The sequence below is a fragment of the Vigna unguiculata genome, chromosome 3 (genome assembly GCF_004118075.2).
Source record: "Vigna unguiculata cultivar IT97K-499-35 chromosome 3, ASM411807v1, whole genome shotgun sequence".
Lineage (NCBI taxonomy): Eukaryota > Viridiplantae > Streptophyta > Magnoliopsida > Fabales > Fabaceae > Vigna > Vigna unguiculata.
This window is the reverse complement of record NC_040281.1, coordinates 28,194,528-28,255,629: the sequence shown is the minus strand read 5'-3', so window position 1 is coordinate 28,255,629 and position 61,102 is coordinate 28,194,528. Positions and strand designations below refer to the sequence as shown.

The 61,102-nt window shown below is 32.6% G+C and overlaps 2 protein-coding genes across 2 annotated transcripts; both read right to left on the bottom strand.

Annotated features, from left to right (window-relative positions):
• Positions 1-12,251: 12,251 nt before the first annotated feature.
• Positions 12,252-16,981, bottom strand: LOC114177861 (vesicle-associated membrane protein 722-like). The gene is made up of 5 exons (XM_028063445.1): positions 16,640-16,981; positions 16,316-16,457; positions 16,090-16,210; positions 12,901-12,963; positions 12,252-12,596 (listed from the first exon to the last, which is right to left on the bottom strand). Exons 1-5 carry the CDS (start codon positions 16,839-16,841, stop codon positions 12,447-12,449), a joined length of 678 nt encoding a protein of 225 aa, XP_027919246.1. The 5' UTR covers positions 16,842-16,981; the 3' UTR covers positions 12,252-12,446.
• A 14,826-nt stretch (positions 16,982-31,807) lies between these two features.
• LOC114176893 (zinc finger protein ZPR1-like) lies at positions 31,808-41,587 on the bottom strand. Its single transcript, XM_028062081.1, is given in 17 exon segments — positions 31,808-32,156; positions 32,654-32,759; positions 33,320-33,411; positions 34,165-34,273; positions 34,927-35,016; positions 35,084-35,154; positions 35,821-35,887; positions 35,979-36,156; positions 36,541-36,668; positions 36,757-36,800; positions 36,803-36,815; positions 37,357-37,413; positions 37,780-37,824; positions 39,673-39,754; positions 39,846-39,886; positions 40,211-40,255; positions 41,364-41,587. Coding segments are annotated over 17 exon segments (1,407 nt in total). The 5' UTR covers positions 41,490-41,587; the 3' UTR covers positions 31,808-32,043.
• Between the last annotated feature and the right edge of the window lie 19,515 nt (positions 41,588-61,102).

Here is a 61,102-nt window from a genome sequence, read left to right as displayed (position 1 = left end):
AGATGAGTACGGCCGAGAAAATCAGCAGGATTCCGGTAGTGGAGGAATATGCAAATGTATTTTCGGATGAGATTCCAGAGTTGCCGCCTAGCAGGGATGTGGATTTCTCTATTGATCTCATCCCTGGCGCTGGGCCAGTTTCTATGGCGTCGTACATGATGGCCCCTCCTGAGTTAGCTGAATTAAAGAAACAGATTGAGGATCTGCTTGAGAAGAAGTTCATCCGCCAGGCGATTTGTACTGCTGCAGCTTGGAATTGTGGTTTTGTACTTGTGATCTACAACGCGACTAGTGGTGCTTTAAAGGTGGGATTGCTGGTATTCCTTGAGTTGTGGCTCAGAACGTATCCCTTGAGTTGTGGCTCGGGATAGGGGTTAAGCACGTGGTATTCCTTGAGTTGTGGCTCGGAATAGCATCTCTTGAGTTGTGGCTCGAGATGGCGGATGAACACGAGGAACCCTTGAGTTGTGGCTCGGGTTGGCGAGTGTTGCCGGTGTGAGTGTGCTGGTTGTGGCCAGTACGGATGGGTCCAGTTAGATTGCCCTCCTCAGTTGTTGGCTGATGAGTTTGGTAGTCTTGGGATGATACGGACTATGTTCGTATATGGGAACTCTACCTGCCGTTACGGTGTAAGATCCGTAGCATGTTTTCCCGCACGTGCTCTATCGGTTGTGGCCGATAAGTATGGCAGTAAGTCACCTTGAAGTAATTCATTAGACGATGTAGAACACGAATAATCTGATTGGGGCTTAGATGGTAGGAATTAAAAAATGGAACAATGTGAGATGTTAAAGTTGTGTATACATGTGGTTATATGCTTATATATCTGTAAGCTTTATGTATATGTTTTATCTGTTAAGTTCACCCTATCTGCGTGTGTTTGGCGATGATCATGTAAAATGTGGTCTTTGATGTGACCTCTACAAATAACATCTCCTACAGACACTATCAGAAAAATGTTAATTACCGACGGTCAGAATCTGTCGGTAATAGCTATAATCTGTCAATAATGATGTTTTATCGACGAACTTTCGACGGCAAAATATTCGTCGGTAAACTACTCATCGGTAATCATTTACCGACGGATTGTTGAAATCCGCCGGTAATTACCAACGGAAATATCCGTCGTCCTTTCCGTCGGTAAATAACCGACGGATATGTGACCTCGGTAATTTCATCGATAAGCTAAAAAATTTGGTCTGGGTTGGTTTGTTTTTTAGAACAAAGTTTTTCTTAAGAAGATGAAAAGCTAATAATCTTCATAATCAGGAGAAGATTCTTCATTTAGGTTATCGTCCTCTTCATTATTTTGTTGTTGAGAATGGGGTGGAGGGATTTCAGAGTTTGGTTGAGTAGGGTTTGGCTGTTGTGGCTGTGGCTATGGCTGTGGCTGCTAAAGACAAGCCTGAGCATCAGGAGGGAGATATTGCAGGACTAGTGACTGAAAGGATCGAAACTCAGACCTCAATTGCTCATTTTCCTCTAGGCTACGTGAAAGTTGCTGCCTAATATTAGTGAGGTCCTTAGTATTAGAAGAGGAAGAAGCTGGTACTTGGTTCAAGTTTTCATTTGGACCTGTATATTTTGAAACAAGTTAACGAGCCCCATAAAGTCTTCCTTTCTTTTTCCCTCCTACTGTCTCAATCCAACACCTAGTCCTGATATTCTCGTCCTATGTAGGATTAATAGAGGACTGCTCTTGTGTTCCATCAGCATATAAGGAAACCTCAGATCTAACTTGAGAAAGCCTAGTCTGAAATTCTTCCTGTAAGTAAAAAATTAACAATTATTATTCTGGGGTGGATACATTTAAGAGTAAATAATATTGAACAGTAAAAGAGACTTACATTTGTCTTCCTAGACCTCTCATCCACATACTCACCAGTACCCTTCTAGATATGTGTCTGCTGAAAGACTTCATCGAGAAACACATGGCGTCCCAACTCACGTGCCTGCAACAAAATGTTATAGAGTTAGATTTGATTTGATTTCAAACTTTAAAAATGTAGTTCAAATGTGACAAATACAAACAGTTAATGTGTTTACCATACGAAGGGCATGCTCGTAAGTGGTAATGGATCCACCTGTGTGTAGGGTCCCACCTGTTTCAGAAGCCCTATTCTTTTTTGCTGCAATACATTTGCTCCAATAACTTGGAGAATTCCAATGTTCTAGCAGCCTTGTCCACACATCATTAGGAATCCATTCTAGCCTTTCTCTAGCCGTTCTAGCATCTCTAAACAGCTCAGATAGACGATGGGAAGCTCTGCTGTTGAAATTTCTCTTAATGGCAATTTCATGCTCTGGTGCCCACTGAACTCTCCTCTATAACACAATTTAAACATATAAAACATTATAAGTATATTAAACATGGAATAGTAGTTAACAACTTAATTTACCTATATAATAAGTTAGAACACGTTACCTTGAAACGTTGGCAGAAAATTTCCTTGTCTTTTTCAGGTATTGATCCCCATGATGGCCAAGGATTAAGAAATTGTTGCTTGATTGTCTTTGTGATAGCCTGTGAAGCAACTATAGATGGAACAAACCTACAATTCATGGAAAATTGTCAAAAAATGAAAGAATTACATAATATAAACAATGAGAATAATTGAATTTAAATATTACCCTCGATCGACAGGTTCAATCATTGGGCGGTCCTGCAGAGGAGGGTCAGGTTCTGCATCTAAATCAGCATCAACCATAGGTTGTGGGGCAACTATATCACCTGCAACTGGGGATGGTGCAAACTGCTGACCAACGGCAGAAGATGGGCCACTAATGGAGGCTGGGGATGGTACAGTATGAGGTGATGGGGATGCTCCAATGTCTGTAGAAGGGGTATGTAACCCAGTGTGTGCAGCTGAGGAAGATGAGGATGATATATGGGAGGGTGGTACAGAAGGGGGCCTGGGAGCAACAACAGGGGTATGCAACCCTGTGGGTGGAGGTTGAGAAGAGGAGGACGACATATGAATCGTCGGGATAGATGTTGGGTTATGTAACCCTGTGGGTGGAGGTGGGGAAGATAAGGATGGCATATGTAAGCCCGGGGTAGGGGTGATGGGTCTGACTGAAATCCAAAGCACATAATTATTACGTCTCTTTCTTGTTTTTGCAATACCTTTCCCCTTGTCAACTGGGGGTGGTTGAGGTGGATCTTCCGATGACATGGTGTATGGAGTATAGGATCTAAGTGTCAAACAAATTAAGATGGTGTATAATAATAAACAAATATACCAATTTAATAACTACTCATTAGACATATTAAACAACTTGAAGTACAACAACAAAAAGTTCTAATGAAATGAAAAAAAAAACATATTAAAAAGTTAAGTACTAAAACAAAAAAGACAAAGTTAGTTATTATCATCACTTTCACCCTCATCGTCGTCCTCCTCTTCCTCCACTTCTTCTTCTTCAGTTTCATCTTCTTCTTCATCTAGATATTCCTCCTCCTCCTCTTCTTCTTCTTCTTCTTTTTCTTCTTCTTCTTCATCTTCTTCTTCTTCTTCCTCCTACTGCTATTCCAACTCTTCATCATGACCTTATATGTGATGAAATCCCGATACATGTTCTACTTCAATTACTTCGTTCACATGGGACATTTCATCAACTTGGTAAGGGACATCATCTTCCACCTCATTTGATTCAATGCGACCTCTCGGCTTTGTTTTAATTGCAACACACCAACCACGGTTGTCTTTTCGATATCGTGGATATTGTACATAATATACTTGTCTAACATTGTATGCTAAAATAAATGGATCAAATGGTTGGTACCTTGAAGTCATGTGAATGTCCACAATGTTATATTTAGGATCTACTCTTGTACCTTTTCTTGAGAGATCAAACCATTCACAAAAAAAGTACAACTTTCTTCGGTTTATTAGAAGTATTGTACTATAGTTCATATATTCTATGAATGATCCCATAAAAATCATCTTCACCTCCTTCGGTAAGGCCCTTCACATGAACACCACTATTTATAGTCTTTTTCCCTTTGCTCCATGCGTTAGTATGGAACTTGTACCCATTCATGAAGTACGTGTGCCATTCTTTGACACATTTCATTGGCCAATTTGACAAATCCCTTAGGTCTTGGTTTCTAACACTTAATGGCTCGTTATAAACCTACAAGTATAGAAAGATAGATGTAAAATTACGATACATTAAAATCCATTTGTTGCATAATTAATGGTACAATACATACTTGATATTGGAACCATTCAGGAAACTCTGAATGAATACGAGCAGAAGCACTGCTCTCAGGTATTTGCAAGCCTGTAAGGAATGAGATGGTGAAAATAGATTGCAATGGTAAATTAATTATAGGCTTACATATAATTGACCACAAATTTGTTAACAAAGGAGGATATAACTTACTCAAGATATGGTTTGACTTCAGTGTAATTGATTAACACATGAACATGAGCATATTTGAACTCGGCATCAGTTAGCCAATGAATCGATTCTCTCCCTGCATGTCGACCTTGTTGCTGAAAAACAGACAACGTTGACACATCTCTTTGACATTCAACTTCATTCCTCCAATTGCGTGGTGACAACATGAAGTTGTTGAAGTAATGAGAACAAAAGTATGTTGTCTCACGGTGTAAATAAGATGCACAAATAGAACCTTCAACTCTTGCTTTATTTTTTATTAATCGTTTTGAATCACCCATGAATCTATACAAATAAAAAAATACATCATGAAGAAAAAAATTGGTGACAAAATTAATTATAAATATGAATAGGGAGGTCCTTTAGTACCTTTCAAAAGGATACATCCATCTGTATTGCACTAGTCCACCCAACAATGCTTCATGGGGGAGATGAATAGGGAGATGTTCCATGGAATCAAATAATCCAGGAGGGAATATTCTCTCTAATTTGCAGAGAATAATTGGAATATTTTCCTTCATTCTTCTTAGGGATTCCTCTTTTAATGTTGCAGAGCACAAATCTTTGAAAAAGTGGCTAATTTCAGTAAGAGGATTTAAAACATGAATGGGCAAAGCACTAAATGCAATAGGAAGTAATGACTCCATGAATACATGGCAATCATGACTTTTCATTCCATGGATTCTTCCCTTTTCAACATCAGCACATCTAGCCAAGTTGGAACTATAACCATCTGGCATCTTAAGTTCCTTTATCCACCGACAAACTGATTTAGCTTCATCTGGAGTTAAAGTGTAATTCGCTTTAGGCTTTAATATTTTCCCATTATCTTGAACCTTCAACTCCAAGTCTTTTCGCTTTCAATACAATCCTAAATCCCTTCTTGCCTTCTCATTGTCTTTTGTCTTTCCCATCACATTCATAACAGTATTGAATATGTTCTCAAAGAATTTTTTTTTCTATGTGCATTACATCAAGATTATGTCTTAACAAATTATCTTTCCAATATGGAAGATCCCAAAACATGCTTCTTTTTGTCCAATTATGCCACTCTCAATATCCATCTATCCGTGTTACACCATTTTCAGTGACTTTTGGAAAATGTTTCACTTTTCTCCAAACTTGTAATGGTGTCAACCTAGGAGGTGGCTCATCTATTTCAACTTGCCCTTTTCGAAAGGCTTTAATATTTCTCCTAAAGGGATGGTCATTAGGTAAGAACCTACGATGTGAGTCAAACCAACAACTTTTGCGACCATAATTTAACGTGAATGACTTATTGTGCTCCATGCAATGCGGACAAGCTAATCTACCATGTGTGCCCCAACCAGATAACATCCCATAAGCAGGGAAGTCATTAATAGTCCACATCAAACATGCCCTCATCATAAAATCTTGTTTCCTTGAAACAGCATAGGTCAAGATACCAACCCACAACTTCTTCAAATCATCAATTAAAGGCTTCAAGTAAACATCAATAGAGGCCTTTGGATTGGATGGCCCTGGTATAAGACAACTCAAAAACATATAAGGCTTTGACATGCACATTTCAGGAGGAAGATTTTATGGAGTAACAATCACGGGCCAACAAGAACATGGTGAAGATGAAGCCTGAATGCAAGGGTTAAATCCATCTGAACATAGACCAAGTCGCACATTGCGTGGATCAGATGCAAAGGTAGGATGTTTACGATCAAAGTGTTTCCAGGCTTCACCATCAGATGGGTGGCGTAACATGCCTTGGCTTTGGTTTCCATGATGCCAAGTCATATGTGGCACGGTTTGCATAGAAGCAAACATTCTTTGTAATCTTGGGATTATAGGCAAATAGAACATTGACTTAACTACGATTGGTTTTTTGCGCCTTGATCCCTGATGAAGTGGATGATATCTTGGTTTGTGACAAAATTTACATTCAAGCAATGCTGCATCTCTTTTTCCACTATCATTGTCATAAAAGAGCATACAACCACTTACACAACAATCAATCTTCTTAGCCTCCAATCCCAACTTTGATACTAACCTCTTAGCGTCATAAAAACTCTTTGGCAAGCTCATATTTGGTGGTGTGAGATCTAACAAAAGTTTGGTGAAAGCCTCTAAGCATTGGTTGGGAATATTCCAATTAGAATTATAAGATAGAAGTCTAACACATATTGACAATTTAGAGTCTCTTGCCCCTTCAAATAAAAGTTGATTTGCCTCCGCCAACAAATTATAAAACCTTTGTGTGGATTCATTAGGACACTCTTCTAAGTTAGTGCCGTTGGGTTGTTGGTTTGATTGAAATTGACATAAAGCGTTATTGACCATCTCTTCCATGTCACGCAATTGCTCCATTTCAGCAGTATGTACACCCTCTCTAGGGAGAAAATTATCACCTTCATTTAAATCAACAATTGGCATATCTTCACCATGTAATGTCCAAATCCAGTAATTTGGTATGAATCCTTTTTTATAAAGGTGAACTTTTACAATCTCATCTGCCAAAATCCTTGTACAGTCACACTTAATGCAAGGGCATTTAATCCCACCTTCAAGTTCAAAATATCTAGACTGTCTTGCTACTCGAACAAACTCTTCAACGCCTAAGACAAAAGACTCCTTCAATCCCTTTCTACCACTATAACAACGATCATACATCCATGCACGATTCAAAGGAGGTTCGCCCATGTTCTATACCATAATAAATGGTTTAAATTAGATTCTAATGGGGAGAATTGAAATAAAGTAGAGACATATATGTCCCCATGTATTTCTTAAGATCATGACATTGTTGGGATATATCTCACTGATTAAGTAAGATTTCCAAATACTAACCACGATACAATGTCCTAATTGGAATGCAAGTCCCATGACTATGCAGACCAATTTAGTTAAAATTCTCTTTGTTCTTGTCTTTAGTAGTCTCTTTTTAAGTATTACAGTCAAATTTTGATTTCCTTTTTTTTTAGTAATTGACTTTATTTTAAGGAACATTTTATCATTTAAAACTTTGTTAGACACTTACTTTACATTTTCATTGACTACATTAATATAGTTCATTAACTACTTAAATCAGCAGCATGATAATACTTGGCAAGAATCACATCAGGTGGAAATAAATTATACTTCACAAAAGGTACTAGGCAACCTTTTAGGGAAATCCTTCCTTGCTACTGTGATTTACCTCCAGATCCACCCTGACCCTTTCCTCCCCTATCATAGTGCATAAATAAATATTAGTCTTCATGCAAATGAATATATCAAAACAAACATAACATCTACCCAAATAAACAAGCATAAGCAATGGTTGGTTGAATCTGTTATACAATTTGCAAATAAACTTCAGTTTATTTCAGTTTACAATCTAAAATGCAAATAAACATCATTGTATTATCAAGGAAAACGAAAATTGAGGTAGAGATAACTTGTATGGCTAGTTTACGAATCTCTACTCTAGTTAAATACCTAACTTCATTATTTTTTTCATTGAATTAGTGTGACTAAATTGTGTGGCCGATTTTTATGCAGAAAAAGTAAACCAAGGACAGAAAAAATAACAAAAACAAAGAAAGAATGTTGTAACTTGGCTGAAAAGCTGAAAAGTTGACCAAAAGTTGACTTTTTGCCTTTTTCCTCTAATCTAAAATCTATGATGCGAAATTGGTATAAACAGGACCAAGCACCTACTCAAAAAAGTTAAAATGACTAAAGGATCCTAAGGAACAACTCAAAACTGAAATACTACCTAAAACTCAAAATTTCACTACCTAAAACCTCTAAAGACACCCTAAAAGTAGGCTAATACTAAGTTTATGCTAAAGCATGTGTAGAACTACCACTAAAGTACCTAGACAAGGTTAAAATGACGTCAGAAAACTTAATCCTAAGTCACAAACTATCTCCTAAATGATTTACCAAAAATCACTACCTAAAACCAAGACTAGTCTACAAAATTGACCCTTTTGTGTATGCATGTACTAAGCTAACCTATGGAAGTCTAATCTAACTATCCTAACATGTTTCTAATGGAAAAATATGAATAGAAAACAGCTCAAACTGCTAAAACCGACTACAACTCAAAATCTAGCTACCTAAGACCTAAAACTACCACTAAACTATGCTAAAACTCCAAAAATTTAGAAATTAAGTAAACTAGTGCACATAACTCTTATAGAACTACTTGGACAACTTCTAATTACCAAAAGAAAGGCTGAGAACAGATGAGAACTCAGAATTAACAAGTTAATTCGAATTTTCCTAGTAAAAACCCAAAAAATGAACTAGAAAAATGGTGAAAATGAGTTAAGACATCCCAAATCAGCAAAGGAAATATGAAGCAATGGAACAAACACCTTCTAATTGGTAAATGAATGATGAAAAGTGATGTAAAAGACTGGAATAACATGCTGCACGAAAATTGATGTGTGGAGACCCAAACTTGTGTGACTTAGTTTATGCATAACTAGTCTACTTAAAAAACTTCGTTTATGTTTTTTTTTTTCATTCAATTAGAGTGATTAACTTGTGTGGCATTTTTTGATGCATAAATAGTGAACGAAGGGCAAAAAAACTTACAAAAAGAATGGCAAAAGATGCACTAAATTGGCTGAAAATTTGGTAAGTTGACCATGAGTTGACTTTTTCATATTCAATTGACCCAAAGAAAAAAGAAGTCTCAAGATCAATATATGGGAAATTTTAAGCAAAATTTTGGGTTACATGACAGTAATGTAAAAAGGATATGGGTTAATGAAACAATGCAAAAGTTTGGGTTATTTATTCATGATATCTATTCCTAACCAAAATTGTGAAAAGTTAATGTGTCTACACCAAAATACCATCATCAGATTCATGATATCTATTCATGGAGGCATCACAATGCAGTATAAGAGTTTAATAGAATTAGCAATCAAATCCCATTACAGGTACAAGCTTTTCATTTAGAATTACACTGTTATTATCAAAATAAATGAGGTGGTATAGATTGTTGAAATGAAACCAATAACAGAACCAATAACAATTCAGACAATTTCAATTTAGACTAAGCATCAATTAGCAATCAAACCAAAAACAGAACCAATCCAAATGCATATAACAATTCAACCAATCTCAATTTGGACTAAGCATCAATCAACAATAATTAAACCAAAAATAGAATTAATCGGCAAACACACCTTATAATGGCTCCTATCTCGCAAACACACCACAAGATCAGTACTCTGGGACCAAAATCAGCGCTCTGTGGACCAACGAACGTGGGAAGACCGAACACAACCCCTTACAAAACAAAAAACCATGTGAGAACAACTACAAGCGATCAACATTCGGTAAACCACAATGAATTAAACTCACCAAAATGAGGGTGAGGGTCGAACAGTGCAGTGGTTGGCCAGCGAGGGTGACGGCACCGGCAATCCATAATACAATTCCTTACAAATAAAAAACCAATGAGAAAACCTAGCAGCGATAACAATGGCAAGAAGAAGAATGAATTAAACTCACCAAAACCAAGGTCAGGGTCGACGAACACGGTGGCCGGTGAGAAGACAGAGCCGCTTCGACGTGGAACCCATACGATCTTCGAACGTGGAACTCAGACCCATGATGGCAGCGGAGAGGCGACAGCAGCGGCGAGGTGACAGCAGCGTAATGGCGACGTCGGTGAGCAGCGGCAGCGCAATTGGCGTGGTGAATTTGGGGGAGAGAGGTGACGGTGGAACTCCGACCCACGGTGGCAGCGGAGAGGCGACGACAGCAGCGAGGCGACAGCACCGGCGAGGTAATGGCAGCGCAATGGCGACGTCAGTGAGCAGCGGCAGCGGCGTGGTGAATTTGGGCTGCCTTAACCTGGTTTCCTTGCTTAAAAGTGGATTACTTGAGAGCTTCTAATGATCACCATTGACCTTCCATTTGGCTTTCTCTCAATTCAGCTCCTATACATCAATCTCCCACACAATTCCACTCTAAATTCACTCTTAAATCGTTGCAGAACAATGGCAGACTCAAGAACACTCTCAAAGTATACAAAAATTATAACAATACCATCAACAACAACAAAACATGTTCAAGATTTTGTTCAAAAATACCTTCTAAAAACAAAAACTTGAACCTTTTCGTCAACACACAGTAATAGGTCTACCAAGTACAAAAATATAAATACAACAACACCATCAACAACACTAAAACATGTCCAGGACGAAAAATATTGCAAAAATTAAACATTTCATGACAAACAATCAACACGAAGTAAAAAAAGTTTAACAGAGTACAAAGAAAAAGAAAGAATAAAGATCTACGAAGAAGAAGAAATAAAATAAAAAATAGAAGAAAAAAGAAAGAACAACGACAAATATAAGAAAAAAGAAACAACAACAAAAAATAACTTTGATCAAGCAAAAATCCAATCAACATTCAACAACAACAAGCCAGAAATTAAAAAAAAAAAAAAAAAAAAAAAAAAAAAAAAAAAACTAACTTGGTATGAAGAAGAAGAAAGAAGAAGGATTGAAGAAGAAGAAGAAGAAAATAAAAACTAATCTCGAGAAAGCTGATTATCTTGGAGAAGAAGGATGTTGCTGTCAGACAACGTCAATCAGTATTTAAAAAAGACTTTCGAACGGTACAAACACAACAACATCAAAAAGACAAAAATACCCTCAATTTTAAACACGTGTCAATAAATTAAAATATCTATTTCAATAATTTACCTATACTAAGATTGTCTTAGATATATAATAGATGCAAATAGACCCTTACTTGGGTGGATCTAGGCCATAAGTCCCAATTCCTATGGCTGATAGTGTATCAATGTGGCCACCATAGTTAATATAGTGTCATTCTAATCAAATGAATAGAGACTAAACACATGTTGACTTAATAAAGTGACACATACTTGATTCATAAGAGTTCATGTTAGTTCCGAGGATAGGTTAGTCATATATAGTACAAAATAAATCTCGCCCACTACAAAAATGCAATTGAAATTTAATCTACCTCCTCATTAAAATTCTCACTCCCATTGGTGATTTTAATTACCTTATTTTATTATCCTTTGTACCTTCACCTATTTTTGAAATGCAGTGTACCTTATCCTATTAATAACTTGCAAGATGAGTATGAGCATTACTTACAATTGGACATCTCAATGAAAGTGGTTTTCAAAAGTTAAAGGGAGGCAAAAGAAATAAAAATAAAAAATTTATATATATATATATATATATATATATATATATATATATATATATATATATATATATATAAAATTAAGTAATCATGTCAACGATACTATTGTGGTGTCTTCACCATACTATTGTCTTAACATTTATGGCTACCATCTCTATGTCAACTAAATTGAAATTCGAACCACTTTCTACTTTCCCAAGTTATAAAGTAATCATGTCACTTGCCAAGTCGTCAGTTTAATAATGTTTAGCTGGATGAAACTTTGAAAAGATTCTAAAAACTAACCGGTTTTGGAAGATTCAAAATTTTGTTTTCAAAACCAACATTTTAAAATATATTTTAAATCATTCCGATAATATTAGCATATCTTAAATTTATTCTGAAAATATTATTCTATGATTAAACATTATAAGATGTTCCATAATAATTAAACTAGCTGAAATATGAAAAATAAATTCCAAATTATGTACTTTAAATGATATTAAAAACTTTCATTCCTATTTTAAATGCTCTAACATATACTAAATTGTATTTTTCCAAAAGCCTAAACATTTGCAGAAAGAAAATATATAGCATTTTATTGAATTCGAAGTGCGATTGGAAAATAGTTGAACTTGCACTGAACTGGTGTGAACTCTAAATAAGTAAAATTACAAGAATGATGATGAGAAGATGGGTGGAGTGAATGAAAATGGAACTACAATTGACAAACAAATTAATATTTCCAAAAGCATTCTTATATGGTACTGTAAAATCCTTAAAATGAAAAATATAAGAGATCCCATATTTTTACTACATACAAAATCATGTCATCCATTCATTCCACATCTTTTCCTCACATATAATCACAACAACGTCAAATGACTCCGTGCTTATTTTCCACAATTGAACCCACGGCAAACAGAGAGCACTATTATGAGGATCAGGGCTATCAAAATTGCCAACACAATCAGCTTTATCTTCATGTTTTGCAGCCACATTTTTCTACGGATTTTGGTCCCAGAATTCCTGAAGTCTTGTGCCTGAACAAAAAATGGCCAAAAGTAAACAGGAAGCAAAAACAGTTCATTTTTAAAATATCAATAATATGTTTCATTCCGTTTCAATCTCCACCCTTTTTCTTTGAGGTGTAGAAGGAGGTAGATCTTACCAGGAGAGATACTACAGGATCAAAGCAAAAGAGTAGTTCACCAAAATACAAATAAGAGCCCATAAGATAAGAAAACATTCATTTATGATCTTGAAGCATGGAAGAAAAGTTCTGAGTTCATGACATTTGAAATACAATACAAATAAAAGGCAGATGCACAGGTATGACATACTAACCTGGTGATGAAGATTTTCAGTCTTGTCTACCAGAAGCTCTATCTTTTCCCCTCTGTCCAGAACCTACATTAAAGTACGAGCATGTCAACATAACCTGAATAGATGTCCTTCTGCATTACATAATCCGATCAAAGGTATTGCATAGCAAAATACTGACTACTTTATGTTTTCCTTTACTTATTTTCTTCTAGTATGTATGGTTTAATCTCTGATTTTCTATTCCATACACATGTTATAACGTATATCATTATGTGGCATAGAAATTAGAAAAAGCACAGAAACACACTCCATTATTGAAATGCACAATTTAAGAATGCAGAGGAATAAGTAATTGGTAGTTGTAGAGGGGATTAACTACTACAAATCCAAAAAAAAATCTTAGCTTGTTTATTTGACATAAAAAAAAGTGTACTACTTAAAGGCACTCGGATCCTTTCTTGTTATTTTGAACATGATATGATTGTGTTGGAAAGGAGACACGTATTACCAAATATAATTTGAGTCCTATAACTAACATGGTAGATTCTTATTGGATAAAAAATGGGTCTTTCCTTTCCAACATGATCACATCCTGTTTCTCTCCAAATTTCAATTTTTGTGCCTTCAAAACTCTCCTAAAGTATAAATTACATATACATTTTCTTCAAGAAGAAATCACACTAGGTGTTTGGAACTGGCGTCATCGTAGGTATTACAAGATCAATGATAGAGCAGTGATCTAATTACAGTGATAAAACAAAGAAAAACTGGAAGAGGCTGATGGAAAAAAAGAGAAACAAGAAAAGGAATGGAATGCCACCCAAGCCCATAGACCGAAGCTTTCCAATAATACCCTTCACAGATTTAACAAACCCACCTCCTCCCGCTCTGCCCTTGATATTCCCCTCTCTTCCTTGCTTCTTACACACTTCTCCAATGTCCAGCTCCCACTTATCCATTCTGTTCAGACCTTCCCTTACCCCAAAATGGATTTCTCAAACATGATTCCCTTCATTTCCTGCCTCCCCTCTGGTACAATGAACTAAAGTTGGAGGCCTATCAAAGAATCTAGCTTTCAGTCAGGACTAATTTTAGCTAGATTCACATTAAGAAAGTAATAGGCTAATAGTCTCCAGGAACTTAGAATAGAAAAATGAATACACAAGTCAAAATCCTGCTTCAGAAAGGATTCTAGAATCATCAGTAAACCAGAGGTAGGAGACCATTACCATCGTCCATACAAATAGAGAACCCCTTTGCCCAACTTCAAGATGTCCACAAAAGAAAGACCACGGCTCACAAGAAAGATCGCTAGAGACATCTACATTTACTTTCTCAATCTAGAATTGGAGTACTTACCATTCACAAAACCTCATGAAAAAAACCAATGTGAGAAATGAGGTTCAATGTGAAAAAGGGATGGTGAACCTACTAAGTTAAAATTTTCTTAGCTCCTCTCTGACTCCAGTTTGGATGAACCTTCCTTTTTCCCTTAGGTAACCAACTTCTTGTATATAAACAAAAACCCCATTTATCTTTCAACTTGTATTCAATAAAATTTCAAGATTACAAATATGAATCCTAGTCCATTTGTTGTATTTTATGGTGAAAAGTTCTCAATGTTAAAATTTTAAACTACAACTTAACAAAGTTCACCTAACCATCTCAACAAAAATCATCAGTCATAATTGAGTCTCACTATGAATCTATAGAGAAGATAATACCTAGAAAAGTTAACATAAAACATAAACAACCACCACAATTCACAAGTCATAACTCCTTGCGTTCCTACTAATTGGTAGTTCATCCTAGCAAACCACCACATTTCAATGTGGAAATTGAACATTAATTACATTTGTTGTGTAATTTTTGCCTATTTAAAGGTATTATTTCGTCAGGTAAGCATACAGAAGGAAGCATTCACTTCATGCATCAAATCATAATTCTTTGAGTGATCCTAATAAATATCCCTTTGTTTCTTCTTTGTCTTTGGAACCACATAATTGGGAATGAATGAAGCCTTGCTTTCAGAAGAATTAGAACAAAGATATACCAAAATAAGACATGCATAAAGTGAGTAAGTGGCTGTGTAACTGTGAATAAGTGGCAGCTGGACGTTGGAGAAGGAATGCTCACAAACTGATCCAATTCAGTGTAAACAGCAACAAAAAACCAAAAATACAAAAGCCAAAATGTAGCAATTTTTTAATGGATTGGATTTTGGCTCCAATTTTAATGACTACTATAATCCAATCCAAACCACATTAATATATAAACACATGATTTTATTTATGAAATTAGTTTATCAACTATATTTATACAATATATGCATTTACGAAATTACTGGTTTGTTTACTCTATGATCGTATCATCTAAATTACATTTTATTATTTTAGGATATATAAATTTATTAGCTTAAAATTGTTTTATGCTTCTTTTCTTTTACCAAATAAATTATGTACTTTATGTAAATGTTATTGTAAAAAAAAAAGAGTAAAACAGATAAAAAATGACTCATTTTGTCCTAACCAACAAAAATATAATTCAAAACATTTTAGATTAGATCCTATCATATTTCAATTTAGAAAAAAATTGATTGGATGGTAAACCAAAAAAAAAAACTTCTGAGATTGCATCCAATAGTTTTTCCCATTAGATCTTATATTATTCCTGGAACAACCCCGTATGTGAAGATCCTACTCTTAAGAAGGAAAACCTAGCAATGGACTCTAATAATTTATGAAGTTGCAGTCAGTAGTATTCATTTAACTTATTTTCATTTAAGATTTTAAGCTTTTATAAATTCGAATTTACTTACTTTTTTTTTACGAAAAATGGCAAGAAATAAATATAACAATGTGCCGATATGAGGGAGTCGCCCTGGTTCATGCACATATCACGGCAGTTAAAAGTAGCGTGTCACTCTAAACACTCCATCTTCAATACAGCACGACCACAATGCCGTATATTCAAGAGAATGCTGGCCAGACTATTTTAACAGTGCCATACATGAGGTTTAAGTAACGTTTAAGTTTTCTCAAAGATCCCATTGTCTTTATTATTAAAAAATCCAAACAAAACCACAATTATTATACTTCCCTCTAACACACAACTCTTGAAATTTCTCAGTACAACTAAACTTGATCTACAAAGATTAATGCTAGATCTATTTAATTTACGCAGTACACTCTTCTGAATAAGCATCTTTACCTTTTCAATGTTCTCCATCATGACACCTTTAACTTCAGAAACCTGAGCTTTCACCTTAGCAAGCTTGCTTATCTCTTCAGGGTGCTCGACACAGTACTGCATATGCTCCTTCAACTTGGACCTGCAGCAAGCACAAATCAGACCACGTACAACCTTCCCCCAAGCAACAGAAATCACAATCACAACAAATCTAGCATCTCAAGCTCACACAGCAGAAACTCAATACCCGAATTCCTTGTTGAGGCTGTTGGCGGCTGCCGTCGCCGCCTTCCCACCGCCGTACTTAGCAATAAAATCATCCTTCACGCGCTCCAGAAAAGCCACAGGCACCTGTCTCCCAATCGACTCATCCGCAACAACACAATACGCTACACAAAGCGAGTGCAAGTGACAGATACTTTGAATTCAGCGCCGAAAACAATTCACAGCAACACGAATTTCATTTCATTTAGTTTCATTTAAATTTTATTTCTATTTTCAATTCATTTGACCAAAGCGCGTTTGCTCGAATTGAATTTGTGCTATATGGATCTGCAGGAGAAGTACTCACTGAATCCGTTGTCGACGAGGTAATTGAAGGTGTGGCCGTCGCAGTTGTAGGTGAATTTATTGTTGGAGGCAGGGAGCTTCTGGAGGCACTGAAAAGCGATGGTGTTGAAGTTGCCGCTGAATTCGGTGTACTCCGCAAGAATCACGGTGCCGCGAGAGACGAACGCGTAGATCAGAGATCTCTGGTTCTGGTTGTGTCCCATCGTCTTCTCCCAGATCTGTCTGCAGTGCGCACTCTCTCCACCTACACTCTCTTCTTTTTCTTTCCCTTTCTTTTCTTTTCTTTTCTTTTCCTTTCTTTTTAGAGAGAGAATGTAGGAAGGAAGAGAAATGATGAGTGAGAACAACGAAAAGGGTTTTACCTTATAAAGCAGGTGTTAACTCCGATGTGGCGTTTAATCCGTGAAGACTAAACATGTTTTTTAATTATAATTATATTTTAATTAATTTAATTAATTATTCCAATTTTCAGTAATCTCGTGGTGGCGTTGGCGTTACGATGACATGGAAGAGTGGTAGAACCGTGGGGGCACAGAAAGAAAAAGTGAAAAATAAAAGAGATAATAATTTATTTTATTTATTTACATTGGTCCTTTCGATTTGAAACATCCAACTCACCCTCCTGACTGCACCAGCTAATCCAACTACAACAATGACATTTCAATTTTCTGACATTCACTAAAATAGTAATCCGATTAATATTGATTAATTTTTAGGTTAAATGTACTTGTAATCTTAATGAACACTTCATTTTCAGTCCCTCAGGTATAATTGTAACTAACTTTTAAAGATTATATAATTTTATTTAAATCTATTTTGATTTTAAATGACGATCTGCTCTGGCATCACGTAATTTATATATATGATTTATTTTATTAAAAATTTAAGTTGCTGTAAAATTTAATATAGAAAGAAAAATAAGAGGGCGCGTTTTGTAAGAAGACGTGAATTGAATTCAAAAAGAGAAAGAAAAACCAACATGTACCACTTTTATTCGAAGGAAATTTGAATGATTGAAATGACTTTTCAAACCACGCATAGCATATGCGAGCAAAGGGTTCATTTGAAAAGAAAAGGAAAAGTAGAAGAAAATATGTCACAAAAGGATGGAAACTTAGTAGGGAAATAAATTTTCACACTCATGGTGAGAAAAAAAGAGTATTCAACAACACTTGTTTAAAAGGAAAGTAAAATATTTTTCTTTTAAAATCTCAACGTTATCATCTCTTGAAGAATGCAATTTCTTAATATTCTAGACAAGAAAATTTTCAGGTTAGAGGTGATTTGTATTGCATTTGAAATTTTATATGATACTCTTTTATATATATATATATATATATATATATATATATATATATATATATATATATATATATATATATATATATATATATATATATATATATATAAAATAGATGATATTACAACTGCAAATTTCTATTACTATTAATGGTTTACTAAATTTTCCAACATAAATATGGTTTTCAATAAAATAAATAAGGGAAAAATATGTTTTTGGTCCCTCAAGTTTGACCCAAATTGGAAAATGGTTCTAAGTCGAAACTTGATCATTGTTTAGTCCCTGTACTTTCAAAATCATTGTTTTTAGTCATTATTTTTGGACGGCCTTAAAAATAATAAACAACGTGCCACGTGTTATTTCATTTTTTATATATAAAATAACTAGTGTCGGCCTAACCGATGCTTTTCACCAAAAATTAAAAAAAAAATGTTTTTGATCCCTGAAGTTTGAACTTAACTTGGAAATTATCCATGATTGAAACTTTGTCACTGTTTGGTCCCTACACATGCAAAATCATTATTAAAATATAATAATATTACTATTAATAATAATAACATTATGTAATAATAATAATATATAATTGTTAATAATAATATTATCATATATTACTAATAATTAATAATATTAATATATCAATAATAATATTAATAATACTATTAATAATTATATATTAGTACTATAATTATATTATTAATAATATTATTAATAATCTTATTAATTACTAATATTACTAATATTAAAAAATTAATAATAAATAATAACAATATTATTATTATTAATAATATATAATAATAATTATTATTATTATATATTATTAAAAACAATATTAATAAATAATAATATTATTAATTATTAATATTATTATTGATATATTAATATTATTAATTATTATTTATATTATTACAGATATATAATTATTATATAATTATTATTATTATTAGTTATAATATTATTATTTATTTTAATATTATTAATAATTATATAATAATTATTATTATTATTATTGTTGTTGTTATTATATAATAATAATAATAATACTATTAAAAGTTATATATTATTATTAGTATAGTATTATTATTATTATATATTATTATTCAATGTGCAGGGACTAAACAATGACCAAATTTCACTCAGGGACCATTTCCAAATTAAGTTCAAACTTCAGTGACCAAAAGCATATTTTTCCAGTTTTTGTGAAAAGTGTCGGCCAGGCCAACGCTAGTTTTTTTTTTATATAAAATTAAATAATACGTGGCACGCCGTTTGTTATTATTAACGTCGTCCTAAAATAGGGACTAAAAACAATAATTTTGAAAGTACAAGGACCAAACAATGATCAAGTTTCGATGAGAGACCATTTCCAAAATTAGGTCAAACTTGAGGGACAAAAAACATATTTTTCCCATAATTAACAACAAGAATTATATTTTTCTATAGAGTAAAATTTGATAGATTTACCTTTTGTGTATATTTTTTTCATAAATAAAGTTTTTATTATACAATTTGTATTACATATATTTTATGTTAGAAAAAATTACTGTAATTGGTTTAAAGTGGTGGTATTACAAAGTTTGAGATAGCGAAATTTAGTAGAAAAAGGTAATTTCAACCTATAAAAGATGAACATATTAGCTTTACTTATATAACAAGAATCTTGACATTGGAAAGAGAAACAAAGTTACCAATGATTTTAAATATCAAGGGTATGACGATGAAGAATGTGTATGGCATACTACTAATATCACTAGGTCATCAAGTTTTAAGAGAAGTCCCTTGAAAAAGACCATCATTAAGTTTAGAAGAAAAAAAAAATGTTGGTACATGATAAAGTAATTTACAATCGTCACTACTTGAAAAACAATTATATATCATGCAAATGCATGAAGGTGACTCTATTCAAAGCCATATTGATCATTTCAACAAAAAGAAAGAAAATAGTTTAAAAAATATTGATGTTGTGGTAGATGATAATAATCAAGGTATTTTCCATTATGTTTCAATGTTTAGTTTTGTAAAAAGTTTCATTATATTAAATTTCATATTTTTCAATACGTAAATTGTACTTAGAAAGCAAATAAAAAAAATCATTTTTATAAATATCATATAAATTGATTTCAGAGTATATATATATATATATATATATATATATATATATATATATATATATATATATATATTGAAAATTAAATTTTATATTTACATTTATATTTAATTATTTATTATTTTAATGATAAAAATAAATTTTTATATTACAAATTCAATTATACAAAAATACAACATTTAACAACAAATTTCAAATTTGTATTTTCAACAAATTTCCTCCGAATTCAATAAGTTACTAAATTAATTATATTTAAAAAAATTATATTGAAAAAGTTAAGGTTAAAAAATAATTCATTTTTAATTATTATTTAAAGATATGTTTAACACTTATTGCAACATTAATTCTAATTTATTTATTTTTCTAAAAGCATTTATTAAGAAAGTTGTATATCTTTAATTAATTGACTATCGAAAAAATATGAAAATTAAAATTTCAATTTCAATATTAAATTGAAATTTCTTTTGCTTTATCACTTTGTTTACTTTTTTAAAACCGAATTTTCCTGACAATAAAAATAAAAAACGTTTGTCAGCTTTCACGTGAATTTTGTAATTATGTGGCGTTATAATGATAATTATGTATTTGAACGAAATAATTTAAGAGAGTAATTCATTATTTTGGAAAATTTAAAATTTTTGGAAGTAAGATTACTTATTTGGAAGGGGAAATTAAAAAGAAAAATTGAAATTGAGAAATTTTAAGAAGGTATTTCGAATAAAAAAATTATAAAATTTGAAATTCACTTAAAAAATAAGAAAATTAAAATTTCACAAGTTGTGAAATTCTTCATTGAAATTCCATAAGTTGTGAAATTTCACAAGAGTCGGCTCAGCTGGCCTGGATCGAAGGTTTACTTGAGTCAACCATGGTTGAAGGTCAAATCGAATCAGTCCGGACTGATGGTAGTAGGGCCAGGACAAAGTTGAGCCAAGTCGTCCTAAGACGAAGGTCAAATCGAGTTGTTACGAACCGAAGTTGTTAAAACCCGAAGGTCAGGCCAAGTTAGCATGGGCCATTGGTACATTGGTCAAGTCGAGTTGGCCTATGCGGTAGTTCAAGTTGAGTCAGTCCAATCGAAGATCGAGTCAAAACGACTCGGGGTGAAGGCCAAACTGAGTCGGCCTAGGATGAAGGTCAAGTTGAGTGGGCCGAACACGAAGGTCGAGCTGACTTAGGTTGGGCCAAAGATTGGGCCAAGTTGGCCCGAGTCGAATGTTTAGTTGAGTCAAGCTACGTCGAAGGTCAAGCCTAGTTGGCCCGAGCCATTGGTCGAACTGAGTCGTCCTGAGCCGAAGACTAAGCCAAGTCAGCGTGGATGAAAGGTCGAGCCGAGTCGACCCAGGCCAAAAGTCGAGTAAAGTCGACCTAGGTTGAAGATCGACTTGAGTTGGTCTAAGCTAATGGACGACGCGAGTCGGTCCAGGGCAAAGGTTGACCCGAATGGGCTTGTGTCAAAGTTTGAGCCGAGTTGGCTTGTGTTGAAGATCAAGCCAAGTCAACCTAGAGTGAAGGTTGAGACAAGTTAACCCATGTTGTATCACCCCTAATTGAGAATAGGCATCTCAGATCGAAGATCAAAATAGCTCAACTTAGACTCAATGATAGAGTTGAGTTTGCGTTAAAATAAAAATTAAATTGCTTTCTCCAAACAAGAAAATTGAAATATAAAATATTTTAATTATTTCATCTAAACAAACTATTTAATAAATGAAGAAAATTCAATTACATGTAATTAAAATTCTATGTTCAATTCCTTAAAACTGTTGAAATTCTTCATCCAAATATAAGGTAAGTGCATTGCATCGGTGTGAAAAGAAGACTTTTGATCATGGAGGAGTTATTGTTTGCTTTAATATTTTCTTTTTGGATAATAAGTAAAATAGGAAGTGAAAAAAAAATAACATAAAAAATATGTTGTTTGAACAAATGAAAATAAGAGAAAAATTAAAGAAAGATGTCTCTACTTTCTTGACAAATAAAAAAAAATATGAAAAATAAATTAAAATCCAAACATAGAACTTTTCTTTGTGAAGTTTTGATTTTTTTTTAAACCACTAACAAAAAAGAAATTTATCCTCACATGCGCAGAGGAATTTTTAACCTTGTGAACAAATAGTAGGATCATGGGTAGAGATGGCAAATAAACCCGTGCCCGTGGGTATCACCCGAACCCGTCCCCGTTTTGACGGGGAATCCCCGCTTTGACTGGGTATGGGTATGGGTATGGGTAATACCCGAAATTTTCAACTGGGGATGGGGATGGGGATGGGGATATATATATACCCGCCCAAATACCCGTCCCCGCTTAAATTACTAAACTATTTATAATTTATTAAATAATCTAAAAAATATATATAAATAAATAATATATTTACACATAAAATATAATATAATATAATATAATATAATATAATATAGTATATATACATATAAATAAAATATACTTTTATATATATATATATATATATATATTTACACATATACATGTAATATAATATAATATAATATAATATAATATACATATACTATATATACATAATAATATAATATAATATATATAATATATACGTATAAAACAAATTAATCATTTAACTAGTGAGATCTTTTATAAACAAATTTATAACATGACAAATTTATAAAAATTTAAAAAAAAAAATATATATATATATATATATATATATATATATATATATATATATAAAAGCATAAAATATCTACGCATATACATATAATATATATACATAATAATATAATATATATTATTATATTTATATTATTATATAATATAATATAATATATACTTAAAATAAATATATATCTATAAATATATATATATATATATATATATATATATATATATATATATAAACATAAGATATCCACACATATAATATATATACATAGTAATAATAATATAATATATAATATAATATAATATATATAAATAATTATATATATATATATATATATATATATATATATATATATAAACATAAGATATCCACACATATAATATATATATACATAGTAATATAATATATAATATAATATATATATATATATATATATATATATATATATATATATATATATAACATATTTCTCATTCTCTTTGTTTTTTGTTATACACTTTGTTTACTCTCTCAATTGTCTGGTTTGTTTTTCAAGATTTAATTTTGAAGGTAATTTTTCTTCTTCTTATTACATAATTTTTACTCTCTGTACATGGTTATGTTCAAATAGGTGTTCCTCAATTTCATTCTATGAAATAATTTTTAGGTTACACATTTGATTATCTTTATTTATTTATTTATTTTCATGAAAATGTTTGACTCTTATTTTGTAGCTCTTCTTTTTGTTACTTTGGTTATACACTTTTTTACTCTCTTTTAATTGTTTGGCTTGTTCTTTAAGGTTTAAGCAGATCTTCAAGGTATTTTTCCTTTTATCATAATCTTAATTATACATTTTTTTTCCGTTATGTTATGTTCAAATGGATATTCTCAAATTTGGGTCACACATTTAATTATCTTTACTCCTTTATGATAATTTTATTTATTATTTATTTTTTGTTTCATGATAATGTTTAATTCTCAATTTTAAGTGTTCAATTGCATAAATCCTTAATTTAATTCAAGATCAAAAGATGAAGAATCTATGTTTAAATTTGAATTATTATTAATTTAATTTTGTTATTTGTGCTATTTCTTTTAAGTGGTATAATATAAATTTTTAATAGTATAAAAAATATTTGAAATATTTTTAAACTTGATTATGGTTTTCCTTTTATATTTTGTTAAAAAAGAAATTAACCTTTTTACTTTGTTTGATTTTTTTTGTTACGTATGTTAGTTTCTAGAGAAAATGAGCACAGGAGATCAAGATTTGCAGGTACCAAGTCCACCATAGTGTTCACAACAACCAACTCCCTTTCAAAGTTCCAATAATGACAGTCAATCTCCATTGAATCCATCTACGCAAACACCTTCAGAAGTTCATGATGAAATACATTCAACAACACAAGTAGAGCCTGAGAAAGGGAAATTGAAAAGTGTTGTGTGGGAACACTTTGAAAAGATAAAAGTTGATGGAAAATACAAAGCTAAATGTAACTATTGCAAGAAACTGCTTGGTGGAGAAACAAAGAATGGAACAAAGCACTTGCACCATCATACAAACATATGTATTCAAAAGAAGACTTTAGCAAAAGGAAAAGGGGGACAAAAAACACTTTTTTCTAAGATTTCAAGTGGCAAAAAGGAATTGGCTTGTGGAGCTTATAATGAAGAAAATGCCAAGAGGGAACTTGCAACAATGATTATATTGCATGAATATCCATTGTCAATAGTGGACCATATTGGTTTTATTAGATTCGTGACAACAATTCAACCATTATTTCAACTTCCTTCACGAAATACGATAAAGAAAGAGATACTCGGCATCTATGAACATGAAAAACAAGTTGTTATGAAGTTGATAGATACAAATAAAGGAAGAATAGCAATTACATCGGATATGTGGACTGCAAGCAATCAAAAGAAAGGGTATATGTCTATCACAGCTCACTATATTGATGACAATTGGACATTGCAAAATATAATTTTGAGGTACACCTTTTTTAATTTATAAATTTTCCAGTAATTTTTTTTATGCACCTCTAGAAAGATTATATGTCTTACAAAATATTGCTTAATTTATAGGTTCATTTATGTTCCAGCACCTCACACAGCTGATCGACTTTGCAATGTATTAGTTGATTGTTTGTTCGATTGGAATATTGATACAAAATTGTCTACTATCACTTTAGACAACTGCAGCACAAATGATAGCATGATTGAAAAAATTAAGGATAAGTTGAAGTTGGACACACTCATTAAGAAAGGGTCTTTGCTTCATATGCGTTGTTCAGCACATATCCTTAATTTGATTGTGAAAGGAAAAGATGTTCTCATGAGTGAAAATGAATCTGATGAAGAAGGTACATTATATTCTAGTAATTAAAATTTTCAATTTCAATTATTATATCATATCTAATTTTTCATTTTTTTTTCTATGTGTAGGTGGATCAAATGCAAATGAAACCACTGATCATTTGTAAAATTAATAAATATTTTGGTTATTATAAAATTTTAGTAATGTGTAATTTTTTAGCTTTTATATAATTATTTGAATTTTATTTAGTTGTTATTTGATACTTTAATTTGAGATTTATACTATTATAATATTTTTCTTAATATTTGACATCATGAAAATCACAAAAGAGTATGTTATTTTAATATTGAATATTTTGATAGTATCATGATTCCGTTGGTGTGATTTTTAATTTTTTTTTATAAAAAATATTTAATTGATATATGGAACAATAAAAAAATGGGTATGGGTATGGGTATAAGAAAATACCCGTTACCCGGTGGGGATGGGGATGGGTCAAAAGTTGTATACCCGTTGGGTTTGGGGATGGGGATGGGGATGAATTTTTATTATGGGGATGGGGATGGGATCATGATACCCGTACCCGCCCCGCCCCGTTGCCATCCCTAATCACGGGAGAAAATAAGTTATCTATTCATAATATAAAATAATTTTATTATTTTAATAATAATAATTATCTTAAAAGTATACAAACTAATATTGAGTGTAAAAATTATTTCCATTTTTAAACAAAAATATTTATTGTACTTTATTCAGAGTAACAAGAAATAAAATATATTATGATGTAACAGTGAAAAAGAGAAATGATAATTGAAGTTATATAATAAATAAAAAAAGGTAAATGGTTTATGGTGTGTTATATTATTGGAAGATTTAGAAATTATAAAATTATAAGAAGTAATCACAAAAGTGTATACACTTATCTTTCCTTATAAATGGACAAATGTTGTTAATATAATTTTAACATTGTCTAAAACTTTGAGACACTCATTACATAAACCATGTTAATGAAAAAAAAATAAAAAATAACTATTTGTATAAAATCCTAACATAATTAACTTGTTATATGAATATGGTTTTTTGCATTTCTTATGAATTTTTAAAAGAAAACTCATCAACAATTGTTTAGTTTATTGGATTCAAAGTAAAATCCACGTATTTCGTTTTGGAAACTTAAAGTATCGAATTAAATTCGGACCTTTTCATAAATTTTTTACTTATTTTTACATGTTTCTGTTGTTGAAGAAGACAATTTATTTGACATTCCATAAGGTACTAAATGTATGAAAAAAACAAAAATAGACATTTCAAATGAGTTGCCTAACTTTTCATTTAAATACCAAGATTTGTAATGAAATCTCGATTAGGAGTAAAATAATCATCATCTATCTCTCTATATATTGTTTTCTAGATAAATAATTAAAATAACAAATAAAATTTAAGTAACTTAATTTTTTATATTTTTGTAAAATAATTTATTTTAATATATTATTTTAAACTGTATTTTTTTTTATTTACTAGAATTTATAATTTTTCTTTAAATTTTAAATTTCTTAACTCTAGATTTATTCATTAAAATTATTTTTTACATCATATTATTTTTATAAATTATTTTCTAAATATATTAATATTTTTTTTATTTGAATCAAATAAAGTACAATATTTTTTTCACTTTCTTCTCTTCGCACTCTCTTTGAATCAAATAAAGTACAATATTTGAATCAGACTTCGCACTCTCTTTTGTTTTTTCTCTTTCTCATTCTTTTTCTTGTGTGGTTTCTTTGAATCCAAATAAACCATTAAATTTATAATGAATTTGATTTCTTATTGCAAAAATCTTTTTGGTTCACAAATTTTAAAAATCATGTTTTGAGTCTCTAAATCTGAGTGATTAAAATCATTTTAAACTTCTGAATAATATCTTTGAAAGATAAATACCGTATTTGTATGGCTAAATATATTTTATTCTTCTTTTATCTTTGGGTGTTTTGTGCGGTGGATTAAATTTTCAAATTTTGAAATTTATCTTTTGCATTTTCAAATAAATTTATTTTGAATATTTAACTAAAATCGTAAATAAATTAATAGAGTTAGTTGAAGTGTCTGTTAACATAATGAATTTTAAAAGCCTTCATTCGGTACTTTTAGCTTTTAAAAAGGTTTATTTTGATACTTTACGATTTTGAACGGTAGATTTAGGTTATTAATTTTAATATATATATAACACATAAAATAATGACTTTAAAAACTTAATGCACCAAAATCCCATAAGCATAAAAGATTAAACAAATGGTATATTTTAATGTGTCAATAATCCAAATAAAACTCGACTAAGATCTTCGTTAACAAAGTTTCGATTTTGAATCTTATGAATGATAATAAATAAAATAAAATAAATAGATATTTTATCCTTATAATATAGACTAAGAACTATTTTATAAAATTAGATGAATAGATCGAGGACATTTTCGAGATTAAAAGGAATAATTCATTAAATTATGAGTGCATATTTGGACTTTTAAACGTGTCTTGGTTAAAGAAAAACATAAGTATATTTACGGTGACATTTTTCAATTTCAATGAAAATTGAAGTATAAAAATTTCTTTACCTATGTTTTAGGCCTAATGTCCCCCAAAATTTTCAAATTTGCATTCTTTTAATTTTTTTTTCTTTGAATTAAGAAGATCGGCCTCGATTCCTTCCAAATTGGGGCATAAAACCTATTTTGCCTCGGTTGGAAAACACTGAGATATAAAACTATCATTTTTAATTATTTTATTTGAGATATATGGCCTCGGGTGGACTGGAAACCAAGGCAAAATGGTCATTTTGGGACTTTATGCCTCGAGTAGATTAAAAATCTTCAAATTGAATCAGATTGCACTATTCCCCTTTCTTCTTCCTTTTGTGAATTCAGCAGTAGCATTCCCTTCTCCGTCACGCTTTGTCGAGCAGCATCATTTGCCATTATTCCGACACGGTTGCGCCACCAACCGACCGCCACTTCGTCGCCCTTGTCGTCCATTGTTTAACCCCACGATTTTGCGGTATTTTCTTGCCTTTTTCTTCATTTTTGGTTGAATATACGTGCACCATCAGTTTTTGCTTTGAACAAATGCAGCGTTGAAGGTTTCGCGTTTAGGCACGGTGATTGTAGGTGTATTGTCGACGTGGTGAGGTAGAGATTGTGGCGACGTAATGGCCGTGAGATTGCAGGTGGTGGAAGCTCTAGGGTTTCTGGTTCTGATTTTCTTTTAATTTTTAATGACTATTATGCCTTAGTTGCCTCTAGAACCAAGGTAATAATAAGGCTCAATTTTATGCCTCGGTTGACAACCGAGGCAGAAAGATCACCCCATTTTACCTCGGCTGGATATGTCTCGGTTCTTAAATAAAAGTGAAATGACCAAAATAACCGTGGTCGAAACCTTTTCCTGCACAGGTGAATGTTGGATTGAATTTTTATTATTACTTCAAAAGTTATCATTAACAATTGTTTCTTGAAAATCACATTGATAAGTTTGACTTTGATAGTAATTATTAGATTGAAAATTTAACACCAAGAAAAGTAAGTATTTCAAACACTAACTTGAGTCATATGATGCACTTATCTATACAATAATGCCCACAAGATCAAATCTTTAACGAGTAATGTGAACTCTTCTTCCCAATGTCTAGTGGTTAATGGTGTTTAAACACTATAAAGATGTTATTTTGGCAAACCATGGTAAAAAAATATCAACATTTGGGCAAGGCTCTTAGGAGTGGTTGGGGAAGGCAATAATGTTTTCACAGTTAAATATCAACATATAACTTATTGCATAACAATAGTGAGAAAAATAGGGACTTTTGGAGACTAATATGAAAATTAAAAACAATTTCCAGTGCACTACATTTTGTATGAAAAGTATGACTCAATTGTGTGACTACAAAAGATTGTGTTTTTCATAAAGGATTCCAATACAGGGTAATTTGTGTACTATCAGTGCTTTAAACGAAGAATCAATTAACATTTATTCTACAAGTTTAAGGTGTTTAATCAAGTATGAAATTTATACAACAAATGGATAGGAATAGTAATTTCTCGATACAACAAAACAATACAATATTTTCATCAATTTTACATGTTAAGTTTGAATACGAAAAAATAACATGATTTAGAAGGTTATGTGGGTGACAATGATGAGTACTATTTGAGAAAATATGAACACAATTGTATTTAAGAATGGTCAAAAAAATAGAATAGTTTTGTGTTAGTACAACTAAACGTTTGGATATGAATAAAAAATTAAACCCAAAAAGTAACATTATCTTACTCTAAATGGTGCATATACCAAAGATTTGGCAAATCTTTCTATTCTTAATTAGAATTTTAGCATAGCATTGGGTTGATAGGATATATAAGAGATATGATAATGTGTGAACACATTTTACATCTTTGTTTAGATGGTGCTAATTTTTTTCTTGTATAATACTTATGTTGGTACTCCTTTATGTGATGGAAGAGATATAAACATTTGAATACCTAGTGTCTGATCACTAGTAAAAAATTGTAATAGTCACTCCAAAACAGAAAGAACATAAAAAAAATAGTATACTTCAACATTTATGGGAGACAAAGATGTTCATATTATAATGGAAAAGACATACCCTTGAATAAATGGGCAAACATTTTGAAATCTTTTAAGGATAATAGTATACAATCTAAGGAGACAAATGAGGTCATAAAAACCTTTGGTATTACAATTGTTTTTCCTTTGTATGTATTTCTAACTTTATAAACGGGTTAAGACATCTCAAATGTCTTTTTTATTATTTTATTTATTACTTTTAATAAGAAAAAAAGAACAACAATTATAACAAAAAGTAAAAGATTGACATGAAATATTGCATTTTGAATGACAATTTTTCAAAACAAAAGTTATAATTATGGATTTAAGAAATGGAAATATTTTACTCCCTTGTGAAAAAAAAAAAATTGGTGAAAATTACTTTCCATTAAAAGTATTAAATAATTTATAACAAAATAATTTCACAAATAGAATAGGTACGAGTGAAAATTGAGAAATACTATTTTGGTCCTTATTTTTGGTTCAGTTGGTTTAATATGGTCCCTTTGTTTTTTACTCATCCAATTAGGTCCCTATTTTGCTAAATTATGTTTAATTTGGTCATTTTCCATGACGTCGTTTAAATTGATAATGCCATGGTGTACAAGTTGACATTGTTTCCATTAGACAAACTGTTTTAATTATGATTGTTTGTGTTTTGTTTAAATAAGTCCTTATTGTAGTTAAATTTTGTCAATTTATCTTATCCTCCACTTCATTACCCTCAACCTCTACTTCATCATGACCCTTACCATCCACTCATTCATCACTCTCACCCTCCATTTCATGACCCTCAAACTCCACTTCATCATGTTCTCACCATGTCTTTCACCATATACTCATTCATCACCCTCACCCTCCATTTTATGACCCTCTCCTTTTCATCATGTCCCTCACCATCCATTTGTTGTAATAGTTAGGGATAACAAATTTATCGTTCCTCACATGGTGGAGATTCAAAGGGAATGGGGTTAACCCCATATGCAATTGTGACAAGATGCACACTGATGTACACGTTTAACAAGATGGCAGTGCTAATAATTGCAAGAACCCCATTTGCAATTGTGGGGTTTAGGGTTTTCATCGCAGTGTCTTATTTTTTAATGAAGGAGTGGATGATGAAGGACATGATGAAGTGAAGTTTGAGGGTCATGAAATGAAAGGTAATGGTGATGAAGGAGTGGATACTGAGGGTGACATGGTGGAAGTTGAGGGTAATTAAGTGAAGGGTGAAACTAAATTGAAAAAATTTAGTTAAAATAGGAACTTATTTGAACAAAACACAAACAAACATAATTTTAAAAAGTCCACATAATGCGAATAGTGTCATTTGTATATTTTGCCATTATCAATTTTAACTGTCATAGAAAATGACCAAGTTGAACACAATGTAACAAAATATAAACCTAATTGATAAAAAAAAACAAAGACCAAATTGGACCAAAATAGTATTTAAGAAAAAAATAAGAGATAAATTATATGGCTTAGGTAAATTATTAGTTAACTTTTATGGTAATTTTCCTCTAATACTTATGAGCAAACGAGAGTTATAGATAAAATTTGGATTTATCCCTTTTATAATAAAATTGTTGTAATAAACTTTATCACAAATAAATAAATAAATAACAAAAGTAAAGATATGAAAAACGAAATCAACTTCTTAATTCAAAATTAACTTTTATAAGCTTAAAAATATAGATAAACTGCAAGATAGATTTTAGGTATGATTTAAAGTTTTCTAATTTTGATAAAATTGATTTCATAAATTTTAATTTCTTCAAAAACTTTCTATCTAAATAACATTCTATCATGAATTGTATAGAATATTTCATGAAGATAAAGGTTCCAAACAAAGAATAGGTGTTTCCATTGTTAACCGGTCCCTTTATTAAGAACACTGATTGCCATGAGAATACTGTTTTCAATGAAATATAATTTATGCCATGTTATTTAAAACTAATAGAGAATAGTTATAACAAAATCTTTACTTACTAACTTCACCTTTAAGAATATAATGTTAATAATTAATTACAAACCATGAATATGTTCAATATCCGACCAATCCTAAATCGACATTCTTCAAAATATCCAAGTGTATCATTTTTTATACTAATATATTACAACATTTGGTCTAAAAAATAATATCGCACGCATGCTAAAAAAGGGAAAGAAGAAAACATTTGCTCTAAGAAACAATCTCAGGTGGCCACAAAACCAGAAAAACAAAAATAAAAAGCAATTAACTTACTAACTCAGAATAAGTTACATCTTTCAGCTGAACTATTCTAGAAGGATGATACAAGTTAATGGGGTTACATTATAATATATCAATAAGCCAATGAGACTCAAGACAACATACTTTTCCATTCTTCTCTCTCAATGATACCAAACTATCACATAAATACTTCCATTTGTTTTTGTTGTGGGAGTGTGAGGAGAGGAAATCACATGATGTTCAGTCAGTTTTAGAAGTATTGGTTGGTGCAGAACCAACTTCGGCAGAAGAGGTGTCCATATCATTCAGACCTAATTCTTCGTTTTGTTCCCATGACCTCTCGTATTCCTCAACTGGAGAAAAACACCGTGTTAACGACATTTCCAAACAGAAAGCCACAATACATGACTATATTTACATGAAAAACTATTCATCACACAACATTAAACAATCCGAATCATATTTTCACATACAGCACATTAGACCCATTCATCACATGAAATCCAATTTGAAGCCTACTCAGGGCCCCCCACTGTAAAGCAAAGGAAATGTCTGAAATAAACTTATTTTGTTTGTTCACATGATGGTCTATTCTGGGTTCGTGGTTTCTAGAGTTGAATCGAATCAGATATTTTATGGAATAAAAAACTTTCCACTATGTATAGAAAAAGAAAAAAGACAAGGAACATTTATCATGTCTATGATGCCAAAGATATGGATAGTGGATGAAATCAGTATAAGGATAGAAATGGAAAGGGGATAAAACAGATATTCACATATTCAACTCAGAAAATGTCAACTTTATCTGCACAAAGTATAGCTTTATTTATGTCTGAGTTGGAAAACTTACATGCTAATTGTTTGTCCTCTTTCAGGTCATCAGTTGCAGGTGCTATAAAAGAATTGGCTAATGCATCATCAAGAATTAGAGTCCAAGCTTCTTCCAAGCTAAGAAGCTGCATACAATGAAAGGATGCACATAAGAAAAATTGGGATTAAGACCTTGAACCAATAGGTTTAAATGGGTTAAGTAAAATCCAAGCCTTCAAATTCAAAGACAGGAAGAGACCGATGCAGTCTATTAGTTGTTGGTATTAGAGAAACATCCAACAAGTGATGTAGCTCAAAAGTAGCATGGAATATGAACCAAAGGTCTTTGTTGCTCAGAAAGGGACCTATATCGTAGAATGCATTTGGTTAAAATTCCCTAAACCCTTTTTCTCTTTGTTGTCCATTTCTTTTTTATGATAAAATTTATCAAACTGAAGTGTCAAAAGAGGAACAGAACAGGAGAACGTCTCCTCCTAAAAGAGAACCAGATATACAAGACGACCATGTTAGAAATACAAAAGAAATTACAATGCCAGATGTTATGTATTGCACCTCTTCCCTCTTTTCCCAGTCGGCCACAAAACATTGTGCAAAGAATAAATATAAAAATTGCAATAATAACCTGATAAATAGAATTGTAAAGTGGAGAAATTTAAACCAACTTTCATAAATAGTCACGTGTTACCTTGTTTAGTCTTGTTTTAAAGTCTATCCACTTGCTTCTACTATTTTCATCAAGACTATCTCCAAAAGTAAAGCCATGGACCCTCTCAAGGCCTGAACATGCAAATCGCATCAAATTATATTCTACTTTGATACATTCTAGAAAAAATAATAGATTATAAGTTCAATATGTTTGCAGTCTCTAAACTTGGACGCTTAGAATTCATCCATATCCCAAACTTCGATACATTTTGATCCCCAAATTTTGAAAATGAATGCATATAGTAATTTTAACTCAATGGCCTAAAAAATTGTGTGTCAGACACATTCCAAACTGCTATTTGAGCTGGAAAGTGTCAAACAATATAAACAACTCAAACACCAGCTTGAAATGCCATTTGACACGTCACAACTTTAATGCAGTTCGGTTAGAAGGACTATATCTATTTATTTTTAAAGTTTGGAACCAAATTGTATCCAAGTTCGGAAGAATGATCAATTCCAATTTTGCGTCAAGGTTTAAGGACTAAAAACATATTTAACAGCAAGAACATCATAAACATGATAAAAGAGAACAGTTTAAACTCCACCTTTCCAAAACAGAAAATTTGGCATTTAGAAGACTTTCAAAACATATTTGAGATAGATTTTGGAATGAGAGAAACAAATAATGACGTTAAAGTGGTTTAAAATTGAAAGATCTATTGAAAAGAAAAATGTTTTCATCATTTTCTTACAATTGAATCTGAACAAAGTGTATTGGTACTATGATGTCCTTTCCTTTCACAAAGATGACTCCTAATCCTCCTATCTCATTAGGATGCTGTCTAGATTATAGTTTATGTGATTGATAGAATGGATACTTACTGTCACCAATTCTTGTGATTAAACCTTCAACAGTGGTAACTATTCCTCCAAGGGTTCCGCTTGCCAGCTCCAAGTCAAGTTCCGGAACTTTTACACTTGCAGTATCAGACTAATCGAACCAAACTACTCAGTCAATAGATATAAAAGGTATAGATGTCGGATTGCATAATGTTTAAATGGTCCCACCTACATGGGTACCATCATGACATTTTTCACAGGTTATCTTTACAAGCAAGACTGTATGTGTATCATTACAACTTTTAACATATCACTGAAAACAGAACATGTTCATGTTAACGTTTCTAAGTTATCTTTTGATGAATCATTTCAGCCTTCTGATAACCCCAAAATGCGAATTTAATTCCTTAAAATGCTATAGTTCCATGCAAGTTAGATGTCAAAATAAATTGAAGAATAAAGCAAAATTTTAAAGTGGCACTGAAAGAGCTCTCATGATTAGTTTCTATACTTAGTTACTTTACACTTTCAGCAAAACACTTTCAGCAAAACAAGTTTGGAAGCTTACATTTTTCCCTACATTTGAAGGCTATAACCTCAATAACCAAAACCCAAAGTACCTTCTTTTTAATGAGATTTCTTTTACTGATCCCAATTTGCAGTAATTGCATACTAGAAATAAGAAAATTACATGCTCCCTAAATGCAAGGATAAACTACAAGATCCATCATTCATCCCTAAACATATATAAATAAGAAAAATACTGTGTTGAGATTAGTTAAGATCACGAAAAGAATAACAGACCTTTATTACATCACGGCTAAGGTCATTGACATTCTTCACAGAAAGAGTAATTGTTTTTCCCTTTTCAGGAATTCGTCCACCAGGTTTCAACTGCAAGGTGAAAATTAATTATATTCCAGCCCTAAAAAGACAGAGCCACACTCAAGAATCAGCATACCTCAGAGTTGCGGTAGCCACAGACATCACATGTGGATGCCATAACAATTACTTCTTGAAAGTAAGGAATATCTGTCCATTGTTAAGCTCAACAGTGTGGAAGAAATACCAAGAATTGTTCATGCAACAATATAGAATATAAAATTGGCACTTGGCATTGACACTGTCATCAAGAAAGCAAATAAATATTATCTAGTTTTTACCCGATTGATCAGAGTACATGTCAACATTGTACACAAATGTTTCATTTTGAAATTAATGATGAGTAGATTAAATCCATAGTCAAGTTTCTGAAATTTGAAAGTAGATCATTTTCAGGATTTTTAATTGAACACATGGTTAACCAACAAATATTCAGCACCAAATCGATGACACTGAGCTTCAAGTTTCAACTTAAATATATGAAACAGAATCAAAACAGAAGTTGAAATAAAGAAAAATCATCCCCTATATTTTATACAATCAGTTTACTACAGACCAAAAAAGTGACTAAAGCTCCAAATTTAAACTCGAACACAAACATGGAATCAAAGAAAAATAAGTCCCAATAGTTTATCTAATTTTATTTTATCCCACAAAGCTATGTACTCTTGCATACACAAAAATATAAATCCTCTTTAACCCAACAAATTTTAAATTATAGTTGGCATCAAGTTTAAAATGACAGAATCCTTCTAAAGAAATGTAACATAATCAAACAATATCCCAAGGGAAATATTGAAAATGCTAAGAGGATACTGGTGACAAACATTCGAGTCTCACACTTAGCAGCACAGGCACCACAAGTAGATGGGAAAGTCATCACCTGTCAAGAAAAAGCAGCAATTTGGCACCGGGTGAACAAACAAATAAGGCCAAAGCTCAAAAAGCATAACTATATAGTTCAGCAATTGTACCTCTTCTGGTGCAGTATATCGAAACAAGGCTTCAGCCATTTCTGCACTGTTACTCTGAGCGTCAACATGAGTTCCTTCAATCTGTGTGGAGTCAACAAGATATCCCAATGATGCTTGCTGCTCAGGAGTTCTCTCATAAAACTTGATCGTCGATGACGGATCAGATGACGGTGCAAACCTATTCAATGTGTTCTCCATTTATTTAAAATAGTACCAGATAGTGGACTAATATTACCAAGTACCAAATGCCGGTACAAGTTTGCCTAATCAACAAATATATGTTTGTCTTGACCAATTCCAATAAGTTAAAAGATACAGTATGGCATGATTCAGAAAGGCATGCATCTAATCTAAAGTCACGCACAAGCACAATGTGACTAAACTTGAGCCAATACAGAGGTCAACACAATTTACAAACTAAACCACACTCATCTCTTGAACAACAAATCCAGGAGGTTGCTCCCCATATGTTATCACTACCTTAGCCTCTACTTTCACAATCTCTTCTCTATTAAAATACTTTTATTCATTTAAAAAACATCGACAAGGTATAATTGCTTACGGGTTTTCGATGAAGCTGTTTCCAGCAGGATCATCAAGAATAAAGGTGATGGCTGATTCTCCTGTTGCACAGGCTTGCAGTTTCACCAAGAACTGATCAATTGCTTCAGCTGTCTCTGGAGCCACTTTCTAGCAGGTAGAAAACAAAACAATAATTAAGTTATTTAAAGAGAAACTAATATTCGAAATAAAAATATAGTGCAGAAACAAATAGTACTTTGCGTTCCTCTTGAAGGGCCTGAAGTTCATCAGCTGCTCTCAAAGTATCCCTTCCACCTATAATTACAGAGCAAAAGATGTAGTTGAATAATTTGACTACAAATTTTCAACAGTTCAATGTTCATGAATTTTCACAAAAGGAGCGTTACAGTTCTCTGATGCCCACAATTTACATTTCCAGTTGTAGAAACTAAGAATAATATTCACGATGGGCATCATCCTGGCTACAAAATACAGGGCGCATATGGAAACTGCCAAAGTTATGATATGATTGAGTCGGACCTAGAGCTTCAGAAATCTAAACTAAATCAAACAAACTAAAAATCAATAGACTAAATGTATAGCAATCTCTTCCTTTTAATTCAGCAATTGTTTTGACCAAACACATTGACATCTTTATTCACTTGATGACCATACACATGCGGAGTACATTTAGCCATCTTAAAATAAAAATGCAGTGTTGAGAATTGAGATTTCCATTGACAAAAGAAATAACAGGTCACTCCCCGCCCTACCCAGAAAAAAAATTGAACAAGAAAACCTGTCATTGTCAGGAACGGAAAACAACAAAGTAAATTGAAATATGTATCAGAAGTACCGTTGACAGACTACCACGCTGAGCCTCTGGTGGAATCTCAAAATCCAGTTCAGGTATCTGCACAATCATACATATAAGCAAGGTGCCCTTTGAATAAATTTATTACAAAGTAGACTATGAATTTCCAATAATAGAGCTAGATGAGTCACTAAAATTTAGAATCAACATTTTAAATTGCTTCTTTCACAAAAATATCTATCTTTCTATCTAGATAGATAGATAGCAGATAGATAAATAGGAAGGTAGGTAGGTAGGTAGATAAAATGAGTTCAACTAAGATTATGTGGTTTAGCCCTAAGACTTCAAAGAGACAAGAATCATTGTGTCAATGAACTAAAAAATTTTCAAGATTACAATCTAAATAGGAAACATAGTACACAAGTTTAAATAAATATAAAGAAAACAAACAACAAATTTAAATACCTTAATGGTAGCGGATTCTGATTTAACCACTTGACGATTTAGCATCTACATTCAATAAACTTGTCAGACACTTGTTTAAACAAATTATCATAATGGTACACAAAAAAGACAAGCTTACAAACAAAAATACAATAATCCCAAGTAAGCATACATAGGCCATAATTTATTCTCTACGGCTATTGCCTGGAGAAGGTTCTGTTCCATGCAATAAGACCTACTGGTTAGTGAAAAATTAGTTAGTATATGCATCAATGTTCTACCAAGGACAATTTAAATTTTCATATTTCTTTCTATTTTGTATGTTAAACATGCATATTCTATTTTCAAAAAGCCTCCTAGCTTCATAATTAGATCTGTAAGCCCAGTTTGACCATTTCCTTTATAAATATGGTGAGAAAAGGGGCAAGAAAGAGCTGAACTAGGACTGCAGCATTCTTTCCAGATTCCACCACTGAGGTGCCTGTCAAACTTTATTCAGTAAAATGGTCACAATATACCAGTCATGCCAGTTGCAGTGTTTTTAATTGCAAACATCATCATAGGGTGCTAAGACTGGCAAAAGTCACCGGCAAAGTTCTTTTAAAAGTTCTTTTAAAATTTGAACGGATGTCCTATGGCCTCATTCAGAATGGATTTTAGTTTTTCAGCACTGTTTTCAGTTGTAAGTTTCAAAACAAAGACAATATTAGTAGTAGAGATGATGATTGTTTTGGCAGAAATAGTGATAGTAGTAGTAGCAATAATGATGATGGTGGATGTGTTTCAAAATTAAGTGAAAAATTATTCCAGCTCCATTTTGGCTAAATGCATTTTGTTTTGAAAATTGCAGTTGAACTGAAAACCCACAATCACCCAAAACGGGGCTTAAGATGTTTCAATGTCTAGACTAAAATTTTTACCAGGTTGAGTACGGAAGAAGACTGAAGAGCACAATCATGCTCTAACTCACCATTACTGTTTTTACTAAGCTTCTCATGATTAAGTTTTGCCATGCATTTATATCATTGTATGCATGCTTATCAAAATTGAGAGTACGAGTTAAAACAAAATAAACACTCCCACACCCTCTAACATAGTTAAATCAAACCTATAGGCTCGTGCAAAATCATGTATACTTTGAGTTTTGGGTTGATTTACTGAGCTTGGTTGGACAGTTAGAGAAAGCCAAAACTGGCCCTGAATCAATTTGTTTTGGGCCACAATATATTTAGAACACACCTTGGGGAACATTTTGTGATTCACTAGTTCTCTCTTGTTAGTCTCTGTCCATTTGGGTGTTGACTACCAGCTTCAATCACATTCTCCTATAACAGGAACAAATCTCTATTAGTGGAAGGTGAGTTTGCACTCACTGTGATAGGCTTTGATACCGTTAGATATTAACAATATCTTATATTATTTAACAATATCTAATAGATACCATTTTAGAAAGTGAATCTTAAATTTAATTCAACCTCACAAATGCAGCTTGTAAAGTGAGGATTGAACCAGTTATATACTATGCATTGGCCATATATCCCTAGTCAATGCAAGATCTCCAACATGATCTATTTTGTCAACAGCCTATGATCCTACAAGGTAAATATTGATTCTAACACCAATGGTTTTCTAAATAAAACATGGATGCTATTTAAGAGAAAGACGTCGGCAAAAGTATGAAAAATCATCCTTCAAACTAGGGCAGTCACTAGTGTCAAGAACCTCAGCATGGACATTAACTGAATGGGAAGAAGATAGCTGATAAAGAGTATTGGAGTACCTCCACCCACATCAGTATTGTATGTACCCTGATTACTACATGTTTTAGAATTCATCTAGGGGCCATATATGTTTTGTTATATTATTTATAATAATCATTTGGGGATGGGGAGTCGAAATTTGAATAAACCCAACCTTCTGCTTGCCTGATGGGATTGCCAAAGTGTAACGGCAACCACGTGGTTGAATTTCACCAGCAAACTGTACTTCATTGTTCCTAACAGATAATAATCAATAACTTTTGAGAAAGATCAAAGGAACCAATAATATTCAATGCACGAGAGGAGGGCATAGACTAAAAGGCTTACCTTTCACCACAGTGTGGACATTCAAAAGCTGATAACAAAATCTGCAGGAAAGGTAAATGTGGCGTGAGTTATATTTAAGAAAAGAAATGGACAGACAAAACAAAAGAAACAGCAGAAAAAAATAACAGTATGTAATATGATCGATCATCTAATTTGTGAATCAAGAATGCTAATTCATTTAATTGAAATATGTAACAAAAAACATCAGGAAAAAAAAAGTGAATGAGGCCTAAGCATAAGGATAACAAAAATAAAGGTGAAATTTAACTACATATATGATATATCCCAATACCTATCAATGAAGGAACAAAAACAGTAACCACTTGCCAATCACAAGAGCAAAGGGAGTAAAAGACAAGACATACCTTTCTGAAGTGAGGAATTAAAGTCAATAAAAATCTTGTAATCCCCTGATAAACATGACAGAAATTCAGGTCAGGTGATAAAATTTAAAAACTTTGGATGACGATGCAATAAATAATTTAGGTGTACTTGAATCATTTCTTCAGTAATAAATAATTGTTTCATTAATTTTTAACATGGTCATGGATAGAACAACATAAAAGATGAAACACAAAAAAATTTAAATATTCATTACTCAAGTACTCGGGTAACAATGTCGCTTGTAAATAAATGAAATGCTAACAATTCTACCAGTCCTAGTCCGTAATTAAGAGCTTAATTGAGTTCCCATTACATGAAACTTCACATCAAAAATTCGATTATTAAAATAAACTAGAAAATAGTTTACACTGATTATTTTCTGCCAAAAGCTTATGCTAAACAAATAGTACTATTACAAGTCACTTTTACAAACTTGGGCAAAGTGAAAACTACATTACCTCATTCAAGCAGTTGTAAGTTAAAAGCGGTATTCACCACCACCCCACAAACCCCAAACCCCAACTAAACGCATTGATGGATAAATTAAACACACCACCGGCTCATAAATTAAACGCATCGAAGCAAGAGGAGAAAAAAAAACAAGGTGCATGATTTAGAACATCAGAAGGTTCACCAACAAGAGCAAAAAGAATGGTGTACTGAATACAAATTAAAAGCATTGACGCAGGAGAAGAAAAAAACAAGGTGCATTATTTAAACTTCGTCAACATTCACCGAGTAATTACGAGGGAAGAGAAAAAAAAAAGCGTAAACATGATTGAGCATTGTACATATTATATAAAAAGCAATGACGAGAAGAAGAAGAAGAAGAAAAAACAAATGAGTAGGGCATGTATTTCTAATGCTCACCGGGTAATTTACGATGGACGCCAAAAGAAGGAGTTAAAGTAATCGAGTATTGAATACAAAATAAACGCATTGACGCAGGGGAAGAAGAAAACGAAAAGCTAACATCGCAAGGTTCACCGAGTGAAGAAATAAAGGTAAAGAATGGAGAATTGAATCCGTGAGTTAACCACGCCGGAGATGCGCGAAAAAGTAGAAACGAACACGATGAATTCATTGAAAAGCCAAAGGAAAAACAAGCGGTGACGGAAAATGGGAGAAGCTTACGTTTTCACCACAGCGCATGCAAAGACTTTCGAGGCTATAGAGAGGAGCGTCACCGTCATCAGCTGAAACGGCTTCCACGACCGATCCTACGTCCACGATTTGCTCGCTTTTCGCATTCCCTTCCATTACTCAATTCCACGCTTCCTTTCGCGTTATTACAAGAACCCTCAATTTCAACCAGTGACGAGAGTTCCTGAACTGCTGCAAAAAAAAGGAGAATTCTATGTTTTATTAGCCTGTTTTGTGTTGGGGAAGACGCTGGAAGGAACTAGGGTACGGGTTAAGTTATTCGGGTCGGATCGGAGCATTTTATGGCCCAAGTACTTGGATTCAAATGTCGAATTTAGGCTGATCACACTTAAGTGTGTTTCGTTGGGAATATGAATTTCAGAGAAATCGAAAATAGATTTGTGTGAATTGGAGTATATGAATTTGTATGTATTTTTTTTAGTGGATTCAGGCTAAAAAGAATGGATTTAGAGATAAGTTTTATAAAAGTTAGTGAAAGATCTGATTAATGTGATAGATAAAATAAATTATAAAATTAGATAGAATTAGAAAGTTACAAAAATACATCTAATGGAAACAGAGAATGATTTTGTAATTTGATATTATAAAAATAATTACAAATAATTAATAGGAATTAAAATTATATGAAATTTTAAAATAAAAAATTTAAATTTTTATGAATGTAAAAAAATTTATACAATTAAATTTTAAAAAAAGTTATACAATTAAATTATAAACAATGTTATACAAAAAAAAGTTTAAAAAAAAACACACACACGACACCGATTACGTAACTGGTGTCACAGTCACCGATTACGTAACCGGTGCCACACATATACAATGCACCACACCGGTTATGTAATCGGTGTGCATACCCTTGAATCCACCACCATTCCTCTGTCATATGTACGAGCTTCATCCCCCACCACACTCCACCATCTCCTTCATCTTCGTCCACCATTACAGCTCACCACCTCCTTCGTCTTCCTCCCCCACCACACCCCAACACCTCCTTCATCTTCATCCCCGACGATCCACCATAGTGCCATTTCACTACACTCAAAAGCACACACTACTTTCTTTCCACCAGTGCATTCAATTCACTCACCTTCGAACGATTTACACACCACGGTGGGAATGTCCAGCTCCAAAACATCCACGAACGAGGGGCAATTTTGTAATGTTATATGAAATATACGCAAATCACCTCAGTTTTGGGTGGATGGATTAAATCCTCCATCCCCAAATTCACACTTTTATTACATATCGCAGAAAAGGAACATATTCTTTATATAAAATCCATACTCACAAATTTATTTAAACGGTGCAATCGCAACGAACACTACGTTAAAATGTTGGATGAATTTTCTTTTCACCTGTTCGAATAGTCACTTCAATTAAAGAGTTATTCAATATAATAATATGTATTCAACCAAATTACGTTTTACCTTGCAAGATGAATGTTTAATTTTATTTAGTAAAAACCATTGGCAACAAAAAATTTTAATTTTATGTCTAAATTTATTTTTTAATTTTACTTTTTTAAATAAAATTCCTTTTTAAATTAAAATAATTACATTTTTAATTTTATTCTTTAAGTTTTAAATTTAACTTTGATTTGACTATTCTTTTAAATTTAATTATTTTTTAATTAAAAATTTATCTACAAAATATTTCAAATTAATTTATAATAAAATTATAAAATTTAATTATATTTAATTTTATAATTATAATAATAATGATAATTTTATTTTTTTTATTATAAAAAAATGAAAAAAATATGGAACGCAAGCATATGTTTTTACTAATTTGTTATTATTTTATTTTACAATTTTTTCAATTTTACTTTTTAAATAATACTTTTTTAAATTTAATTTTTTAATTTTGTATTGTTTCTTCTAATTTGATATTTTTTAAATTAAATAAATAAAAATTATCTAAAAAATAAAAATTGTAAAAATTATTTATATCATTTTTTATTATTATAATTTTATTATTTTTTATTATTTAAAAGAAATACATACGTAGGGTATTTGTTTTCCCTAACATTATTTAATAAGGATATAGATAGGTTAAATTCGTAGAAATTCATCCTCCGACCTAACAAAAAGAAATCAAATAGTGCTATGTGTAATTTATTTGTTAGAATTACCTAGTATAAATGGATTTACGGAAGTTAAAAAGAATGGAAATGAGAGAAACTAATGTGAAAAAAGGAAGGATATTTGGATTAAGAAAGAAATAGAATAAAGGGGAAACAATGAAGAGAAAAATTTATGAAAAAAATTGATGAGTATAATAGATAAAAAAAATATTTTAGTTAATAAAATTGTAAGATTATAATTTTTTTTATGATTAAAATTAATTTAAAATCTAATCTAATTAGTTTAAAATAAAAATGTTTTAATTGATGAAATTAATTTAAAATAAAATGTGATTGGTTGAAATTAAGTTAGAACAAAAATTGAGTAATTAGTTTAAATAAAAAAAAATTTAATTAATGCAATTATATAAATTTAAAATGTGATTGATTAAATTATAAAAAAAATCGTTATTTTATTTATTTAAACTAAAAGCAACACATATAAGAAAAAATAAGGGTTAAATATGTTTGTAGTCCCTAGATTTGAACGCGAATTTGAATCATCTATCCCCCAAATTTTGATACATTTTTGTTTTTAAACTTAAAAATGAATTGGTATAGTCATTTTAACCCAACGACATTAATTTTTTTTTACGAGTTAAATGGTGTTTCAAACTGACATTTGGGTTGGATTGTGTCAAAATGTGTAAATGACTCAAATGCATGCCTAAAACGTTGTTTGACACGTAAAAAAAAACACAGTTGGGTTAGGAGGATTATATTTATTCATCCTTAAAGTTTTGGGATCAAACTGTATCAAAGTTGGTGAGAGGGGGAGCCTACTCAATCCATTGAAGATGATTTTGATGATGTCCAAAGTCATACAAACACATTGTATCACTATTTTAGGCTTAGTCCTGAACTTATCATTTGTATAGGTGTTGTATATTTAGGATTACATGTAAGCCAAGCTTGAACTGAAATAGATCAGTTGTAAAACTCTTGAATATGTCAAATGCAGAACTCGTTAATGGATTAGATATTTAACTAATAGATTATTCGAGGGCACTGCACTGATACAGTGAAAATTCACCCACGATAATTGATTAGGTAAATTCCTTAATCCACTAATCTCAACGGCAGAACTCTGATTTAAAAACAGTTTTGAAATTAGTTTAGGTTTTTAACGAATATCTGAATCACAAAGAGAATTACTGGGAGATTTCTTTTTGGGATCCAGATTCACAGAGTTCTTGCTTTCTTGGAGATCATTCAATTGGACATTCAAGAAGAATGATAAATTATACATTCCATGCAAAGCATTTACACATAATAATAATTTCAATCTTGAAAACTTCACCCAATTTTGAGTCAAGAAAACGCCAAATAAAGTTATAAACTCATAAATGAAACATATAATCGATTTTGTTTGGGGAGAATCAATTCTACATCGATGAGAATCAATTATTTTTGTAGTGAGAATCACTTATGTTTTGTCGTTGACCCTTCTTTGCCTTTGTTTTCAAGTCCAAATGTCACATAAGGGAAAAATATGCTACGACTCAACCAAGCATAAGGGAAAAAAGGAAAGGCATATTGGTAAAATGCTTGTATACCACTTGCCTTTCCCTTTATTTTCCTATCAAATATGAGAGTAATCCAAATAGCACTTTCCTTACAAATCCACATTTCCATTTTTATGCAAATAAATGAATATGAACACACAACTTTGAATAAGAGTCATTTTAGTTTCTGCTAGAATAAATCCTAATTTTTAGGAAACTTTATTTTGTTATTCTAACTAATATCACATAGATTACGAGTTATCTTTATGTATTTTGTTAAGAGAGGAACAAGTTATATGGCAACCTCTTTAATTCAATAAAATTTATCAATTTCCATTGCAAGTATAAAAATACCTCTATTCTTAGTAAACTGGTCTCAGAGCCCCAATAGGCCTAATAGATATATCTAAGCCACAACTTCACTGAATAACGTGACATACGAAATGAAAAACAAAAAACTTTCAACAAAAATCTCTCACTTTCAACATTATGACCATTGGAGTGAGTTGATGGAGAATCTTATTTGTGCCAAGGGTCTTAAGGACTTGGTCAAAATGGTGTTGAGGAGCCACTTGATGAGGTATAGTTAAAGAAGTTATAGCAGTCCAAAACTAAGGATCACAAAGTCAAGCACAATTTTTTAGGGTCCATTGATAGTCTATTTTTTAACAAGTTTCAGATATGAGCACATCCAATATTGTTTAGGATTCCATAAAAAGAAAATTTGAAGGCAATGCTCAAGAAAAAATATCCATGCTCAATGCATTGCAACAAGATTTTGAGGTTCTCAAAATGAACGAAACAAAAATTGTCATAAAGTATTTTGCAAGATTAATGGCACTGGCAAACAAAATGAGAAGCAATAAAAAGGACATGCCTGACTCAAAAGTGATGGAGAAAATCCTTTGAACCTTGACAATAAGATTCACCTATGTTGTTCATGTAGATATTTGCAAACCCATACAACTCATCTTAAATAGTGGAAAAAGGTATTTCTTAAGCTTCGTAAATGATTATAGTCATAAAAATTGGGTCAATTTAATTTTTGAAAAATCAAAAGCTTTGGAGTGCTTTAAGTCTTTAAAGAAATTGACAAAGAAAGTCAATGCATCCATTGAAGAGGTAAATTGGATGACAAGAGCTTTACTTGTATTTTATTGGGTATTAATGATTAGTCAAAGGTTTATCGTTTATTTGACCCTAAGACAAAAAGATAAATAGTTAGTAAAGATGTCATGTTTGAATAAGTGAAGAGTTGGGATTGGGGTTTAAATTGTAGAGAACAAGTAGACATTAAACTAGTGTGGGGTGATGACGAATTTCATACTTATGAGGAGGAACACAATTGTTAGGATAATACTTATCATCCTAAGGTGGTTAGTGCCCAGGATGAAAATAAAGGTTCTTTAGGTTATGTTTTAAAACCTGTGGAGGTTGTTGCGAAGCCTGTGGATGAGCCCATGGTGAAGTCTATAGTAGAGCCTGTGGGGAGCCTATGGTTGAGTATATGGTGGAGCCTAGAACTGTCTTTTGCTTAGTCACAACCTGAACCAAATCATGATAAATGTTTGTATTGTGCATGAATGTTCTATTGTTAACAATGTAGATGTTTCTACCGATGGTGGTGTGCCAATGGATTCTTATTTGTTGATTGATATGCCTTTTGTGGAGGATGTCAATCCTATTATCAATAGTTTGCAGGGTTTACAACATTTCGATTCACCTTAAAGCAATTTTGAGATAATTCCTAATTATTTAACATCTAAGGAAGCTCTTTTTGTTTGAATTAAGACAATTCCTAATACCGAAGAGGGGTGATTCTAATACCGAAGAGGATGATGAGCCAATTCAAACTACAAGAAAACTTGGTAGGGGTAGGTCAAAGAAAGTTCATACTAAACCTTCCAAATCAAGGACTTTTAAAAAGCAATAATGAGTTTTAACATTTTTTCGAAATGCGAGTTAGCTAATAATAGATCTTATGATATGCTGATTATTGAGCTATTAGGAGTTACATTGATATACTATTTTCTGTCTAGGAATATTGTTGCTCAATTATTTATTGTTGTAGATTTGCATATCAATCAATGTAAAGTCTCAATTAATTTATTGGCGTTCTCACTTTTAACCAAATATAGTCTCAATTATCGGTAAAACTCATTTAATGACATGAAAGTTTCTAAATGAAATCAAAGTATAGTCTCAATTAGATTTAAAAACCCTTCAACTCATGTTATTAACATGTATATAGATTTAAACACTTTGCTGATTAGCTAGCATGTAAAAATTATTACTTTTTACTTGATTAAAAGGAAAAAGACATAAATAAATGAAAATCATAACAATAATAAAAAGAACAAAGAAATAATTTCATTCTAACCTCAGAATCCATAATAAAATTACAATGGAACCAACCAAGAAGCTTAGAACTCCATAAAATCAAAATAAAAGAAAAATAGAAGAAGAATGGAGAGAGGAAGGAATTGGGCCCATCTAAGGGTTCTTAAACTCCGAAGTTTCGAGTTTGTCTTTTGTGCTTCCCCTTTGTCTTTTTATATAGGACTTGGACTGAACTTTTCTATTGCTAAAATCTCTCAAATATCTTTGAAATAATCATAAATATAATTTATCTTTATAATTGTTATGAATATATAAAAATATTTGGAGAGATATAGTGAGTTTTAAAATTATTTGACAAATATAGTTGGTTGATAATATCAATATTTGATATAATTAAATAAATAAATTATTTAAAGATATATGATAAATTATCACCAACCAATATTTGCATTAATTTTCCAAATCAGCCATTTACAATCTCCTCCAATTATCTTTAAAATAACCCAATATCTTCAAGATATATCAGTTTGTTATCGATATCTAAAAAAATTTAAGAAGATTTTGTCATATTTAAAAAGATTTGGTAGTTATTATATTTTGATATTTTATGATATAATTAAATAAGATAATTATTTAAAAATATCAAATAAAATATCTAAAAATATATTTTCTCAAATTATCTTTTATTATAAATATTTATGAATTATCAAAGCCTTTTTTTCTAGAAAAAGATTGAGAAAACTGCAAGGTCCAAATTTTGTTGATTGTTCCCTCTTCTTGGCTTAGCCAAACTTTTTCACTTTTTCAAGCTTTTCTTGCATTCTTCATGCAATGTTTGTCTTGAACTTGTGATTTTGATAATTTCCTATTCTTGGATTTATCTTTAATGTGTCATGAAGCTTTAATCAATTTATTTCAACACCTCCATGAGCTCAACTTAGTTGCAGCTGCACTAACACACCTCAAAATGTCCAAAAAATATTTATGCAACTAAAAAGCTATTTTTAACATATTTTTGTAGTTCATGCTCAATAAACTCAATTATAAGAGATCTCAATTAAATCAATATTTTAAGAACAAAATTCAATTAAAAATCCATAATTAAACATTAAACGAGGGCATAAATATGAACCCATCACAAATATAGGCCATACCAACACTTAAACATAGTTAAGCATCCATTACTAATCATACTCTTAGGGAATTCTAACCAACAATCATGAGTAACATAAATCTATGGCTACAGACCTCCTATTCAAATCTCCACCATTCAAAGTAAAGAACAATATGTTATGCATCACCTGTCAAAATTTCACCTAAATCAGACGGTTAACGAACCGGGAAACACAGTTTTACGAAAAACTGCCCAGACTAGAAAAATCGTAGTCGCCCAGCGACTAGATATTGCCGCCCAGGGAAACAAGACTAGAGACCTAGCGCCTAGCGGTAGGAAACCACTGCACGACAGTCCCTACTGCACGAAAAATCCGAAAATTAGCAGAACTTGGAAAGTTTAATTCACGTCGCCTAGCGGTTTCGACCCTACTATCAGGCAGTTCATCACCAACCTAGAAAAACAACACATGATTCATGCATCGCCTGGCGGGATTTCAATGCCGCTAGGCAGATTCTAGAAAAATTCCAGAAATGCGAAAACATAATACATTTTTATCAAGCAGAGGCATCACAGTCACACATTAGGCTACGAAAAAAATCACAAAATACGTATGCACATAAAGGGGCTCCCTTAACCTGGTGTGTTTCTTGCCCCAATTGAAAATCTTGGAGTTGCTTTTTGATCCGCGAAGGTTTCAAATCTTGTCTCCATTCCCAAACGCGCACGAACTCTCCTTAACTCCAGATTATGTGCACATAAACCTTCCTCAACACCCCTCACACTTTGGTATTCTCAAAAGCCTACTTTCCTTCCTCTAATTGTGTCTTAAGTATGCCTTTACTAGGATTAATGACAAGAAAACGAAAATTAATTAAAAAGAGAACAATTAAATTCACACACTAATGGCATCCACAAGACTCAAACCCAAGTCTCCTCATAATAGTCAAGTACTCTCAACCACTTGAGCTAATATTATTCCTTATTTCTCTTTCCACATTAATTAACTTAAGGATTCTCACCCTCACATTTATTAAATAAATATTTATTTATTTTTCTTGGGTTTTACATTTGTAGTATTAGATGCTTCAGATGTTTATTCCAATATTGTTGGTTCTTCTACTGCACTTGGTTCCTCCATTCTATTATTCTCACAACTTTGCTCCTGAAGAAGATCATTTGTACTCATGTCATCATTAGCAGATAAAACTTTATATTCACATTAAGCGACATCAACATATCCATCAGTAGATATGTTAGTGTGAGAATCTTTAATTTCTTCATCAACTTCAGCAACATCCTTAGTATAATTAACATGTCCATCAGTAGACATTACTATGAGCATCATCATACATATCAACAAATATCTCATGTGATGTGATTCTGTTGTATCCATCCCCTGTTTCATTTCATTGATTTCTTGCTGATATGTTTGATTCATCTTCATCATTTCAGTCATCATATTCATCAAACTTTCCAAAGTAACCTTTTTAACTTTGTCATTAATTAGCTGACTTAAATCTTTAAACATTTGTTCATCTCTAATGGCCAACTTTAGAAACATATCTTTTATTTCATGACAAAGTGCTTTAAATTCTGGAGTTTCAGGAGATCTCTAATGGGGTTGGAGGGTGGTATTAACAGTTACAAGTAATTCTATAAAGTTGTTGTTACTTGCATCCCCCAACATATAAGATAATATTTGCTTATTTTCATACAACTCTTGCTCAATATTTTTTTCATTATTGATAAACTTACAATCTTTCATTCATGGCCTCTCATTTGTATATAACTTCATTCATTAGTATCATAACTTCACTGTAGGATGGTCCATTGGTTACTTCAACTTGCTGTGGTGGTAAATATTATTGCCGAAAACTATGTGGAACACATGGTTGTTGTGGATAGTAATTGTAATCCATTTGAAAATTACATTGTTGATTATTTTCGTATGAAAAATGATTCTGCATTTTTGAAAGAAGTTTTCTAAAAAGAAACAAGTTGAAAGCTTGTTGAGTAGACTTCTAGGAAAGAGAGGTGCATCTCAATGGACAACTTAAGTACCTTACATTTCCTTAGCCAAAGTGTTTCCCAACTAGTTTCACAAATTTCCCAACAAAATTCCTCAAACAAAATTTATGCTTAAAAAATTTGAAAATGACTAAAGAAAATAAAATAAATGTTAAAAAATAAAGAATAAGAAAAATAAAATGTTAGTGATAAACAAAAATAAAATCAAAACAATAAAAAAAGAACTAAAATGATAAAAATTTTAACTGTGTTCCCTGGCAACGATGCCAAATTTGATAATATTGTCGTGAAGCGATCAAATTAATACTTCTTATCTGTAACAACTTCAGTATTGTTAAGAAAGTAGCCAAAAGATTAGTATGCGTAAAGTCAAACCTTAGTCGTCTCCCAACAAACACGGAATTGATTTCTAGCAAATTAGTTATTATAAAAACTATAAAAAAGAGTTAATCAAATAAAATTGCAAAAAATAACAGAAAAAAATAAAGATAAAAAGATATAAAAAAACAATGATAAAGAAAGTAGATTGATTTCATCGGTTATCTAAAGATTATTGCTCAATTAATCATTGTTGTAGATTTACAAATCCATCAGTGCAAGGTGCAATTTTTGTTTCATGTTCCCTCTTATTGTCTTAACCAAACTTCTTCACTTTTTCAAGTTTTTCTTTCTTTCTTCTTCCAATGCTTGGCTTGGATTTTTGTGATTTTGATAATTTCGTATTCTTGGATTTATATTTAAGGTGTCTTGAAGCTTTAATCAATTTTTTTCCACACATCCACGAGCTCAACTTAACTGTAACTACACTAAAACACCTCAAAATATCCAAAAAATATTTATACAGCTTAAAAAACTATTTTTAACATCTTTTTGTATCTCATGCCTAATAAACCTAATTATAAGAGATCCCAATTAAATCAATCTTTTAAGAACAAAATTCAATTAAAAATTCAGAATTAAACATTAAATGAGGACATAAATATAAACTCATCACAAAAATTAAATTTTAATTCAATAAATTGAAATAGAATGATGTACATAAAAGTATATATGATAAAAGATGTATGTGTGTATGATAAAATATATCAAAATAATGAACCTATAATTGTTTTTCTCACAATCATGACTACATAATATGACTTAAAAACCTGTCAAGACTTTTTTAAACATTTATCTTTTGTATAATAAAACTTGTGAAATAGAAATAGTAAAATTACGTAAAATAAAATTATAATAGAAAATTAATAGAACTTTATTTTAATAGAAAAATATTTATTTTTCTTTTTTGTTTTTTTTTATCCTCTATGAAAATGTAAATGATGTTAAATGTTTAATTTATAGACAAGTTTTTTTTTCTATAGAAATAGTTCACAAAAAATGTAATGATACTTTGTAATTATATTGTAGTAGAAAACATTTAAATTGTATAACGATATAAAATAAATAGAAAATGAATTAAAAAACATGTAAAATTGCAAGAAAATAAAATAATTTTTTAAAGACTTGCATTTTTTACTTTAACCTATGTTTCTGTAAGCAATAAATTATTGGTTACAACTTTTTTTTTTTATTTTATAATTTTATATTTCGTATGTAGAATGTATATAATGTGTAAAATAATTTTGCTAATGAAGTCAAAATCATCTAATATTATTTTTAAAACGTGAAATATGTCTTTTGTTTCTCATTCGAAATTGAATTTCATCTTTATCCTAAACTTTGAATAATTTTCATCCCTAAACTTTATTAATGAATAGATGTTGTCTTCGTGACCGAACAGTGTTAGAGATTTGTTGATGTGACAAATTATATGACTACATGTGTGTCCACGTCAATACATGGACACATACATGTCAATACGTGGATACACACGTGACAACGCAGTTTGTCACATCAAGAAATCCTTTATGTCGTTTGGTGAGGGGTACTATTTCCATTCATTTTTAAAGTTGAAGGATAAAATTGTATCAAAGTTTGGGATATGGACGAAATCTAATTTCAAGATTTCAACATGCTAGATCTTACCATTCAATAACAACTAACCTTTAGTAAGTCATACATGTAACATCCTGGTCGGATATTACTAATTTAAATAAATTAAAATATAATTAATAACAAACTTGCATTTATTATCAATACTCTTTTCCAAATCATGGGAAAGTTTCAACTTTATTAAAAGCGCTAAAACCAAAAATCATAATTGAACGCAATATTTACATATTCAAAAACTGATATTAACTCATGTTTACAAAAATAGTATATATAAACCATAAAATAAAACTCTCATGCTTCCCCTCTCCGACATTCTGCCTCACCAGCCTCACCTGGAACATCATTTGCTCCCATGTAACGAATTACACTATCATCGCCAAACACAAGCAAATAGGGTGAGGTAACAGAATAAACAAATAATAACATAATAAAATGAACTGACTCTCATCGAAGAACCTAAATTCCCTGATTCTAGAAACCATGGCCAAACCAATTTCATTCGTAACAACTCAATAACACACTACAAGGAAACTGTCCATTATCTACGAAAAATTATCTACGGAACTTTTTTCATAAATAATTTTATTTTATCTACGAAATTTTTTTATAGATAACATTAATGTTCGTAGATAACAAAAAGATAAATTATATATGAAAAATTTCGTAGGTAAATATGAAACACTTTGACAAATTTTTTTCATACGAAATATTATCTACGAAATTGAGTGTAGAAAATAAATATTATAAAAAAATATATAAAAATTATTTTAAAAAAAATTACCTACTAAAAAACTTCATATGTAAAAATTATATAATTTTTTATTAAAAATAATATGATTAACATAAAATATTTTTTTTAAGTTAGAGTTTATCTTGCCACACCATAACACTTTGGCCCCAATCTGCCAGTGCGTCCTCATCGAGCCCTCCCAACCTCCCCGTGCATCCTCATCGACCCCTCTCTGAGTTCACATGCAGCGATGTTGGTGCTCCATTGAGAGCAATACGACTGAGGTCAAGAGCTTCGTCGGCAACAAAGTGTCTCAACGCGTTCTGTCTCAACCCCGTCACTCACACGATAGAAGAGACGCTGCATCCCAATTCGCGACTGTGCTCTGGCGAGGAACAAGGTTCATGAAATAGAACCAGTACTGTAACATCCTGACCGAATATTACGGATTTAAATAATAAAGTACAAAAATATTACACCAGCTTCATTTATTAAAACATCAATTCCCAAAAACGCGGGAAATTTAGAACTTTATAATAGTAATAAATATTCTCAAAACTTCTACATAAAAATCCATAATAAAAAATCCAAGTCTAATAATATAAATTATTACAACTGTTCCAAAACATCATAAAAACTATGAACAAAAATCTGAATCCCACTCTAGCCCCGCTCCGGCTCCAAGTCTCACCAGATTCACCTGCAACATCATATGCTCCCGTGTACCGCGTACACGATCATTGCCAAACACAAGCAAATAGGGTGAACTAACATAATAAAACACACACACACACACACACACACACACATATATATATATATATATATATATATATATATATATATATATATATATATATATACGCACACACACACAACAGATACATATATCACAAACACATCAAAGGAAAACCATCCTTTGATTCCATAACACATGGCTTCTACCACGTTAGTCGTGTTCTACATCTTCTAATGAGTACCTCAAGGTGTCTTGCTGCCACACCTACTGGCCACAACTGGTAGAGCACGTGCAAAAAACCATGCTACGGATCATACACCGTAACGCCAGGTGAAGTTCCCAATACGAATAACATTCGTATGTCCCAAGACTACCAAACTCGTCAGTTATTACTGAGGAGGACAATCTAAGTAGACCCATCTGTACACGTCGCTACGTGCACACTCACACCGGCAGCACTCGCCAACCCGAGCCACAACTCAAAAGTTTCTCGTGTTCCTTCGCCATCCCAAGCCACAACTCAACAGATGCTATTCTGAGCTACAACTCAAGGAATATTGTAAGATCTGTGGAATTTAATTAAATAAATAAATAAATAGTTAATAAATGCGGGAGGTGGGAGCCTTTATGGCATTAAATTCCAACTTGAGAGTACTTTTTTTGTGTGAGAGGACTCGGGTTCAAGTCCTATGTATGCCAATTGTGTGTTAGTTAATTATTATTATTTTTAATATATGTTGATCATGTTTTGAGATATTATAATAATTTAATTATATTAGTTAGCATGAAACATGAATTGGTTCAATGGTTAAGCATTGATTTGGCATTGGCATGACTGTGGGTTCAAGCCTTGGAGAACCCAAATTAAACTTTATTTTTGCTATTTTTTGTTTTGGCTTGAATTTGATGGGTTAAAGGAAACCCTAGCAGACATAGCAGCCAAGGGTGGCTGGAAAATAGTCTATTAAGTGTGCTTGAATGATAATTAACATCATCAATAAGACAATTTTCGTTTTGGGACTTTAATCCACCATTAAGACACTATTAAAAAGCAAATTGAGGGAGAAAAGAAAGGTTTCTGCAATTGTCATTGTTGGATAGGTAGAGAAGTGCGAAAATCAATGGGAATTGAGAGTGTGAGTGGATCATTAAGGTTGAATTGAGAGAAATCAAGGAAGGTTATTGTTGAAGCAAAGGGAGAACCAAGGGATACTCAAATTTTAAGCAAAGGAAACCAGGTTAAGAGAGTTCCTACCTTGATTTAATCGTGATTGTCTGTTTTCGTAATGTGCTTGAGACTTGGAAATGCAAAGTATGTCAATTTATCTTAATTTTGTCACTTTTCTATAAATATGCAGAAACCGCTTGGCGGCGTTGAATGACCTGCCAGGCGACGCATGCTCCAGAATCCCAAATTCTGGGTTTTCACTATGAACCGCCTGGCGGCTGAAGGCGACCCGCCAAGCGGCATGAACTGGGTTGCCCAGTTTTCTCTAGTCATTGATGTTTCAGTGGTGTGATGCTGCTGGAATTGAATTTGTATTGTGCGTGAATAATTGGCATGATGAATTATTAGTTATAATTGTGTAGTTGAGAAAATTGCATGAATCTTTGTATGATGGGGTATGAGAGCTCATATTGGAATGAGAGATGATGTAATACGTATCATATATGTTGATTGGTACTCTGTGTATGTCAAGAATGCAATGGGTATTAATATTGAACTGAACAACTTGTTTGCTATTGAAAATGTGTCAAAACGCGTAGAAGAAGTGGTAATTGGGGAAGTTAGGGTTCATATCGTTAAAGGAAGAATCTGGATTGAACCCAGAAATTCGTGAGCCTCCTGGTGGCCTAGTAGTTGTCGCCAGGCGACGCCTCAGTTCAGCAAGAGTGTGGATTTTTGTCTGTGTGGTGCGAGATCGTGTATTATGTGGGATAACTTATGACAAGTGATATGGATTAACAGGGCAGTGGGGTGGATGAAACTCAGGTAAGGAATAAGAATTGATGATGTATGAATAGGTAATAATTGAGAAAATCATGTTAAACTAAACGAGGTTTATGTTGAACGAGATAAGGATTGTATGTAATTGGAACTTGTAATTAGGACACTATGTGATGTGATTAAATGATTATGGGTGGATTGCTTTGGTAAAAGGATGAATGTGAAGTAGAATGTACCATTATGGTTAAGGAGATGTATGCTATTAAATTGGAAAATTTGCTAAGTGCAGTGGGTGAAAGTACAAATTAGTTTTTATAAATATGCATGCATGATTGAGATTGGTGTGTGGAGGCGGCAGGAATGTATGATTCACTGTTTGTGTTGCTTTGTCGCATATGTGCAATTCTGATAACTATTGTGGTATGATTGAATGTGTGTATTGAGAATCAGTTGTGCAATTATGATTTGGATGATTGTAACTGTGTTCTGATTTACATGTTGAGTACTTGGGTGCTTTGGAACCTGTTCAATGTGCAAAAAACTAGTAGCATTGTGCTACTGTTATGGTGCCTGGCAGCACGGGGCGAGCTGCCCGATGACAGAGTATTAAAATAGTGGTAGTGGCCACTGCCTACGCGAGGCGCCTAGCGGCGGGGTGGAGTCCGTCAAGCGGTGACGGAGCAGTGAGGCTTCTGTTTGGCGCTTGGCGCCTGGCGGTGTGAGATGCCCGCCAGGCGGTCTGGAACCAGGTTCCGCCTAGCGACGCGAGAGGCGCGCCAAGCAGTTTTGGTGCAGAATTGGTGCGCGAGGAAGGATTTCTACACAGCTTTAGGTGATGTTCATGAGTCGATGCTTTAGCTGGGGGCTCAGTTACAAGTGTATCTTGTATTGGGGTAACACGTGGCCACTCTAGGTTGTAGCCTGGTGGTTTAGGAAGTCCAGTGGAGGGTGTGAGATCGTGGCTCGTACGACGAGGTTTCGAATGATTGCCCTCTTTAGTGTATCTGTTAGAGTTTTGGTAGTCTGGGAACAACTACAGACTTCTATTCGTTTTGAGGAACTCCACTTGGTGTCACGGTGAGAGGCTACGACAAATTTATTCCCGCGTGTGGACTATCAGGTGGTGGCCTGTAGTCGGAGGGGCGAGTAGACACTCGTGCATCAAAGATCGATTAGTGAAGTCACCCAAGGGTGTAGAAATAATATATGTCTAAATTAAGGGTTGAAAGTTGAGGAACTAAGGAAAAAAGGAAAAATACTAACACGGGTTATAATCTTGAGATTAGGGATGACAACGGGTCGGGTCGAGCACGGATAGTGCCTACCCGCAACCTGACCCGTTAAAAAAAATCGCCCGCTACCTGTCCGTTTACCTGCCGAGTATCCGTTTAAAAAATACCCACGGATATTTTTAAAACTCGTGGGTACCCGTGGATATTTTTAAAACCCGTGGGTACCCGTGGATATTCGATACCCGCAAATATTTTAAAAAATATATATTTTATAAATTTTTTAATATAAAATTATAAATTAGATTAAATTTTAATTATAATTAAATTTGACATAATAAAATATACTGTTAATTTTATTTTTAATTAAATTTAACTTAATAAAATATAAATTAAATTTAAATTTTAATATTTTGCGGGTAACGGGTACCCACGGGTACAGATAGTATGATACCCGTACCCGACCCGTTTATAAGCGGGTATTAAAATACTCGCTACCTGCGGATAATAAATACCCGCGGGTAGTAACTATCCGTCGTGGGTTTTATCCGCGGGCGCAAGTATTTTTGCCATCCCTACTTGAGATGTTGTATTTATTGTTATATTTGTTTGGTTTATTTAAATGAGCTCACCCTATCTGTGTGTGATTGGCGACGATCATGTAACTCGTTACATGCGAGCATATGTTGATACAGGTGAGCATGTGGATGGTTAGAGACGGAGTGGGGAAAATCGCTAAGGGCATTTCACTGGATTTTATTTTATTTGAAAAGCTTATGGATCATTGTATTGACTTCATAACTATTTTACGGTTGTAATACTTGAACATTATGGTTTTACTTGGTTTATTGCGATGTAATAAATATTTCAAAACTTTTTCGCGTTTTGGGAAAGGAGTAATTAATAAATGAGGTTGTTTTTATTATATTTAGTTTATTTTATTTTTAAATAAGTAATTTCCGACTAGAACGTTACAAATACCACGTGCTTAACCCCTATCCCGAGCCACAACTCAAGGGATATGTTCTGAGCCACAACTCAAGGAACATATCCTAGAAGCCTTGTAGACCACGCAAATCAAACGAACAACATATAATTCTGCTGCAACAATATCGCTTGGCGCTGCTCACGAGGCGCCAAGCACCTCCCACTTCCAAACCGCCTGAAGGGTATGATGAGTTCGAACCTTTGCCCTCATTAAATGTTTAAATTTTGGGGATTTAATATCCTTTTTGCTCTTAAGGATTGATTTTAGTTGCATAATATATTATTGGATATTCTTAAGTTTAATAATGCAACTGAAATTTAATTTAGGGCCTTAAGAGTGTAAATTGGAAATATTTCAAGTCATAAAATAAGTCTAAAAATCAGAATTTTGGAGAGAAATAATTCAAAAGCTAAATGCACCCTCAGTTTTCATTTTCACAACCCCTTCTGCAACTAGGTCATCTAATTCTGAAAAGGAATATTTCTGAAGCTAAATGCACCTCCAATTTTTTTATTTTCCACACCCCTCCTGAAATTGGGTCTTCTAACTCTGTTTTGCACCCCTTTTTTTTACTAATTTACACCCCTAATATCACTTAAACTCCATTCAACCAGATTACGCCACATGGCAATCCTCCACTCACTAAAATAACTAATTAAAGCTTGTCACGTCCTCAATTTTCCACTCACTAAAATAACCACTTAAAACTTACCACGTCATCAATCCTCCATTCACTAAAATACCCAATCATAGAATGACACCTCATCACCTTCTCTTCTCCACACACTCAAAAACCCTAACCCTAATTTTTCCTCCTCTCTCACCCTCACCATGCCGAAGCTGTTGCACCTAACGCCGGCCGTCAACACACCTTTGTCGACCTGTCTCTTCTACGCCAGCCACCATCTTCTCGCACGACATCTTCGACACCAACGCTGACGGAAGTTCGCCATTAACGCACCATTCGCGGAACCTGCGACAGCCACGCAACACCGCTGCAACACGCTTCTTCCATCGCACCACCACCTTCGCACCAACCACCATCTTCTCGCACGATATCTCCGACACCAATGCTGCCGGAAGTCCGCCATTGTCGCACCACTCGCGGAACCTGCGTCAGCCACGCAACACCGCTGCAACACGCCTTGCTCCCTCTCACAATCATCTTCGTCCTCTGCAACAACCCAAAATGGACCTGCATGGTTTCCTCTTCGCGCCACTGTCTCCTTCAAATCATCACGCTATCGGAAAACCACCATGGCTGCACCACCTGAGCTTGCCGGAATAGACCGTGCCTGCACTCATCCGTAATAGTCCACGCACCACACGCAGCCATGCTCGTTTCACTCATGCCGGGAAACGCATCCACCATGGCTGCACTATCGGAGCTCGCGAGACCTACAACAGCCACCACAGAGCTCTGTTGCGTCGTCTTCTCCGCTCATCCTGCTGCCACCACCATCTCCACGCACGAACAGTCGTGCTCAACCAGTCTTCTTGCACGAACCGTCGAATCTGCAGCCCCAATCTTCGCATCACGCCAGGATCACCATCTTTCTGCAACAGTCGCAGACCTAGCCCTTCCGGTATTTCCACTGCCACCACATCAATCACAGTAACCTTTGCGCAACCACAGTAACCTTCGCGCAACCACTCACGACAATCAAACCCTAATGAAGATAGAGAGAGACTACTCTAACACGTGGCAACCTCTCAATGAACTATCAAAGAGTCAAGATTGGTCAACTAGTCAACCCTAGGCAACAACGGTCAACATTGGTCAAATTGACTATTTTACACTATATTTGACAAGTGGTTCCTCTATAGGAATCCTAATAGGCCTATAAAAGGAATGAGTCGTCTGACGACAATTCATTGTCGGCCAGACAAATTTTGGAAATTTCCAAAAATACTAGCTTTAAATGGAATAAAATAATTCATGCATAATCATACTATATTTAGCATGTCAATCAGACTTAAAATAAAATTAACACGTAAATCTACCATATTTAGCTTGTCAGTCAGACTTAAAATAAAATTATCGTGTAAAATTAATGCGTAAAGCTCCCCTAACCTGGATTCCTTTGCTAAAAATGGAGATTCTTGGGAGTTCCTCTTTGACCACTAGGCCGCCTAGCACTTCCCCTCAATTCAGCTCCCAAATGCACTCAATCCTCACAACACACTCTCCAATTTCGTATTCCTCTAACTATGACACAATGACAAGCATAAAAACCCTTCTTCTCACCCAAAATTACCATTCAAGGTCCATTTAGTGGCTATTTTCTAGCCTTCATGCCAAAACTAATTTTATCAAAAAGAAAGTAAATTTGTATCTACCAAGGTTTAAACCCATACTCATGCCAACGTTAATTTCATGCACAACCAATCAACCAATTCATGTTTCATGATAATTCATATAATTCTATGATTATATTATCACTCAACATAATCAAACATATAACACACAATTGGCATACATATATAGGACTCGAACTCAAGTCCTCTCAACACAACCAAGTACTCTCAACCATTTGAGCTAGTACTTTTCCACATCATATAAATCAATAATTAATTTCTTAAAGGCTTTCACTATCTGTATCTATTAATTATTTATTTATTTAATTAATTAATTTTCACGGGTCTTACAAGTACCCTTCATAAACCAAAAAGAAGCACACACAAACCCTAATTTGGGGAAGGAAGCATTCGCGAATTGAGTTTTTTGGTCAAGTAAGTGATGAGTTTAGATAATGGTTGTAGGTAAGTTACCTACAAAACTCATATTCGTAGATAAAATTACCTACCAGCTTAATAGCTATAAAATTTACTTCGTAGGTAATTTGTAGATAAATTCAAATTACCTACGAAAAATGTCCATTATCTACGAAATACTGACGTAGATAATAACCATATTTTTTGTAGTGACATATAAACAATACATTCCAAAAGAAAACTTTAATATCACAAA

What these genes read in the sequence shown, in the direction of transcription:
- LOC114177861 (XM_028063445.1), bottom strand. Translation starts at nt 16,841, where the DNA reads ATGGGACACAACCAGAACCAGAGATCTCTGATCTACGCGTTCGTCTCT. An exon ending in AGCCTCAACAAGGAATTCGG is followed by an intron (nt 16,211 to 16,315) that starts GTATTGAGTTTC and finishes TGCTTGCTGCAG; the next exon opens with GTCCAAGTTGAAGGAGCATA. An exon ending in CTGAAAATCTTCATCACCAG is followed by an intron (nt 12,597 to 12,900) that starts GTTAGTATGTCA and finishes TTTTTTGTTCAG; the next exon opens with GCACAAGACTTCAGGAATTC.